This window comes from Meriones unguiculatus, assembly GCF_030254825.1.
Source record: "Meriones unguiculatus strain TT.TT164.6M chromosome 13 unlocalized genomic scaffold, Bangor_MerUng_6.1 Chr13_unordered_Scaffold_39, whole genome shotgun sequence".
In the NCBI taxonomy this organism is placed as follows: Eukaryota; Metazoa; Chordata; class Mammalia; order Rodentia; family Muridae; genus Meriones; species Meriones unguiculatus.
In genome coordinates, this window is record NW_026843648.1 from 2,750,832 (window position 1) to 2,822,920 (window position 72,089).

The window sequence follows — 72,089 nt, forward strand, 5'->3', positions numbered from 1 at the left end:
TGGAATGTAAAGTAAATAAACTTATTTTTAAAAAGAATACAATGAATGGTAAATATCAATTACATGCAAAAGTATTATATAATGTGTTTAGGGAAGACTTATTGATAAACCTGATTCTCAACATCTACTGTTTTCAATTGCCTCACTTTACACAAGACACTTTCAGTCCAGTGGATGAATATGTAGGGAATGGTGAACTAACACCAACCAGGAAGTTCTCTGAGAGTAACACAACAGTGGTAGCCTGTAGAAGTTTCTTTGTGTACACATACCTATTGTTCCAGGGGTTCTATTGAAAACCATCACAACTCAGACTGAATTTTGAGATGTGAGGGAGGAGGCTTTCTTTTCCATGTATGACCCTGCTTCTGGCCTAAATGTGTAACCATCTCAAGGGTGAGTTTTCTCTGCCTGACTTCATCTGGAGAGTGTCTTTAGACATAGACACCACCAATCAAATTTGATAGATGGCCTTTGACACAGATCCCTGATAACTCTCCCCTCCCTTCAAATATAGGATAATTTGGTTTTGTGTTATTGTTCTTCTTGTTGATATGATAGGAATGTGCTGTTCAATGCAAATCAAGCATCCTTCAATTGCCTAGTATTAAACAGTTATCTACACCTATACTTGGAGCATTGCAGGCACTCCCCAAGGGATATAAGCCTCTGTTTTCTCTTTTCTAGAATTAAAGTTGAACTTACTTTCTGAGGTGGTTCCCAGAGTGGCTGACCACTGTTATGCTTGCGGGCTTTCCAAGCTTTATACTTCTCATCTTCTGCCCCTCATGCCTTCCTGGGCTGGTGGAAAACAGCCCTCCAGGCAGCAAGAGAATCACATTCTCTGAAATGCCTGTGATAAAATGTTTCAGACTTCATAGCATTTCAAATTTCACATGTTTCTGGATGTGAAATGGTCAATCAAACAGTGTCTGGGGGTGGGACTCTTTAAAATGAGTTATACTTAGTGTTTAGGTCATGGTAAGATTGCAGGCAAACTTCATGGCATGGAATCTTCTGAGGTGAGTACAGTGGCCCATGGAAAAGAAATAAGAGCAGAAATTTTATTTCTCTGTTTTTAATAGCTGAGTACTGTTCTGATAACGTATGGGTGGATGGCAGAGGAGAGGAACTCCCCTTTTGAGTGGGCTAGGGAAAGGGGATGGGGGAAGATGGAGGGAGGGTGGGACCAGTAGGAGTTGAGGAAGTGACCTTCAATCAGCATATATAATGAATAAATTGTGAAAAATAAAAACAATTAATAAAATAAAATATAGTAAGAAAAACAAAACAAAAAAAGCAAAAATTTGAGTCTAGTTTGGGTAACTGCCCTCCCTCAAAGAGAAGAAGATATATAGAAAGAAAAGAAAAACAGAATCTTTGTCTTTGTCACCTTTCTTCCCTGTGGGCTTACTTGAAGATCATTATCTAATGGAGACCATGCTTCTCTCTCTGAAGTTTAGGTTACCATAGAAGTAGGATTCAAACCTGGAACTAATGGCAGAAGTTCCTAGTTAACATATCAAATCAAATCTACCTGCCATTTTCTCCCAGCAAGACTTCACTCCTTCCATCTTATCTGGTCTTCCAGGCTAGTACAGCCCATGCAATACCATGAATTCTTCTTTCCAGGGCCTGAGCTAACCTCACTCCACCCTCACCCATCCATAGGCAAACTATTTTGGCTACCTGTTCTTGTCAAGAGCCATGCAGGAGCAACAGTAAAATAGTTGTAGAACTCATGGAATGTGGCTCCCCTGTGAGCATAGGCATGATGAGTTTGTCTTGGAGAAGCATAATCCTAAGAACTGATTTTCCTGAGGACTTTATGCTCTTATGTAGCATATCTCTGCTTGTTGCCCTTATGATGCCCATATACCTCATAACATGAGTTGTATGAAAACTCTAAGAAGTCTTCTAGCTCATCACTGGGCAATATCACTGGCATTTAGAATTAACAATGCTTTATCTCTTTTTACATGTTTACTGGAGCAGATTAATGAATTAACCACTGCCCTTGAAAGGAGCCATAAATGTAGATTGTTAGCAATGACCATTATACTTAGAAACAATTTGGAAAAATAGATTGTTTAACAAAGTCAGGGAAGATGTTTTTGCTAATGACTCTGATGTAAAAAATCTTAAAGAACAATTTAAAGTTAAGAAAAGTACACTGTTAATAGAAAAGCCAGGGATATTTTAAGGTTGGTGAGCCAAAACAATAGTCCAAGGTAGCATTGGCTGTCTGGACTCCCTCAAACTGGGTCTAAAACTGAGACAGCAGTTGATTCCCCTATATTTGTTATCCCCCTCAGCTTCTTGATATGATTTAATAAAAATGATTAATGAGTAGATGCACACCCCTTTAAGATTTAAAGTACAGTTGCCAGTACCATGCCATTTTTTATTACTGTTGTGCTATAGTACTACTTGAGATCTCGGATAAAGATACCTCCAGAAAATCTTTTATTGTACAGGCATTTTTTAATCAATTCTGGGGTTTTTGTTTTTTCATATGAAACTGAGAATTGTTCTTTCAAGGTCTGTAATGAATTGTGCTGGTATTTTGATTGGAATTGCATTGAGTCTTTAGATCTCTTTTGATAGAGTGGCCATCCTATGTTAATCCTACCAATCCTGGAGTATGGGAGATCTTCTAATATCTTCCTTGAAGTTCTTTTTTTTTCATACAAGTCATTCACTTGCTTGATTAGAGTCACACCAAGGTACTTTATGTTATTTGTGGCTTTTGTGAAGGGGTTTTGTTTCCCTAATTTCCTTCTGAGCCCATTTGTCTTCTGTATACAGGAGGGCTTCAATTTTTTTAAATTTAATTTTGTATCCAGTCATTTTGCTGAAGTTGTTTATCAGCTGTAGGAGTTCCCTGGTTGAATTTTTAGTGTTATTAATGTATAGTATCACATCATCTGCAACACAAGCTGGACTGCATGTGGAGAAAAGTGACCCTCCTCCATTGCTGGTGGGAATATAAACTTGTACAACCACTTTGGAAATCAATCTGGTGCTTTCTCAGAAAATTATGAATAGTGCTTCTAGAATATTCAGTTATACCAACCATGGGCATATATTCAGAAAATTATCAACCATACAAAAAGGACATTTGCTCAACTATACCCATAACAGCTTTATTGATAATAGCCAGAATCTGGAAACAACTTAGATGTCCCCAAACCGAGGAATAGACACAGAAATTGTGGCACATTTATAAAATGCAATACTATTTATCAATTAAAAACAAGGAAATCAGCAGGCAAATGGATGCAACTAGAAAAGATCACTCTGAGTGAGGTATCCAGAAGCAGAAAGACACTCATGGTATATACTCACTTATATGTGGATATTAGTCAAATAATGTAGGATTAAAATACTAAAAACTATAGTCCTAAAGGATCTAAACAACAGGAAGAACCCTAGGGAAAATGCTTAATCCTCATTTAGAAGGGCAAAAATGGGATAGACATCAGTAATGGGAGAAGACAGGGAACAGGGCAGGAATCTACCGCAGAGGGCCTCTGAAAGAATCTATCTAGCAGAGAATTGAAGGAGATGATTAAACTCATAGTCAAATTTTGAGCAGAGAGCATGGAATAATATGGAAGATTCAGGAGATAGAAAGACCTGGATGGGAGAGCCCCTCCACAAGAAGGCCAATTGAGCCAAAAAATATGGGCCCTGGAGGTCTGTCCTGTTCCAACCAAGGACCATGCATAAAGAACACCTAGAACCCTTGCTCAGATGTAGCTCATAAGTATCTCAGTTTCCATGTGAGTTCCCTATTAAGGGTAACAGCAGCTGTTTCTAACATGAACTCAGTGGCAGGTTCCTTGATCACCTACTCCTGGAAGGTACAGCCTTGCCTGGTCACAGAGGAAGAAAGTGCAGCCATTCTTGGTAAGACTTGATAAGATAGGCTAGGCTAGGATAAGATAGTAGGGGAGGAGGACTTCCCCTATCAGTGGACTAGGAAAGGGGCATAAGGGTAGAAGAGGGAGGCAGGTTGTAACAGGTGGAAAATGAGGGAGGGACTTACAGCCAGAAAACAAAGTGAATAAATTGTAATAATCAATAAAAAAGAAAAAAATAAGGTGTTTTTTTTTTTCCTGAGATGGCTGGACTCAGGTAACTGTCTCTTAAAAACAACTAGAAAGAATAGTATTTCATCTCTACACATTTTTCTTTTTCCTGTAATACTATATATAATAAATACCCTTGATAAAATTCAGTGTTTTGTTACATATTCCTGATATTGTAATATAGTATAATGTATTATAAATTAAATTTTGACATGTTAAGTATGAAAAAATAGTTTATGAAAAGTGGCTTGAATTTTCAAAAGATCAAAGTGTGTTTATTCAAAACTCTGGAGGGTGAAAATGGAAGGAAAAATGATGAAAGAATAAAATAATATATAAATAAATTAATATCGCTTTCACATAAATTATATTTGGTTATTGAGATTTTAAAAATATACACAGAATACTTTTCAAGTAAACAATGTATGTTACTGTTAATAGCCATTCTGTTCTTATCCTGAAGTATTTCTTTATATTACTCCTCTCTTGTCACTGAAATAATGTTGTTTTGACAAGTCATGCCACAACACCCTGATGTTCAGGCTCTAATACTGATCATTCAATTCTTATTTCAGGGTACTGACTGCTTATAGCACAATTAGGAGTGAAGTCAGACAATGTTTGATTTCTGTGTCTAGCTAAGGTCACAATTTTTGATGATACATTCTTAGTTCATCCACAATTTCAAAGTAAAATGATTGACTTTCTTGAAATGTTAAATGCTCTCTCTCACACACATGCACACACACACGCATACATAATGCATAATACATGTAATAGCAGTTATTGACACCACAAGACTTGAAATTGAAAGAACCAAAAGAGGGCTGTGTGGGAGATTTTGTAGGGAGGACAAAGAAATGAGAAAAAAATGTGATTATATTAAAATCTCAAAAAATGTACATGTTTTTCATGAATAAAAAATTGAATAATATAATATTTTGCACTGATATGATTCTGGACAATCAAGTCTATTCTATCTTAGCACAGAGTCAGCTGTGTTTCAGTAAACATGAGTATATATGTGTGCTGGACCTGTCCAAGTCATCTGTTGTTTTCATATGGATAATGGTAGAACTCCTCATTCAGTATGTACAGCATATATTCTCTTTTAAATTGACTCAAAAATTTTAGGTATTTTTTTGCGTGAACTATATAAAATAAAGTTCCTCTAAACTTCTTTCTTGGTCCACTTTCTTCTACTGTCTCCTTCCATCCTTTTACACAGCGATTCTATCTAACCTGGATGGTAAAGAGTGTTCAGTAGGTGCAGCAGAAGAAAGGATATTTTTTGTCTAGTCCATTCTGTTAGTTCCTGTCCTTCTATTGGAGAACTGAATAACCAAGTTCAGCGTTTTCAATGAACAATGTTTATTATTTCTCTTTATTTTGCAGTTATGGTGTGGGGGTTTTGCCTCTTTTTATTTGATGCTTGGGATTATTCATTTTTTTGTCTTTTATTGGGTATGATTAACATTTTTAAATAGGAGTTTTGCTTTGATTGGCTTCTGTAGTGAGGGAGTTTTACAGAGATACTGCTCATATTTGGTTTTATTATGCAATATATCTTTATTCATCATTTATTATTGAAAGTTTACTGGATATAGGAATAAGGGTCCCTTAAATATGATATATAATTTGTCTCAGCCATTCTAGGTTTAGAATCTCTCTTGAGAGATCAGGAGTTACTCTAAAGAGCCTGAATTTATATGCAACTCAGTATTTTCAACTTGCAACTTTTAATATCCCTTTTTTGTTTAATGTACTTTTCTTTACATTTAACGTTATGATTTTATGTGCTGAGCACAATTTCTTTTCTGGTATACTTTAATTGTTGTTCTATATACGTTTTGTACTTTTATAGGTTACCCCTTCTTTATTAGGTTAAGGATACATTTTTCTATTATTTTGCTGAAAATATTTTCTAGGATTTTGATGTGAGTTTTGTCTTCTTTTTCTATTTCTATTATTCATAAATTACTTTTTTGCACTTTTTAAATTTTCTGGATCTTTTGTGAATGGCTATTTAACATTTTTTTGACATAATTGTTTCTTCTTCTTCTTCTTCTTCTTCTTCTTCTTCTTCTTCTTCTTCTTCTTCTTCTTCTTCTTCTCATCCTTCTCCTCCTCCTGCTTCTCCTCTTTCTCCAAATCCTCCTTCTTTTTTTTCTCTTCCTCCTCCTCCTTCTTCTTCTCCTCCTTTTTTGTTTTAAAAATAATCACTTTACTTATATATTCACCTAGATTAAATTTTTCTCTTCCTCTAATCCTGGCAACTCTTCCCCATTTCCCCTTCTATCCTGTCTAAATTCACCCTCCTATTAAACAAGGAGGGCTATAATGTATAATAAGAAAATAAAATAACAAAAAGACAAAAGCAAACACATCTGAGTAAGAAAAAACAAAAAAAGAAAAAGAGCCCAAGTTGGGAAGTGATGTACACTTGTTCGTATATGCAGGAATCCCATAAAATAATAAACTTGAAACAATGGTATACACAGAGAGGACATGTAGCTTTAAAAATAGAAAAAATTCAGCAAATTAAAATGAGAACTGTGATGATAATTCTTTTTAAATGAATGGCAGAATTATAGGACATGAGAATCCAAACTTGCCAGTGAGGGAAATTTTTGGCCATCTACCTTTTGGAATGTACTCTTAAAAATACAATTAAGTGTAGTTCATTGGATAAAATGAGTGTCCCTTGGAGAAAACTACATTTCATTTGCAAGCACTTATCAGTTATAGATAGGGCTAGAGACAGAATATTAAAGGCCTTGTGCATGCTGCCTCAGTCTCTCACAGTTTATATATTCTTCAGTCCTCTTAATTTATAGTGCTTTGTTCTTTGATATCCTCTATCCTTTCTGGCTCTTACACTCTTCTGGATGAATTATTGAAGAGCCTGGAAGGCATATTCTGAGGTCTCTCCCTGACTGTCTATTTTCTCTATGGGTCTCTGAATTTGTCTACATCAGATGCAGGATGACATCTGATCATCCTGCATCTTTTTGATGATGGCTAAACAAGATACTGGTCTATAAGTATAGCAGAATGCTGGCAATGGTCATTTTATTACTTTTAGTAGAATGTAGTATTTGCTTTTTCCCTAGAACCATGGGCTATGTAATTTCTTTTTTTTTTGATCAATAAACCAGTGTCAGGTGTGGATTCCATCATGTGAAGTGGGCCTTAAGTCAAACTATAGATTGGTTATTTACTCCTACAACTGTTGCACTAATATTGTTTTACAGGTAGGAGATCGCTATAGTTCAAAAGTTTTGTAGTGGGGTTAGTGTTTATATTTCTTCTTTTGTAGTTGCAGAATACTTCCCATACCAAAATTGCTGGAATGTAGGTGTGAAGGTTTTATGTAGGCACAAGCTCTATTTTTCTATGTTCAATGATTTATGTGTTGCCTCAAGCAATAGGACATTCCACTCATTTTGTGGAGAGCAACCTATAGTCTTGACAAAAGTCTGTTTTGTTTTGACATTACAATCACACTACTTTGACCTCAGTAAAATATAACCAATTACCAGTACTGGATGCTTTATTTAGTGACAAAAGATTTCCAGTTGGGACTTTCCTGTTATGTGGTGATTTCATTTATATTGGCTTCTTACATGTATATATTTTAGAAAGTTTCTATTGCATTAGGTTTCTACAGTACCAAACAAATGGCCCTTAATTTTACCTCTCTCTCTTTGTGTTACCTTTTCATTGCCCTCTTCCTTTCCCAACCCCCTTCAATTGTATCCTTTTAGTCCACCTTCAATTTGTAACTACCTATTTTATTTCCCATTCCTAGGGAGAAATCTCTGCCTCCATCTTACTCCCAGTCCTTAATCGGTATGTGTCCCCTGTGGCATTATGTTTACTTGCTTGGATATCATATATCTTAAAACTAATATTTATGTATGAGCAAATTCATACCACATATAACTTTTGGGGTCTAGGTTCTCTCATTCTCAGTTTCCTGCAAAAGTGCCTTTATCTTCAAGAATCATGATTTGATTTTTTAAATGTCTGAGTAATATTTGACTATGTAAATATTATGTAAATGTACTTGTACTCTATATTCCTTTTATAACGAAGCTAGAAATACACACTGGAAAAAAGATATAATCTTCACAAATGGTACTAGCTAAAGTAGATGTCTATATGTAGAAACATAGGAATAGATCCCCATTTTCACTCAAAACTCACCTCCAAATGGGTTAAAACCTCAGCAAAGTTCATGTGCAGTTAAGGTATTTGAAGAGAAAGTGAATAATAGCCTGAACTCATTCACCCAGACAAAGACTTTCTGAATAGAATAGCATTTTTCTTATCTTGAGATTCTCTTCCATGTCTTGGACTGTGTAGGTGAGGCTTAACTCTGGAGTTTTTGTTTGACTTCCTCATTTTTTCATTTCTATTTTTATTTAGTTTGCAATTTTAGTGTGTCTTTTTCTACTGTGATGTTTTGAACTGTTTTCATCATTGTATTCCACTCTGTGTTTTCACAGACATCACTAATATTTTATCTATATCCACTGTAATGTCCTTGAGCATATTCATGTTTTGAAGTCTTTGTCTTCTACTTTGACTCTATTGCATTTTATAGGGTCTACTCCAGTAGGGCTGAATTTGTTGGAATCATATTGTCTTCAGTGTTAATAATTTTGGTTTTGCACTGTGTTTAAGTATCAGAGACTGGGGAGATTGTGATTTTAGACGTTAATATTTGGAGTTGACATTGGTAAGTTTGTAGTGTTTTGTTTCTTGGTTTCTGTTGCCTTCTTTGGATCTTAGGAAAGTGTGGTGGCTGTAGGTTGCCTTTTTGGGAGTGCTTCTAAGACCATGCCAGGTGTGGCTACTGTGGATCCTGGGAAGCACTTGTTTCTAGATAATTGGAATGATACTAAGGAATGGGAGTTGGCTAAAGGGGGGATTAAGGAAATGCTCATTTAGGAACAATCTTGGTCTACAAAAAGGTATGGCAGAGTTCTTCTTGTTTAGATGTAGGGTGGAAGACAAGCTCCCTGAAAATGGTGTGCTGCAGTGCTGTGGATGAGATTAAAGAGATTGCCCTGGACTACAGAAAAAAACAGTAGGAATCACTCACCTGTGTCCAGCTTTATCATGTCTAACCAGATCCCAGGTAGAGAGTGCTTTTATTTATTGCTCATTGACACAAATGAATGGGAGTGGACTAGAAGAGTGGAATGATTAGGTCCTCAGAAGGGAGGAACTCTGTATTCACTGAAGCATTTGGCACAGTTTCTCCATGGAAATGGTCTGTTACAATGTTGTAAATGGGACTAAGGAATCTGCAATGGAGGCCAGGAAGGAAAGTACAGCTGGCCTAGTTGATATCTTGATGGTGTTGTCAGAGAGTTCCTAGATAGAGAGTGTCTTCAGATATTGGTGCTTGACATAAAATAATGGAAATGGACTAGAGGAGAGTCTGATAGTCAACAGGAAAGAGGACACTAGAGAATTACAAGTGATTCTCCATGTAAAAAGTAAACATCAGCACTTCAAGGTACAGTTTAAAGGAAAATCTTTATTACAGATATGAAGAAGAGTAAAGCCATAGGCATCTTTGAAGACTTTAGAACATGAAGAGAATGTAGTAGACAAAACAAGATCATTAGGCTGAATTCGATCAGGTGATGAAAATGTGATTAGGAGAGAGAGGACAGTGTGAAAAGCAACAGGAGAAAGGGCTAAGAGAGAGGGAGCTAAGAGGACCAATAGAGACCCATGAAGTGCAAAATCAAAATGGCAAGCCTAAATAGAATTGAGAAACTGAGGGGAAAGATAAGCCCATGAACTGGAGAATTTTATTTTAGGGGGAGGAGTGAGAAGATCTCATAAGAACCACTTTGTAATGGGTGCTTGAAATTCTGAGAGAGATTGGTAGTGAAAAATGTGCTTTTTATGCTAATATGTAGCACAAGTTAGCCATTTGTATCAGGTTCTTTTGGACCTGACACCTGGTGTCTCAATGGACAAAAATCAAAGAGGTTCTAGAGACCCTTGCATGAAGATAATAATTTCTAATTGTTTTGCTTTCTGTCTCTTTGTTGTGGAATTAAGTCCATTAATAGTGAGTTAGTACTGAAAGATATGTACCGCTTCTTTATATTTTGTTGCTTTTTAGTTTAATACCAGTTTTTAGAGAAATATAAATGATAATATTTTTCTATCAAACCACACTCAGAGCCATTTAATTTTATTTTAAATACCAAATACATGTCAAAAAGTGCAAAGGTATTTCTATCCCCCCTTTCTTTCATAAGACTCCCTACACTCTGCTCAAAGTTGGGCTATGCATCTTGGCATCTGCTTTGATATCCTCTAGGATGGAGTCTTTCAGAGGTCCTCTGTGGTAGGATCCTGTCCTGAGCCCTTTTTTCTCCCTCTTCTGATGACCATCCTTTTTGCCTTTCTGAAAGAGGATTGAGCATCTTACCAAGAGTCCTCCTTCTTTATTAGCTTCTTTAGGTGTACAGATTTTAGTATGTTTATCCTATATTATATGTCTAATATCAACTTATGAGTGAGTATATACCCTGTGTGTCTTTCTGCTTCTGGGATACCTCACTCAGGAAATCAATCTGGTGCTTTCTCACACAATTAGGAATAGTGCTACTGCAAGATCCTACTATACCACTCCTAAGCATATATCCAAAATATGGTCAAGTATACAAGGAAATTTGCTCAAGTATGTTCGTAGCAGCTTTATTTGTAATAGTCAGAAGCTGGAAACAACACAGATGTCCCTCAATTGAGGAATGGATACAGAAACTGTGGTATATTTACACAGTGGAATACTACTCACCAATTTAAAATGAGGAAATCATGAAATTTGCAGGTAAATGGTGGGAACTGGAAAAGATCATCCTGAATGAGGTATCCCAGAAGCAGAAAGACACACATGGTATATAATCACCCATAAATAAATTAAGAAAAAAGAAAAGACAAGAGCAAAGGTTTGAAAAATATAATCCATAGGCTCATTTATTCCAATGTCACTAGGGAGAGGCCCTGCTTGACAAGGGCAGTTAGTGTGGTCTTATTGTAGCTGGTGTGACCTTGTTGGAAAAAGTGTGTCACTGGAGTTCTACTCCCTAATTTTATAAGCCCATGGCACAGCCTTTCTCTCTCTGTTCTCCATCCTCTCCCCTTCCTTCTCCAACCGCTCTCTATTTTTCACCTGTGCATCCAGATTAGCCCTGTCAGCAACTTCCTAGCACCATACCTGCCTGTATGCTACCATACTTCCTGACATGATGACAGTGAATTGTTTCAACTTTTAAGCCATCCTTAATTGTTTTCCTTTAATTGAGTTGCCATGGTCATGGTGTCACCAAACAGCAATAGAACACTGATTGAAACAAGAACAATACACTAAATTGCCTCTTTCTTTTTAGTAAATCAGTCGACACTATTTTGTCCTTTATTTTCCTGATATAATTTCCATTCAAATTTGTCAGCTGCAAATATACAAATATACAAAGAAATGCTATTGATAATATTTTTATTATTTTTTCAGATTATAATATAATTTTTCATTTTTATCTGTCCATTTCTCCCTCCAAACCCTCCTGAATATCCCTAGCTGCTCTTTTTAAAATACATTGCCTTTGTTCTCATTAATTGTTGTCACATATATATGTGTTTATATACTCACACACACATGCATAAGTACAACCTGCTCATTCTGTATATTATTTCAAATTGTGTTTACAGGGATGATTATTTAGTATTGAGTAATCAATTGCCATGTTCTTCCAAGGGAAAAGACTTTTTCCCTCTCTAATAATGTCTTTGTAGTCTGTAGCTCTTTTATTATATTTTGGGGCCTTGAGGGCTTTCCCCTATGTAGGTTAGCATGTGTACTGGTATCATCCTCATCTAGCTCATGTATGGGCAGACATGCTGGTAAGATTTTATGAGTATAGTATTGCTTGGAGATACAATCTCATGACAAAATACCATTACCTTGGTTGTTAGAATGTTACCATCCCTGTCTTGCAATGATCCCTGAGTCTTCTGTTCAGGAGTTTTAGATGTGTATTCTTGGGACATGGCTACACAACTCTTCATTAGGTTAAGTATTAAACCTATCTGTGGTATAAAGACAATCATGCTGATCTTTTATGTGATTCATAGTTGGGAAGATTTTATGGCACAAATATGAAAATATAGTTCTGTGCTTTCTTGAAAATGAATAGCAGGAAGAACACTTTAGAGAACCCCTTTTGATCGTTTTTTTTTTGCATATCAGATGTTTATTTTCTTTATTTTTATTGAAAGTAAATACTTTTCTTGTACAATAAATACATCCAGAGTGCACTTTTGCCTCCCTCCACTTTTGCCATCTAATCCTTACCTCCTGCCAGAGCCTCCCGCCAAAGTCGAACAGTACCTGAGTGGGGAATGCAGATTGAAATAAAGCAAGACCTCAAGAGTTCAGCTTGAGAGGGCTCTCAGTAAAAACTGTAGCCTCCTGGTTTACTCCATACCTCATTTTTATAGTCAGAGAAAAACATATCAATAAAACTAAGGGGTTCATGGAATAGTCAAACTCGTTTTCTTAGCCCACATCTCTGTATAGCAGAAAGAGTGCAAGATCACACAAACAAGTTAAAGGAGCTTGGCAAAATATCCTGTTATTGTCAAGGTAAAGGCCAGGAAGGAAACATGTTTTTCACTGTTTGCCAAACAAGCAGCTCTCCATAACCTCCCTTCTACCCTAGATCCACTTCTCTTTCATTTCCTCTTTAGAAAAGAACAGGCCTATAAGATTCTGTCAGTCAAACAGGAAAAAGAAGATACAACAAAATAAGGCAAAGTCTTCATATACAGTTCCAAATGTACTCATATTTGGAGCTAGAAACCTCAAAGGTAGAGATTATAAAGGTTTGCATTTCTACATCTGTGTTACCTCACTAAGCAAAATACTTTTTCTAATTTTGTCAATTTATCTTTAATTTTCATATTAAAAAAGCAACTGAATGATATTTCTTTTTTCTTTCTTTCTGTTTATTTTGTTGCTGTAATTGTAATGTAATTACATCATTTTTGCCTGCTGCTATTGAATTGTAACTCTTAAAAGTTTGCTTTCAGAATAGTACTCTTACATTTTTATCAACTCTTTCGCTTTTGATCACAGTTTGACAAATCTACTTATATTTTAAGTATTATATCCTAATCATTGTTTAAGAGCTGTCCTAGGAAAAATGAAAATAGAACCATATTTATCACCCTGCACAAAACTACAGTCCAAGTGGATCAAAGACCTCAACATAAAACCAGATACACTAAACAGGTTAGAAGAAAAAGTGGGGAAGAGCCTTGAACTCATTCGTACAGGAGACAACTTCCTGAAGAGAACACCAACAGCACAGGCTCTAAGAGCAGCAATCAATAAATGGGACCTCACGAAACTGAAAAGCTTCTCTAAAGCAAAGGACTCCCTCATCAAAATAAAATGAATGCCTACAGACTGGGAAAGAATCTTCACCAACCCTCTGTCTGACAGAGGGCTAATATCTAGTATATATAAAGAACTAAAGAAGTTGAGAAGCAGCAAATCAAGTAATCCAATTAAAAAATAGGGAACAGAGCTAAAGAGAAAATTCTTGATAGAGGAATATCAAATGGCAGAGAAACACTTAAAGAAATGCCCAAGGTCATTAGCCATCAGGGAAATGCAAATCAAAACGACCCTGAGATTTCAACTTACATCCATCAGAATGGCCAAGATCAAAAACTCAAGTGACAATACAGGCTGGAGAAGTTGTGGAGAAAGGGGAACCCTTCTCCACTGCTGGTGGGAATGTAAACTTGTGCAACCACTCTGGAAATCAATCTGGCGCTTTCTCAGTCAACTAGGAATAGTGCTTCCTCAAGAACCAGCCATTCCACTCCTAGGCATATATCCAAAAGACGCTCAAGTACACAAAAAGGACATTTGCTCAACCATATTTGTAGCAGCTTTATTTGTAATGGCCAGAAGCTGGAAACAGCCCAGATGCCCCTCAACTGAAGAATGGATGCAGAAATTGTGGTACATCTATACAATGGAGTATTACTCAGCAGTGAAAAATAAGAAAATCATGAAATTTGCAGGTAAATGGTGGGACCTGGAAAGGATCATCCTGAGTGAGTTGTCTCAGAAGCAAAAAGACACAAATGGTATATACTCACTCATATAAACATACAACATAGGAAAAACCCACTAAAATCAGAACATCTAAACAAACTAAGCAAAAGAGAGGACCCTAACTAAAACACTCAATCCCCATCCTGAAAGGCATAGAGGATGGACATCAGAAGAAGAAGAAAACAGGAAACAACCTAGGAACCTGCCACAGAGGGCCTCTGAAAGCCTCTGCCCTGCAGACTATCAAAGCAGATGCTGAGCCTGATGGCCAACTGATGGGCAGAGTGAATGGAATTTTATGTAAGAAGTGGGAAATAGCAAGAGCTGGAGAGGACAGGAACTCCACAAGGAGAGCAATAGGACAAGCAAATTTGAATACAGGGAACTTCCCAGAGACTCATACTCCAACCAAGAACTATTCATGGAGATAACCTAGAACCCCTGCACAGATGTAGCACACGGCAGTTTAGTGTCCAAGTGGGTTACATAGTGATGGGAAGAGGGACTGCCTCTGACATAAACTGATTGGCCTGCTCCCCCTGAGGGGGAGCAGCCTTACCAGGCCACAGAAGTAGACAACGCAGCCATTCCTGATGTGACCTGATAGACTAAGATCAGAAGGAAGGAGAGGAGGACCTCCCCTATCAGTGGACTTGGGGAGGAGCATGCATGCAGAAAGGGGAGGAAGGGTGGAACCAGGAGGGGAGGAGGGAGGGGTTTATGGGGGTATAGAAAATTAATAAAGTGTAATTAATAATAATAAAAAAAGAAATAGTTAAGACCATAATATTAGTATAAGCACCTCTCATCTCAAGAAACACAATGTTGCTTATGTTTATTAATTATTATCTGTTTGTAAATAGTAGTGAAAATTTTGAATGTTTCCAACTTTGTCAACTAGTTTTATGTCATCTAGACAGAAGCTAGAGTCATTTGAGGGGATGGACCCTCAATTTAGAAAATGCTCCCATCGGACTGGACTGTGGGCAAGCCTGTGGTCCATTTTCTTATTAGTGACTGATGTGAGAGAGACCAGCCCATTGTAGGCAGTGCTGCCTCTGGGTAGGTTGTCCTGGCTGCTATGAGAAAGAAGGATGAGCAATTCTGTAAGCAGCATTTTTCCATCGCCTCTGGATTAGTTCCTGCCTCTGGATTCTTGCCTTGAATTTCTGTGCTGACTTTCCTGGATAATGACTATAAGCTGTAAGATGAAATAAATTCTTTCTTCCCCAACAAAAAAAGAAGGGAGTTAGTATGATGGGGAAAGGATAGGTGCTCCACAAGGACCAAATATATCTGGGCACAGGGTCTTTTCTGAGACTGACATTCAACCAAGAACCATGTATGGATATAACCTAGAACCTCTGCTCAGATGTAGCTTGTGGTACTCAGTAACCAATTGGCTTCCCATAGTGAGGGGAACAAGGACTATTTCTAACAGGAACTCAATGACTGGCTCTTTGACCGCCCCACCCCCCAAGGAAGGAGCAGTCCTGTTAGGCCACAGAGGAGGGCTTTGCAGCCAGTCCTGAAGATACCTGATAAAACAGGATCGGATGAATGGAGAGGAGGTCCCCCCTATCAGTGGACTTGGAAAGGGGCATGGTGGAGATGAGGGAGGGAGGGTGGGATTGGGAGGGAATGAGGGAGCGGGACACGGCTGGGATACAGAGTTAATAAAATGTAACTGATAAGAAAAAATAAAATCATAAAAAAATAAATAAATAAAATTTAATTTTAAAAATCTTGTAGGCACAAAATGATACATTTTACAATCCCACTTCCACTTTCTATGTGTAGAAAACATTTTAAGGAGGGCTGTTGAGAAGCATGTGTAGGAATACCTACCTGTACTCCAGTACTCAGGAGGTAGAGACAGGAAGATCAGGAGTTCAAGGCCAGCATTTACTACATAACAAGTTAGTGTCAAAAAATAAGAGAGAGCTGCTATCAAGGATTCAAGAAAGGGCATGAGCCAGACAGGGTGGTACATGCTTGTAATCCCAGCATTCAGGAAGCAGAAGCAGGCAGATAGTTAATTCGAGGCCAGCCTGCTCTACAAAGCGAGTCCAGGACAGCCAAGGCTACACAAACACTGTCTTGAAAAACAAAAAATATTATAAAAATGAATATATTATATATAACATAATACATAATATATTATTTATAATAATGTATATATATTATAAAACAGAAGTATTACACAGATTGGTAATGACAATTTGCCTTAAACTGACAAATGTGTTTAATTCAGCTCTTCACACCCACTCAAGGATTCCATTCTTAAAAACATGTGCCTGTGTATTAGATGTATTTGTCTATGTGTCTATAATGTATATGTCTATGATGTATTAAAGTGTCTAAAATATATAGACTAAAATACTAATAATGATTATGAACAATGAAGGTCTCAGGCCCTCTGAGCCACACTGTTCCAGCTGCACGTCCATCTGTCTGTCCCCCTGCCTCTGGCCAGCAGCTGCTCCCTGCACAGCATGAGGGTGCTGAGTCTTTGTCCTGGCACAGCAAGCTGGCGTGCAGATGGGGGGAGCCTGGATAGCATCTGCAAAACGCTTTTTTTTTCTCTTTCTTTCCGCTTTCTTTAAGGCTATGTGCTGACTCCCACATAGGAGAACTTACTAAACAGCTAGTACTACTTCCACCACTCTCGGGGACCACGCGTGACTAACAGCAAGGGGCGCTAGGGACCCACTTATGGATGCTAGGGCCCAGTGAGGACTTGGGCTCCAAGCAGAGGGTTTTCCAGAGATGTGCAAACGTTTTGTCATCTTTACCTGAGTAGCTTTTTAATACCTGCAGCTGTAACATAAACTCTACTTACATTTAGGTTATGCCTTAGCTTAGGTTCAATGAGGAACCCCATAAAATTGGGAGTATTTTGTGCAACCTAGCAGACCCAGTCTGGCCTAACTACTGGGGCTCACCCTACCCAACCTGGTCTGGCTGCCACACAAGCTAGTGAACTCCCACCCAGGACACTCGTTTTGTGCACCCAGATGGACAACAGAGCTCGTGACAGAAACATAACTCAAGCATAAGTCTCTATTTCTTGTGGAACTTGTTTTTTGTGCTCAGGGACATCTATGTCTCTTTGATGCACTTAAAAGACCTGCTACTTTCTAGGACCATGGTATAACTGATATCCTGAGATGAATGGAGAAGGACTCAAAATCCCCATCAATTAAATCATAACAGAAAGCTTGATGAGTCTCAAGACAAGATAAGAAAGATGCACTGTTGTCCCTATAAGGAGGAAGAAAATGTCATCGGGAACTCCTTATGAGAAAGGGAGGGAAATTGTCAGCTAGTTTCACACTAAGTGACAATACCATATTTAGAACTGCCTGACTAAAGTCGCCATTAGAATAGATTGACTAAAGTGCTCTGCCATTCTCCAAGACCTGTGTCATCCCTACCGAGAAACACAGGAGTACAGTTCATGTGACAGCAATGACACCTAGGGCTGCTGAGTTGGCTTGCCAAGGAAAAGAGCTTGCAAAGTGTGGTGACCCGATTTTGAGCCCTAGAACCCACATAAAGATAGGAGGCCAAAAGTTGTCCTTCAGCCTCTGCATGTAAGCCAGTGTACATATACGCATGCACACATAGACACATACACAACAAATATTTTTTTACAAAAATAACCTCTGCATCTTCAAGTCTTTGATGATGGCAATGTCTGTGGATTTTCCCAAAACCACAGCTTTCCTTCTGACTTATTATGTTAGAGAAAAGGGAAGACTTGGGGTGGGAACTTTTAGATAATATTTTTCACCATGGCACTTACTACACAGGCATGGCTGGAGCTCCTGTGCGAACTGAGCCTGTAACGTCCAACTAAGCTCCTGTGGGAACTGAGCCTGTAACGTCCAACTATATATCCTGAAAGGGAAAACGCAAGAGCCAGAGCTCCATTGGACTCACCAGGCCTGCACTTGGGTCCTAACCACCTGAGTGCACAGTGGCATTCTGGGACCTTGGAAATCAGCACAAGGAGGGTTTGACCTCTCATGAACAGAGATGTTGGCTTGCACCCACACTGCAGTTCTGTCTTCCCAAAACAAGAAGTAAGACCTCAGCACTCCCAGGCCAACCCAAACCAAGACCACTCTTCCCTAGATGCATGAACAGAGAATGAATCAGCATTGAGAAAGTTTATTGGTTTGATTTTTCCCAGATCATATATTTTAAGTAAATAGATTATAAGAGTATAATGTCTTTTCTTCTTCCACTAACAGTAATCAGGCGCTCTCCACCTTACAAATATACAAACACACGCACACACAGAACCAAACAACATTATACCTGGCTGAGACATTCACATCTTAAAATAGGGGATGGCAACAATATAATTTCCTTTAAAATGCCTTTAATACAATATATAACAAACAAAAAATATCTCTATGTATTTGAAGTTACAAAAAAGCCCACCTCTTGGCAGCTACAAACTTAAATATGATAGTTACCTCTGGCTGTACAACAAGCATTGCACTTTTCCTCACTGGGTTTTAGAAAGTTCAAGTAGTAATGAGGCTTATTAAACCCTTTGAGAAACCACTTTATGAGCAGGCAAGGCAGTGGCTCAGACCCCTGCCCGGAAGAGTAACAGTCTGTACTCAGCTTATGGAGTGAGCCTGGCTTGATCTTGGGTTCCTCTGCCTCCCCTAGTGGCAGCCAGGCAGATCTCTGCAGGTTTGTCTCAATACGCACCAGTGTGAAGCAGACACCAGTGGGACACTCGCTGTACTATTCATTGCTGCCACCCGTCCCCGGAGGCTGTTGTTGCCTGTGTCTGCTCTTGGGAGGACACCACAGTCTGGGCCTGGAGGACCTCTGGCAGGGAACGCCGGCGCCGGCGGCCATAGCCTTGAGGGCTGATCTTGTTTTGGGTGGCAACAGCGTCCTTACTTTTGTCTGTTAACTGGCAGATCCGTTGGGCCAATTTCTGCAGTATGCAGGTCCCTAAGCAGCATGGAGAGCTAGGGGAGCTGGGTTCATTATTGGGCAGTAGCGTTTGAATGCAATATGGGCTATGCTGGAAGTGCTGTGGAGAAAAGACTCTTGAAACTTAACCAACCAGGGCTTTGGTCCTAACCACCTGGGACCAAGGTCATACAGAACCCGAGGGATCTGTGACCTGCTCCCTCACTAGAGCTGCAGTTCTGCCTGGACAATCCTCTTGGGGCCAGAGTAGTAGAGGGAGCACATCCTCTGAAGAGGACATAGTTACCTGGCTTGTGGGGATTTAGATGTGCTCTCCTTGACCTGGACCAGAACAAGAGTTGAGGTAGAAACTTTCTCCTCACCAGCGAGTCCCGAGGAATTGGTGCTGGATGCCTGCAGTTCCATCTCTCCATTGCTTAGCGCCCGCTTATCCCATCTAGAAAACACAAGCAGATGCATTTGCTTGAGTTCAAGTGATGTCTCGGCCAGCTCCCATCTCCACTTCCATCTAACCCCTCCAGACCATTCCTCATTGTTGTCTGACTGCCATGTATTAGGACTGAAGAAAGCACTGCCCCAACTCACTGCAAGGACACATCCTCTGGCTGTGCAGCATCCACACTTAGGAAGGCGAGTCAACCCAGGAACATCAGGATGATGGAAACCAGCTTCATTCTGTGCCGATGCTCAGATACCCTGGAGAGGAGCAAGAAGCTGAGGGTTTTCAACCGGGCCAGCTGCACAGCCCCAGAGCAGAATGAAGAGTGGTGGCAGGAGGGGGAGTAGCTTGGCAGCACTCTGCCTGATTCTGCTGATTTTCTGTCCCTGGTGCAGAGAGGCACCCTGAGGCTTTGGTGCTGGCCAAGTGGGTGACAAGCAAAGCAAAGGAAGCCAGAGTGCCAGGCTTCCAGAGGTCTCCAACTCAAGTCCTAGGATCCGGCCCACAGATCTCAGATGAGATCCAGCTGGGTGCATGAGTTAGACCTGGGAAATGGGTGTGCTCTGCAATGGATCCCTGTGGGATCCACTTGTCCAGATCTCCAAGCTTTGGGGATTTGGCAAAGCCGCATCTAACGCCCCAACACACTGGAGACCAGCGGTCCCTACCTGCTGAAGGAGTGAGTTGTCAAGCAATAGGAGAAAGTTTGAGATGTCTGGCTGACCCTGGCAAAACCCCCAAGTCCAAGACTCACTGCGATGAGAAGCCAGGAGCGTTAACGCTGGAGCTCTCCTGCCTAGTGTCACCAAGAAACCGCTGAACAGACAAAGCCAGCTCTAGCATTTTATACACTCAGAGGCTGGCGGGGCTTGCTCTGCCCTGGAGCCTTCTTTTTCCTCCAGCGTGCTGGCTTCTAAGATCAGACCTGTCCAGAAGCTTGCTTGTGGGTATAGGGGTAAGGGTAGAGGTCCCTTGTGGCCAGGCATCTCGGAGATCGGTTTTGAGAGATTAGACTGCTGCAGGACTTCCGCTGCCTTATTTCCTGGCTTAGGGTTCAGGCAGTGAGAAGGAAAAGAAAGCCAGAACTTGGATTAGAGGAATCCTTTTCCTTGAAAGACTACACCCCAGGGTGCTAGTCTGAGCTTTCAGGATAGAGCTGCAAGAACTGGGGGACAGGCAGGACACGTGGCTAACCTAGACCTTAGACTTGGGGAGTTGTGGCCTCAAATGGGCCTTGCCCCCTGCCAGCTTAGCACCTGGCTGAGCCTTCATCCCTACCTCTTCATGCGGAGTACACCTGGAAGGGTTAGGTCCTGGCCAGCAAGATTTCATAATAAGGGAAAAACTGGAAACAGCTGAATTGAAATTTAGGGTTTGGAGAGGGTAGTTATCTTAAGATTGAGAACTCACATTCCTATTTGGAAATACAGGAATAGCCAAAATTAGGAAGAGAGATAGTTCTGGTTTCCTCCTAATACTATTAGCCTTATAAGGCTGTGACCTGAGAATTGGCCTGACTACCTTTACCCATTGCAAACGTAAGGACTGACTGACAGGGAGAACACTAGTACTGCAGGTGTGCTACTTGTTGTCTCTTTTGATCTTATACATGCTTCCAAACTGGGGTTCTCATGTATCAAAATGAAGTTTGAAGATTGGAAGTATACTGCCCAGTCATACTAAAGTTGGGAAGCTTTAGAGCCCAAACTTGAAAGACAGCGAGCGGTGTGGGTGAGAGGGCTCAAATTTTTCTGTCTGGGATCATCATTCTCATCAAGGGGGAGGAAGAAAATTCTTGCCCCCGCCCAGAGGTATATGCTAATTCATGATGAATCAGCTCAAACACTTCTGCCTCTGATTTGTGATCTTCATGGATCCTTGAGTTCACTTTCTTCCCTTCTAGGGCCAAATAGGGAAACAAGGCATAGCTCTGCCTTGTTTGGTATAGCCTTGTCTGGCATAGCTCTAGGCAATTTTCCTAGAAGGTCCCTGAAGTTAAAGATATGATCTACCCAGCTGCTAGCCTCAAGTCCTAGTGATCTGGACACAGATAAGCTCTGTCTGATTCATATCCTGGCCAGCAGATCTCCAACATTCCTACCAGATCTGAGACCCCACACAAAGTCAGCAGGCCACTGTGTCCCATGGACCTTGCTCAAATCAAGGCCTGGGTTGAGCGCTGCTGGCTCAGCCCAGTTATCACTCTCCAGAATAAACCATGGACATTGAACCTGGGGGGGGGGAATGGCTGCACTGAGGTTACTTATTCAAGGAATCTTCCTAGAATAGGAGACCTGAGTTCCACCTGGAACAGAGGACAGATTCCAGGTTCTGCTTCTGGTAGGGGCTTGAGATATGGATATAGAAAGCGCTGTAGCTTGATGAACTGGCCCTCATTAGGGCCTTCTGGGTCCCATGACAGTCAATGCAGCAGCCCCACTAAGGTGGTGGTTTGTCTGCACCATCTTCACTATAGTTTGTCTGGCTTCTGTCCCTTTCTTCGACCTTCCTTTCACTTTATCCCTGGATTAACTGTCAATGCACCCACTGTCAGTCTCTCTGAGGATGTGACCTACCTGTCATGAACTTCCAGCTGGGCTTGAGCCACATCAGGTCTTACTTTCATTTCCCTGGCCCAGTCTACCCAAATCAAGGACAGCCGGATGTTGGCTCACAGCCAGGGTATGTCTCATAAGCTGAACTCCTCTCTCTATCCTCTATCAATCTTGAGGGTTCTGTGTGCAGAAAATCCTGCCAGGCTGGACCTCGTTGCCTCCTTGCTGCCTCTCTGAGGAAAGTCAGTGACTTGAGGTTAGCTCTGGCTTTAAACAATGATCTCCAAATATGCTCTTAGATGAAATGTATTGTATATATTATTATTATTATTATTATTTGGTTAGGGAACCGTGTATCCTAGTCTGGCCTGAAACTAAACAGCTATAAGATGACCTTGAATTTCTGATCCTTCTGCTCCATTTCTTATCAACTGAGCTACACCTCCAATCCCTCAAACTTATTTTTTTTGAACGTTAGGTGGCTTCAATAAGGAAGTGAACCGAACCCAAATGGGGAAAGCTTGGCTCCACTGAGCTCCTGGGTCTGTGCCAGTGTCCTGGCAATGTGCCAAGAATACCCATCTGAGTGCTTTGGCACTTGCCTTATTAGCTTGGCTGCACTTAAGAGATTGTCACCTGAGGACCAAGCTGATTCTTTTTTAGGTGAGGTCTCAGACTGGCAACTAGAAAAATTTTGTTAGAAAATCTTAGAAAGCACATGTATGATTGTGGTTTGCATGGGTGGGGAACCTCTGTCAATGTGCTCCCCAAAGTGCTAAAGGATATAAGCATGGGGAAAGGGGAGGGGTAGATGAGGAATTCACCATGTCTGGGTATCTACCCCTCCCCCCCAGAAAATGAGTTGCTTTACTTAATCACCAGTGCAAGGAAAAAAATAACTAGAATGCATCTGGGGTTCAAGGTTTAGAAGTGAGTCGGCAGGAGTCCTTTTGGCAATGTTTTCGCAGAATTGTATCCATTCAATTGCAATGTCTGTAAATTCACACTGAGCAAGGAAAGCAGGGAAGGGGAGGGGAGGGGAGGGAAACAAAAAGGAGGAGAAGGGAGGAACATGTTCAAACTTTTCCTGGCAAGAAAATAAAAAGGAAAAAAAATCATGCTTAATGAAGTTCCACCTTTTGTGTGTGTGCCCAAGAATTCTGTTTTTTTTTATTTATTTATTTATTTTTTTGTTAGATATTTTTTAACTTTTATTAATTATACTTTATTCAATTTGTAATGTAATTGGTGATGATGTGAAACTCACATGTCAAGGACACGTGACTTTATTAATGTCCACTTGAGAGAAATATGTGACACTTTTCCTGAAATAAGAGTCTTGGACACAGGAACTGTCATTTCTAATTTTTGTATTTACAGCTGCCCAGATAGAGGCACATAGGCCTGCTCAGCTTTTCTCTCAAGCAGGCTGTCCACTTGGCCCTTTTTATTTTTTTAATTTTTTAATATTAATTACACTTTATTCACTTAGTATTCCCCCATAATCCCCTCCCTCCTCCCCTCCTGATACCACCCTCCCTCCCGCTTCTTCAAGCATGCCCCTCTCCAAGTCCACTGATAGGGGAGGTCCTCCTCTCCTTCCTTCTGATCTTAGTCTATCAGATCTCATTAGGAGTGGCTGCATTGTCATCTTCTGCGGTCTGGTAAGGCTGTTCCACCCTCAGGGGAAAGCGATAAAAAAAGGAGGCCAATTAGTTCATGTCAGAGGCAGTTCCTGTTCCCATTACTATGTAACCCACATGGACATTAAACTACCATGGGCTACATCTGTGAAGGGTTCTAGGTTATCTACATACATGGTACTTGGTTGGAGTATGAGTCTCTGGGAAGACCCCTGTGTTCAAATTTTCTGGTTCTGTTGCTCTCCTTGTGGAGTTCCTGTCCTCTCAAGATCTTACTATTTCCCACTTCTTTCATAAGATTCCATGCACTCTGCTCAGCATCTGCTTTGATAGTCTTCAGGGCAGAGCCTTTAGAGGCCCTCTGTGGCAGGTTCCTAAGTTGTTTCCTGTTTTCTTCTTCTTCTGAAGTCCATCCTCTTTGCCTTTTGGGATAGGGATTAGCATTTTAGTCAGGGTCCTCCCTCTTGATTAGTTTCTTTAGATGTACAGATTTTACTAGATTTATCCTATATTATATGTCTATATGAATGAGTATATACCATGTGCCAAGAATTCTTAAATTGTGTTTATGAGTACATCCTTTCATTATATTTACAAGTATATATTTGTGTGTGTGTGTGTATAGAGAGACTATATATATATAGAATATATATATACTCTAAATGCTTGCTGAATAATGGTGTTTCAATGTTTTTCCCACATTTCAACTGAATTATTTTTGGGCCCTAAATCTAAACTTAATTCTTATCAATATTTGGAGGTTTTACTTGTTTTTAATGTGTGGTTTAATTTTCTTAGTTAACAGAGTGTACATAGTCCATTACATCAGAGTCATCATATTTGGGTCTCTAACAAAGTAATGAAAAGCAGTAAATAGTAATAATAATGTTAATGACTAAAGTGAAAGTAGCTGAGTACATAGAACAATGATCTCTGGTGCTCTTTTCAGACTGGACATTTTATACTGAATTTTTTTTCATGACGCCCCAATTCTGTTAAGCTTAAGGCTTGATGACAACATTCTCTTGAAAACAAGGTTCAAGATGCATCCTGAAGTCATAACATCAAATGATGTACAGAGAGGATATAATCACCTTTGCAGATATGGTCTCGCAGAGATAAGTATGGTAGAATGCAAAGCCCAGGACACTTTCTGAGGATATGACTTCTCATAAAACCTAATGAAAATATAGATTATTCCCAGAAAATGAACATGTACATAAAACCAACTACATATAAAGCAGGTACAGAGTAAATGTCATGAGAGGGAGCAGGTTAAAAACTAACACCAAATAAGTATCACTGTTGCTGTGTCTGGAATTTCTATCTTGTTTGGAAGGCAGAGACAGGAAGACTGTTAACCCCTGTATTTAAGGCAGTGCATCTGCATAAAGAAAAGCAATGCTTTGCTTTTCCTATTCCTTTTTTTCTCCTCCCCTTCCTCCTCCTTCTTTACCTCCCATATGTGAAGCAAGTGTGTTCTACCTCTGAGTTGTTGTCCTAGCTTTTGTACAAAACAGGCAGATACAGATAGTGTTTGGATATAATAAAGCCAGATGCTAAACCTCACTAAAGCTTAAAGGAAGTAACTTGTTATGGGATAAATTAAAGAGAACATAGAGAAGGCAATGAAGGCAACAGGCATAGAGGAGGCAGTAACAGCAGTAACAGAACAAGATAACAGCAGTAACAACAGTAACAGAACAATATAAAAAGACTTCAAGAGACGTTTATTACAGATAGCACAATGGCTGGCATTAACAAATAAAATGCTACATGCTCCCATCCTCTAGGTGGGAATTCTGTATTACTATCAGATTATGAAGATTTTGTTCAAGGCATTTACTATTTAAAAGGTTATTTGTCCTTCTGCAGATAGTTACTGTTTGTGAATTAGGTACCCAATATTGTGCTAAGTCCTGAACACACAGAAAATGATTCATGCAAATACCATTCTTTCCCTATAAGCTTACAGTCTTGTGGGGTAATCCACCATAAACAAACCCATAGACCATGCATAGAAATGTATACATCACCATAAAATCCACTATGAAACCTAAAGAAAAGCAAGAGGGACCTAACACCCCAGAAGGGATAAAGAACATACATATTTAAAAGCCCGGAGATGAGAACATTTTATTTCCATAGGGGAAATGAAAGGTGAATTTTTTTTTGGAATATTAATGGGAAGAAAGTAAGAAAAACAACAACAACAATAATAATAGTAATTGCCGGAGCCTGCCAACAGAGTTAAATGGTTCTTGAGTCGGGAGTGAGGAATGAAATTAATAAACCAACAGACAACACATAGGACCTTTCTGAGAGGCTCTAGTGGAAGCTAGATGCTTTACTTTATTTCAGACTCCTTTGAAATCATGCACTTACCCTCTGAAACTCTAGGTACCCAACCAACTGTTTCTTCTATAAGCAGCCTTGGTCATGATATCTTAGCACAGTGATAGAAAAGTAACTAAGACAAGGGGTTTGAAAACAGGAGAGAAATTATTTGATGTACACTTATCTCAAAGATCCTTTTTTCCTGTAAAATTAATAGTAAGATTTCAGAAATTTAAAAGCCCTTTAGTACAATGAGTTAAATTCATAAGGAGGTGAATCAAGAGGTGTGATTTTGACAAGGTATCCTACCTGCTGTCTCAAATAAAAGAAGCTAGACTTGGAAATTCTTCACTAACTCTAGTGAAGGCCTGGAAAAAGCAGTCTTTCTGCTGAGACTTAAATATCAAAGTAGCTGGTAAAACCACGTGGTTCCCAACAAGAAATATCAAAGATTAAAGAGGAAGCGAGAGGGGCCAAAGAGATGGCTTAGTGATGGAAAATACTTTCTGTGGGGCTGGGGAGATGGCTCAGACGTTAAGAGGACTGTCTGCTTTTTGTCATGAGATCAATTCCCAACAACCACATGATGTTTCACAACCATCTATAATGAAATCTGTTGCCCTCCTTCGGCATGCAGGTGTATATGAAAACACAATATTGTATACATAATACATCTTAAAACGAATCGAAACATTCTCTGCTTTTTTTTTTTGCAGAGTTCCTACTATGTCCATGGTTGTTAACAATCTTCTGTAGCTCCTGTTACAGGAAATTTGATGCCATATGGCCTCCTGGGATATAAGGCACACATGTGGTACACTTATACATATAAAAGCAAAATACTCTTAGCACTCATCTACACAAAAGATAAAAATACAGCCCCTCAAAAAGAGAGAGAGAGAGAGAGAGAGAGAGAGAGAGAGAGATCAGCAGGCATGGTGGCACACACTGGATCTCAGTGAGTTTGAGGCCATCCTGGTCAACCAGAGCTAGTCCAGTCCAGGCAAAGCTACACAGGGAAATCCTATCTTGAAAAGCAAAGCAAAACAACAACAAGACCAAACATCAGGGAGCATCAGGGAGCATCAGGGAGGTCAGGAATGAAGGTCAACCTCGAGTATATGAAACTCAGTCTCAAAAACAAAACGGTAGCAGCAACAATAAAACAGCACAAGAATCTGAGTGCCTGAGATGCTTTGGGACATTCAAATTTTTATCTTAATTCCTGGCTACATAGGAAGCTATTGAAGAGTGTAGTTCTTTGAATGAAAATGACCCCTACTATCTCATATGTTTGAAAATCTGGTCCCCCATTGGCGGAACAATTTTGGAAAAATTAGTGAGTGTGATCTGGTTAAAGAGGTGTGTCACTGTGGGTCGGCTTTGAGGTTTTAAAATCCCACACCATTCCCAGTTAGCTCTTTGCCTCATACTTATAAATCAGGATGAAAGCTCTCTGCCACTGTTCTCTCTGGTGCTCTGCCTGCCATTCCTGTCTGCTACTATGGTCCCTGATGTGATGGTCATGCACTTACCCTCTGAAACTCTAGGTACCCAACCAACTGTTTCTTCTATAAGCGGCCTTGGTCATGATATCTTAGCACAGTGATAGAAAAGTAACTAAGACAAAGGGTTTGAAAATAGGAGAGAAATTATTTGATGTACACTTATCTCAAAGATCCTTTTTTCCTGTAAAATTAATAGTAAGATTTCAGAAATTTAACACACACACACAAACTTTTCTGTGCTGCCCGGGGATGGGTCCATATGGCATTGTTCTTGATTCCTGGTGTAACTTAAAGGTGAAACTTACACAATGTCCTGAGCCCTTGGTGTCCTCAAATTCCTCACCTCAGAAACCCACTTAGCTGGCACCAACCTTGACTTTCAGATGGAGAAATATATCTACAAAAGGAAGAGTGATGGTATCCACATCATAAACCTGAAAAGGATCTGGAAAAAGCTATTCTTTGCAGCTAGGGCTATTGTTACCATTGAGAACCATGCTAGTGTCAGTGTCATCTCCTCCTGGAACACTGATCAGTGAGCTGTGCTGAAATTTGCCACTGCCAATGGAGCCACTCCAATTGCTGGTTGCTTCACATGTGGGCTCTTCACTAACCAGGTCCAGCAGCTTTCAGTGCCACAGCTTCTAGTGGTGACTGATCCCAAGGTAGACCACCAGCCTCTCACAGAGGCCACTTAGGTCAACCTACCCACCATCGCTCTGTGCAACACAGATTCTCCTCTACACTATGTGGACATTGCCGTCCATGAAACAACAAGGGAGCTCACTCACTGGGTCTTATGTGGTGGATTCTGGCCTTCAAAGTACTCCACATGCATGACACTATCTCCCATGAGCATGCATGGGAATTCATGCCTGATCTTCACTTCTATAGAGACCCATGGGAGATTGAGACAGAGGAGCAGGCTGCTGCTGAGAAGGCTGTGACCAAGGAGGAATTCCAGGGTGAATGGACTGAGCCAGATCCTGAGTTCACTGCCACTCAGCCTGAGGTGGCAGAATGGTCTGAGGGTATGCAGTTGCCCTTTATACCCATACAGCAGTTCCCTACTGAAGACTCTTCAGCAGCTCACACAGCACAGGCCACCTAAAGAGTTAGAGCCACCACTGAGTGGTCCTGAGCTCATCTGCAGACCCCTGAGCAAAGGGGAAAAGGTGGAAGAAAAATAAAGTTCCTAAAACCTGAAAACACACACACACATCTTTTACAAACAATAGTTTTGAGTGTTGGGTGTAATGGTATACTCCTGTAATGCTGGCTCTTAGGAGGTTGGGGCAGAAGGATTGTGAGCTTGGGCTATATAGTGAGATCATGTCAACAATAATGACAAGACAACAGCAACCAGAGATTGTTTTGAGGTTGGGGCAGATAGCTCAGTGATAAATCATGTGCTAAGCATGCACAAAGCAGCTCTAGGTCCCTTTGTTAGCTCCAAAATACCAAAAACAAAAGCAGAGTATCTGGCCTGAAGAGATGGCTAAGAGGTTAAAAGAACTGATTGTTCCTCCACAGGTCCTGAGTGCAATTCCTAGTGACCACATGGCAGTTGACTGGTATCTGTTGCCCTTTTGTGGTATTCAGATGTATATGCAGGTAGAGCACTCATGTACATAAAAAAAAAAAACAATACAAATAAAGCAAAACAAAACCCATGCTGGAGATATGGCTCAGAGATTAAGAACACTACCCACTCTTCTAGAGGTCCTGAGTTCAATTACATTCAACCACATGATGACTCCCAACCATTTATAATGAGATCTGATGCTCTCTTCTGGCACTGTATATAAATAAATAAATAAACAAGTATATCTTAAAAAAAAAAAAAGCAAAAGCAGAGTATCATCTCAACTAGTGAATGTGGTTGATGGGCTAGAAAAGCAGGAAGGGAAGAATGGTGGTAGCATCCAGGGTAGAGCTTTGCACCCAATCTCCTCACCATCTGCACCCTCTCCCAACTCCAGTGTGCACACACACTGTACCAACACAGCCAGCTTTGTGGAAATGCACCCTATTCAAGTGCCTCAGATCTGCCCTCAGAGGATCCTGCCTTCCTTCTAATGTACTGCTAAAACTCCTAAAATCCTTAACTTTTGAACAAGGGGTCTTTCACTTACATTTTGCACTAGACTCTGCATATTATGTAGCCAAGGCCTGTTTACCAAACATGCAATCTAACTAAGAGCAGCCTGCAAAGTCCCACAGTACCGATTTATATGGTAGCCACTGCAGGCATGTGCACTTCCAAAAAAATGTCAAGACTCAATGGCCTAGGACACAGTCTGTAATCTATCTCTCAATTTCTCTTTCCTGTACCCCAAACATACTTTAAACTGAAAATGATGTGCTTGGTACACAAACTTTTTCTTTTCTCAAGACAGAGCTTTTCTGTGTAGCCTTGGCTGTCTTTGTAGGCTAGGCTGGCCCTGAACTCACAGCGACCCACCTGCCTCTGCTTCTCTGAGTGCTGGGCTCACAGGTGTGCCTCACTACTCCCAGTTTACAGAATACTTAATTTTAAGATAGGGTCAATAGCCTGCTTTTTGGCTTGGAATGTAGCTCAGTTGGTATAGTCTTGCCTTGCATCCATAAAACCTTTCTGTAATCTCAATAAGGAGGTGCAGTCAGGAGGAACAGAAGTTCAATGTCATCTTTGTGTGTTTGACTAGGTTGAGGCTAGCCTGAGATATGTAAAACCTGATCTTAAAAAATAAGTGTTACGTATATATAAAGCCATCTTTTACAGACATGGAACCAATGAACAGGGAAACAGGTGAGAAAGATATTATAAACTATCCAGATGGGAGATAACAATGATGTGAGAGTGAAGTGGACATGTGGGAAGTAGGAGCAACAGGACTGGATGACGAATCTGGGGCTGAGACAAAGGTCAGCATCAAGGGTAGCAGTCATTAAGATTCTTGCTTAGGCAACTGAGTAGTTTGAGATGTGGCAATGCATCAGATAAATTTCCACCACAGCTCTCAGTCTCCTTTGTTATGGATTGGGAGAAGCAATCTGAAGGGGCCCTGGTTGTGCCTACAGGATATACAGTCAAATCCACCTCTCAGACGGCCTGCCTGAACTGTAGTGGCTAATCACAGCAAGCACTTGCAATGACCATACAGTGAAACCACTTATCCCACCACAGCCCACTGGGGGAGTACCAGGGTGAGAAATTCTCCCTACTAGGAATCAGCTCCATCTTGTCTTCTAAGGCAAGAAAGGCTGTCATTTCTCTTGTGTAACTTCATCGCTGTGCTGTATAGACTTCTTCCCTTGCGAGTCCCGGCCCTCAGCAAAACAAATCTGGACTTGTTACTGAAAGAAGGGTGGGATGGCCTTTAGCCAACCTCAGCAATCAGGCTGCCTTGTCTGGGCTTATCACTTTCAGCAGCTTGGGTGAGAAGGCCAAGTATAGCTTCAGTGGATGCTAATGTGTTTGTGTGTAGATCAGAACACGCAGTACCTTTAGGCCTTTACCTTATGTCATGGGAAAACTTCATTTACAAAACAGTCATTTCAGTGTCTACTAGTCTATCTAAGACCTTAATAGAATAAATATACTCAGGAAGATAGTGCTCAATTCTAGGTTTGAAAAACAACTTTGATAAAGAAAAAAGAAAGAAATTAACATAAACTTGAAGGGTGGGAATATAGCTTAGTATTCGAAGGAGGAATAATGATTACCTTGGGTTAATGTCAATATTTGCAAACAGAATGTAAACAATATGCATTTAAAGAGTAAATGGGGGCTGGGGAGATGCCTCAGTGGTTAAGAGAACTTTGTTCTCATCTAAAGAACCAAGTTCAGTTCCTAGCATCCATGCTGGGTAGCTTACAATGGCCTCTAACTCCAGCTCTGGGGGCTCTGCCACCCTCTTTTGGTCATCACAGGCACACACATACATATGTCCACACACAGAGTTACACACACCACAGAAAATAAACATAGATCTTCAAAAAAGGTAAAATGAGAACCCTACCATTACATTACAAAGTCAACCCAAAATGGATCAAAGGCCCAAATATAAGAACATATAAAATATAATTATGCATAGTGGATCTGCATGATGTTAAATTCAACAATGTTTTCTTAGATATGACACAAATCAAAGAAAGCCAGTAAAAGTTTGGACTTCATCAAAGTAAAATACTTTTGAGAACCAAAGGGCAATATCAAGAAGATAACATGATAGTCTGCAGAAAGAACCTCTGCAGAGTTTATATTTGATAGAAATCTAGTTTTTAGAGTATACAAACACAACAAAAACAAACAGGGCTGGGTTAGGGGTATGGCTCAGTACAGCAGGGTTTGCCTAGCATGAGGGAAGCTAAGGATTAGACCCTCAGCAGCGTGAGTAAGGGTGTGGTTAGGCAAAGGACTTGAACAGAAATTTCTCCAAGGAAGATTTAGAAATGGCAGACATACACAAGAAAAAAATGCTGAATACCAGGAGTCATTAAAGAAATATAAATCAGGAGGAGAGTAAGACATCTATCTACTCAGCTAGACCTGGTGGCTAATTCCATGTTTTTATCCTCAGTATTGGGGCTGAAAATTAGGCAGGAGGATCCAGAGTTCAAGAGTAAACTAGGTTACAGATTAGTTAGGTCTCTAGAGAGACCCTGTCTTAAGAACAACAGCAGAGGTTAATAATTCATACGTATTGTGCCAGGCGGTGGTGGGGCACTCCTTTAATCCCAGCACTCACTCAGGAGTATGAGGCAGACAGATCTCTGAGTTTGAGGCCAGCCTTGTCTACAGAGTAAGTTCCAAGACAGACAGGGCTACACAGAGAAACTCTCTCTTAAAAGCAAGCAAACAAAAATTAAACCAAAACAACAAAAACCCCAAACAAACAAACAAAAAGTAATCCATACCTCTTAAGATGTCTATAACATTAAAAAAAAAAAAAAAACAAGAAAACATGTGTTCACAAAGATATAAAGTGAGAAATAAAGTTAGAATCCTTGTTCAGCACTGGTAGGTAAAATCATTACCATATGGAATTCACTACTGTCTAGTAGTGCTACTCCTAAGGATGTACCAAGAAAATTGCAAACTGGTACTCAGATACTTTTTTTCTTTTAAGATTCATTTATTTTACGTTTGTGAGTGTTCTATCTGCACATACATCTACATGCCAAAAGAGGGCATCAGATCCCATTATAGATGGTTACAAGCCACCATGTGAGTGCTGGGAATTGAACTCAGAACCTCTGAAAGAATAACCAATGCTCTTAACCACTGAGCCATCTCTTTAGCCCCACTCACATACTTTCTAAACATGGTCATGGTGCTAGACAGAAACAATGCTCCAAACCATCAGTGGATAAAAAAAGCCTGGTTTGTACATACAGTGGTGGGTTATTTGACATTAAGAGAGAATGCAGTACTGATGCTCAGATGTAGTACAAGGCAGTCCTAATGATACAGCAGGGATAAAACTAGGAAACAAGCCAGGTGGTGGTGTGGTGGCTCATGCCTTCAATCTCAGCACTCAGGAGGAGAAGCAGGCAGATATCTGTGAGCCCCATAAATTTATTCAATTGCCCTTTTGTAGTAGATCAACTTGGAAGTTAACACCTGCTTCAGCTACCAGAGCCTTGAGACAAAAACAAACAAACAAACAAACAAACAAAAAAACAGTGAAAGTCAGGCGGGCAGGGCTCCCCGGGGAGAGACAGGACCATTTCAGGAGTATCCCGGGGATCCTCTGTTCCTAGGTGGAATGCAACTCCCTCAGGCACTCAGGTGAAAGCCCAAGCTGACCTCCCCCAGCACAAGCAGCCCAGAAACCATAGGCGCCTGTGAAGATTGCACAAGTCTTTTCCTCCCCCGCCAGCTCGTCGGCATGTTTTAAAATTCCCATCTGCACAACATAAACAAAAAACGTGCAGCAAAAACCTCGGCGGTGCAAATTCCAAGCTTCCAGCTGAGGGCGGGAGAATCTCATCCACGCTGCCAGTGGCAAGCAGGCAGCAGAAAACGGCAAACTTTCCAAGTGACCCCACGCCCCTCCATGCCCTTCACCCCAAAAGGGAGAGAGAAGGCAGAAGGAAAGACCCCCGCTCCAGGAGAATAAAGAATAGGGGAGGGGGGCGTTGAAGCAGAGGCCCGGCCTCTAAGAGCTCAGCCTTGGTGGCAAGAATGCGCCCGGCCGCCCACTTCCCTAGTAGCAAGTCCGAGCAGCCTCGGAGGAACCCTAAGGCCTGAGCCCTCTCGGGTGGGTGGGGGAGGAGCTTTCGCTAGGCACAGCGCAGGCGCAGTGCGCGCCTCCATTGTCCAGCGTGACGTAAGCGCCATTGCTATGGCTACAGAAGCTGAAGGGAAAAAGCTGAGCTCTTCCGGGCCTGGTGGGCAGCAGCGGCGAGGGTTGCCGACCGGAACCCTCTTCCCAGGCACTCGTATAGTGGACTACTTCATCGTGGTAGGCTGAGACCAGGAGAAGCCAGGTAAGGGTGTGGGGAGGGCGCTGCCTCTGCCCCCGGGCTCCGCCTCCGCCCTCAGCAGTCAGAGATGGCTCAGAGGTTAAGAGCACTGGCTGCTTTTCATCATAAGTTCAAGTCCCAGCAAGCGCATGGTGGCTCACAAGCATCTATAATGAAATATGTCGCCCTCTTCTGATGTGCAGGTGTACATGCAAACACAATATTGTATACATGATAAACCTTTAAAAAAATAAAAACATTCTCTGCTTTTCTTTTTTTTTTTTCTTTTTATTTGCAGAGTTCCTAGCATGTCCATGGTGGTTGACAATCTTCCTGTTTCAGGCAATTTGATGCCATATGATCTCCTGGAATATAAGGCACACATGTGTTACACTTATATACATGCAGGTAAAATACTCTTATCACTCATCTACGCAAAAGATAAAAATAGCCCCCTCAAAACAAACAAACAAACAAACAAAAAAACACAAAAACTGAAGTCAGTGGGCCTGGTAGCATACACCAGATCTCAGTGAGTTCAAGACCATCCTAGTCAACAGAGCTAGTCCAGTCCAGGCAAAGCTGCACAAGGAAACCCTGTCTTGAAAAAGCAAAACAAAACAAAAACAAACAAACATAAAAGATCATAAAGCAAGTGTTGTGACACATGCTTGTAAATGGAACATTAAGAAGGTCAGGAATGAAGGTCAACCTGGATTATATGAAACTCTGTCTCAAAATGTAACAGCAGCAACAACAACAGCACACAAGAGTTGTCTGGGATGCTTTGGGACATTGAAATTTTTTATCTTAATTCTTGGCTATGTAGGAAGCTATTGAGGAATGTAGTTGTTTGAATGAAAATGACCCCTACAGTCTCATATATTTGAAAATATGGTCCCCCATTGGTGGAAAAATTAGGAAGTGTGATCTTGTTAAAGAGGTGTGTCACTGTGGGTGGGATTTGAGGTTTTAAAATCCCACCTTATTCTCAGTTAGCTCTTTGCCTCATACGTGTAGATCAGGATGTAAGCTCACAGCCACTGTTCTCTCTGGTTCTCTGCCTGCCATTACTGTCTGCCACCATAGTCTCTGCCGTGATGGTCATGGACTTACCCTCTGAAACTCGAGGTACCCAACCAACTCTTCTGTAAGCAGCCTTGGTCATGATATCATTGCAGTGATAGAAAAGTAGCTAAGGCAAGGGGTTTGAAAACAGGAGAGAAATGAGAAATGCTTTGAGGTACACTTATCTCAAAGATCCTTTTGTCCTGTCAAATTAATAGTAAGATTTCAGAAATTTCAGGCCTCACAGTGACCAGACCCAGAAGGCAGAACCTACTCGAGTGGGGAGGGGGAGGGGCTTGTGTGAGGCTCAGCGCAGGAGGAGTGCGTGCCTCCATTGTCAAGCATGACAGAAGGGCCAGACGCTGAAGGAAAAACGCTGAGCAAGTCCTGGGCATGGTGAGCGGCAGTGGCGAGCGTTGGCGACAGGAACCCGCTTCCCAAGCGCGGTGGCGGCGGTCTTGGCTTGGCTAGCTGACTACTTCATCGTGGTAGGCTGAGACGGGGAGAAGCCAGGTAAGGGTGTGGGGCGGGCACCGCCTGGGCTCCGCCTCCGCTCCCGAGCTCCGCCTCCTCCCACCCAGGCTCCTCCTCCACTCCGGGCTCCGTTTTCGCCCACCGAGGCTCCGCCTCCGCCACCTGGCTCCGCGTACAACCCTGGACTCCGACTCCGACTCCGCCCCCGGGCTCCTCCCCCGTCTCCGCCCTGGGCTCCGCCTCCGTTCTCAGGCTCTTCCCCCTCCTCTGCCTCTGGGCTCCGCCTCAGCCCCCAACAGCCTTCCAGTGGGCTAGGTGGTGCTGGGCCTGGCATCCAGGCTGGGAGGCAGGGAGGAGAGAGGGTTGGGTCCCGCGGAGGAGGAGCAGCGGGTCCACGGGTGTTGGCCATCCCGGAGCGGTTGAGCCTGGCTGACTGTAGGCGTGTGAGGGACCCGCAGGACGGAGGTCGCAGGGCTAGGCCGCGGCAGTGCAGCCAGGGTCTGGCGGGCTGGGCAGGTTGGGGGAGTCTGCCACCATCCTGCCAAGAGCTTCTGTAGAGGCTGCTGGTACACCGGACTCCGCCGCCTGGGTGAGGAGGCAGGAGCGCATTTTGCAGAGGTCCTAGGGATACACTTGTGCCCTGCATCCTGAGTAAGAGTGACTCTGGGGCCAGTCCTCCCAGAAAGGAAGTGCGGAGAGTCGGGTGCTGCACAGCCTTCATGTGGGTTCCTACAATTAAACTTAAGTAATGAGGCCTGACAGCAAGTGCCTTTTTCTGTGGATCCATCTTGCTGTTACATATTTTCAGTTACATTTTTCTTTTTCCTTTCTTTTCTTTTTTTCTTTTTCTTCCTTTTTTTTTCTTTCTCTTTCCTTTTTCTGAGACAAGGTCTTACTATGTGGCCCTGGATGTACTGGAATTATCTATATAGATGACACTGACACTCATAGTGACCCACTTAGTTTCTGCTTTCCAAATACTGCAATTAAAGGTGGGCTTGTGTGTGCACACACATAAAATGGGAAAATCTGAATAAGAATGGTGGCTTCTTATATGATACCAGCGTCCTAACAATGATACTGTACTGTAAGGATGCAGCTTGTCTGCTGAAGATAACGTGGTAAAGGGATCCATGGTGTCTCTTATTCCTTTCACTGTTGGTAAATCTACAACTTTATCAACATAAAAACTCCAGAAACCCACCATTAATCCCAGCACTCAGAGACGCAGAGGCAAGTGGATCTCTTAGTGTTCAAGGCCACCCTGGCCTACAAAGCGAGTCTAGGATAGCCAAGGCTACACACACACAAAAAAAATGTTTTCTTGAAAAACAAAGAGTCCAGAAACCGTAAAGAAGATAACATGTAGTTTAAGTATCTTGATTTTTCCTCGACATTGATGAGATAAGGAAGTTCTTCGTCTATACAATTTTGGAAAAAACATACTTTTTAATGATAGAATCATATTTCTGAGGATCAGCTTCATTGACTTTATTATTTTGAATACTTACTGCTTTCAGTTTTGTGCTTTTATGCTAATGTTATTATTTACAAGGACATAGCTTTAAAATCACTGATTTTTATGACAGCTTGATAATTCATTATTTAAAACTATATTTTTTGGGGCGTGGTGAGATGGCTCATTTGGTAAAGTAAGTAGTTGTTGTGTAATGAGGGCCTAATCGCTAGCGCCCATATAAAAATAGCTCAGTGATGCACAGCATCTGTAACCCAAGGGCTGGGGAGGCAGAGACTCCTGGAGATTCCTGGCCACATAGTTTAGCTGAATCAGTGTGCTTCAAGTTCTGTGAGGACATAAGGTGGACATTAATGGAAGAAGACACCATGTCCACCTGTGTTCTCTACACTCATATACCCACATACATTATCTCCCCCCAAAAAAACCCCTCATTTTACTTTATATTTGGATGATGGTGGAATAATTAGAAAGTGTAATTTGTCTCTAAAAGAGAAAGTTACTTATTTAATTACCTTCACTTTTCTTACTGTTACTTTGTTTTAGTTTTATTGAGATTTGTCTAAGTTGAGTGATGACTTATTTTTTTTTATATTCCTTCATGTTTATTTTTTGTTCTACTCTTTTAGAAATAACCCATCCAGCTGGGGATGTAGTTTAGAAACAGAGATCTTCTCTAACATGTGCAAGGTCCTAAGTTTTAAGAAATGGCACAGGCAAAAATTATTTGCTGGCAAAATTCTTTATATAGATTTTATTAAACTATATTAATTTACATTAATAATCACTTGAAGTCCTGTATATTTTAAAAATCAGTTGGCTTCAGTGTATTAGAAAAAGTATTCAATATGGTTTGCAACTATTAAGCCATATATTGCGGGTGACATAAGCAAAAGTATGTTCTTCCATAAGTAAAATACTGTATTTTGAGACTGAATTTGTGTGTGTGTGTGTGTGTGTGTGTGTGTGTGTGTGTGTGTGTGTGTACACCGTGGCATATGTCTAGAGGTGAGAGGATGACTTGCTGGAATGTGCTCTCTCCTACAAAGCATGTTCTGGAGATCATCAGGTATGTCTGCAAGCACATGCTGAGCTGTTTCTATGGCTTTGAAAATGAGAGTTCTTAAGAACCAAGAATTAACAAAATTGTGACTCAAGAAGGACCTGTGTGAAGAAAGTCAGGAGTACTTGCTGTGGAAATGATGGTGTGGATGCTAGAGTTAGAAAGCTGAAATTAGTAAAGCTTCATGATAAATTAATGTGAGGGCTGTAAAAAAGTGGTTGAGAGCAGCAAAGATTCTAACCTGGGTAACTGGTATATAAATTCAAGCAAAGGTAGAAATAACTGAATTTAATCTTGGACGTGTTAAATATGATTGTTTTTAATCAAGATGGAACTGTTATTTGAGTGTTAAAATACATGAGCCAGGAATAAAGACAGGTGATGATTAGAGATTTATTTAGCAGTTATCAATAACCAGTTTTTTTGGTCAGACAGCAAGAGAGGAATGTGTAACTTAGCAGAATTACAGGCAGGGTGCAGGGAAGTGGTTATAATTTCAGTTGAGGATCTAATGATGTTCTCCTGACCCTTTTGTGGGTAATCATAGCTGCTGTCATTAAGACGGTAACAGTCACATCATGCCCTGAATTGTGATCATCACCATCCAAGTGAAGTGTGAAAAGATAGAGCAAATAGCGACTAACCATGAAGATCTGGGAGTCATCAGCACAGACAGAGCTGTGGTTTGTGTAGATGTCCTCAGAATTTTGTCACAGAGATAGGAAAATAAACGACCAGGGCCCAGGCTTTGAGGTACACCATTGCTTAGGGGATGAAAGAAGAGGAACAGCAAAAGGATTTGGTGGACTTTGAAGAGACCTTCAACTCTCCCTAATAGATATTATTCTTCTTATATGTGATATGTACCCTACTTTTCTTTAGCTACATGGCTGTGCAGAAGAGAAAGATTGCTTTCAAATTAAAACTATTTTTTAGATTCCTTTTTTTCTTTTCTTTTTTCTTCGTTTTGGACGGGGGAGAGAGTCCTCAAGGCAGGTTTTCTCTGTGTGTGTAGCCCTGGCTATTCTGGAACACTGAAGACCAGTCTGGCCTCATACTCACAGAGGTCTGCTTACCTCTGTCTCCCAAGTGCTGAGATTAAAGGTGTGTATCACCTGATGAGCAGTCAGTACTCTTAACCACTGAGCCAACTCCAGCTCTCTTTAAAATTTTAACAGATATAATCATGTGACTATGTCTACATTAGTTGAATATAAATGGAATGACAAATTCAATGTTTCAAAAATGTTCTAAGGAGAAGAGGGTGTGTATTCCCAGCTTTTCTTTACCTGAGACTGGAGATAAGCTGGGCAGTGGTGGCTCAGGCGTTTAATCCCAGAGTTTGGGAGGCAAGGCAGAAGCATTTGGATCTCTGAATTAAAGGCCAGTCTGGGTTATAGATCTAGTTTCAGGACAGCCAGGAAACCTACAGAGAAACCCAAACCAAGCAAGCAAGCAAGCAAGCAAGCAAGCAAAGGACTAAAAATCTAGCAGCCATCTTGGGTAGGAGTAAGAGAGCAAAGAGCTAGAAAGAACTTGGATGATGAATGACTAACAGTAGGGTTGCTATAGCAGGTCTAGATAGCTGCTTTGTGTTTGTTTGTTTGTTTGTTTATAACATGATAATTAATAACATATGTTTAAATCACTATAGATCTGAGTTTTTAGTTTCATGATGGCAAAACAGGTATATGGTGACAGGATGGGGTTATTAGGATCTATGGTCATAGATAGTGAAGGAATGTTTCCCAGTGTCCTGGTTAGCCAATTGAGACTGTTGAAAGGAACAGTTTTTGAAGAACTTTGTGGTTGAACATACAAATGATCTAGTAATGATCTAGTAATATACAATGTACAGTTAAGAAGGAGAAAGGAAAGTCTCCCTCCTCCCTGTGGTCTCCTATTTTTTCTTCTGAGTATTTAACTCCATCATTGAATGGCAAATCATAAACTGCAAGTTTACTCCAGTGGATGGTGTATTCTTTTGAGAATTTTTACAGGGTTTTTTTTTTTTCTGTTTTTGTTATTTGTTTGTTTCCCCAAGACAGGGTTTCTCCATGAAGTCCTGACTATACTGGAACTTCCTCTGTAAATTGAGACTGCTCTCAACTCAGAGATCTGCCTTTCTACTAGGATTAAACGTGTGTGCCAGCACTGCCTGGAATATAAGATCATTTTTAACTCTGATTTTTCTTAGTTAATTGTTGTTTTATTAGCCAAATTGCAGAATATTGGTAGAAGAAATGATAAGAATTGAGGTTAGCTGATTAAACACCCCATGTGAGTAATCTCATTGTTTTAGGTATGAATATATGTTTGGAAAACTTTGAATATATTTTATTAAAACTTAAAAAGACCAGCTCCATGTACTAGTGTGGTCTGGCTTTTTCTTTCTTTCCTTCCTTCCTTCCTTCCTTCCTTCCTTCCTTCCTTCCTTCCTTCCTTTTTACTTTTGAGACAGGATCTCTGTAGCCTAGTCTGTCCTGTAACTCATTGGGTAGTTGCCACCAGTACTTGCAAACTTTACAGTTTAAGAGGAAAATACAAAGGAAGTAATTTTTTTGAGACAAGATAATTTTTTTGAGACAAGATAATTTTTTTTGAGGCAGGATTTCTCTATGTACCCTTGGCTGTCCTGGTCTCACTTTGTAGACCAGGCTGGCCTGGAACTCACTGAGTCTGCCTGCCTCTGCCTCCCTGAGTTGCTGGAATTATAGGCTTGCACCAAAATACCCGGCTTCTAATCTTTATTTATTTATTTATTTTTCAATGCAGTTTATTCAGGAACCTTGAACAATCATCGGACCCTGGGGAAAGCCAGCCCACAGCTTAAATAGCCTCTGGGTAGCCAACCCCAGCGTGCCACGTGGGCAATGCAGATAGGTCCACATACATGGAAGCAAGCCAGATCCTCGGCCTTAGCCAAATGTGGAGTTGTTCGTGACAGAGAGCACTCACCATTGGGAAGGTGGAAGGCAGAAACCAGCTCCATCTTTAAGGCGCGGCATTTTGCAGCTCTCTACAGTTCTCCCTTTTTGTTTTAGACACCTCAGGCAAGAGTAGAGGTCTGATCTCTGATATTAGAAATAAATTGGGACTTTGTACCGATGTTCATTTAGGTGTCATCCACCCAAAGAGCATCAGACCCATCCAATACCTTTTTCTCAGAGGCGGGACCTGGGGCATCAACCTGCATGCAATCAGACATGCTCTTCTCTGGGTCTACAGCAGCTGACCCTGAGTGCAGTGCTTAGCCTCGCATCCTGAGCATAACATTTTAGCTTTTTATGGTAGCCAACCATTCTTGGGGAGACTGTCCTGCTTCAATGGCTGTAAAGGCCTGAATGATCATGGCTGCATTACGCTGTTATGAGACTCTAATCTTGCACATACACCACAGGCAAACCAAGGAGACCAACACCAGAATGCCTGCTAATGCTCCCATGCCCGCCCATTCCTTCAGATGATTCATGGCTGCAGCAATCCATGGTGATAATCCTGTGGCTAGTCCTGCGTCCACTCTGGTAGAATTTACTGTGATAATGGCCCTTCTGGCTTTCATAGTCTCTGTTGAAAAGTCAGGTGTGATTCTAATGGGTTTGCCATTATATGTTACTTGGCCTTTTTCTTTATTTAAAAAAAAATATTTTATATCCCTCTTTCTCAGTTTATTTTATTTTCACTTTTTATATTTCAGATTTTTGAGATGGGGTTTCTCTGTGTAGTCCTGGTTGTCTTGGAACTCAGATCTGCTGGCTTCTGCCTCCCAAATTCTGGAATTAAAGACATTGGCCTAATTCTGTTTCTTAATGATGTATTACATAAGAGTTACAAGTTAGTTTTCCAGCATTGGAGCTGCTATAACAAAGTGTCATAAATTTGAGGGCTTAAAACAACGGGTGGTTATTGCATAATTTTGGTGGGTAGCTCTGAAATTTATGTGTTAGGAGATAACTCCTTTGGGGGCTTCTAGGGAAGAATAGTCATCCTCTCTGGTTTAGGGGGGGTCCACAGTGTTCTACCACTTACAGCACCATAATTCTATTTTTACCCTCTCTTCATATGGCTTTCTTTGTTTGAATATTTTTTTTTTATTTTCATAAAAAACAATTTCATTGTTTGGCCTGTTGCATTTCTATAATCCCAGCTATTTTGGGGGCAGATGCTAGAAGATGGCTAGAAGTTCAAGGCTTTTATGAGTTACAGAATGAGTTCAAGGCCTGACTGGGCATGCCAGAGCCTGCCAACAGAGTTGAACACTACCTGAGTGGGGAGTGAGAACAAATCACACTACACACGGGATGGTTTGAGGGGGCTGTCATTCTGGCTGAAGCAGCGCAGGTTTATTCCAGGGTTCATTATTTATAGGCAAAGCAAAAACAAGTCACATTAATACAAAAAGAAAAAGATATGGAAATGCCTATTTTTTTTCAAAAACTACTTCCCCAAAAGAGTAGCTAAGGCGAGGGGTTTGAAAACAGGAGAGAAATGCTTTGATGCACACTTATCTCTAAGATCCTTTTGTCCTGTAAAATTAATAACAAGATTTCAGAAATTTCAGGCCTCACAGCGCCCCTACCCAGAAGGCAGATCCTACTCGGGTGGGGCGGGGGAGGGGCTTGCGCGAGGCGCAGCGCAGGCGCAGTGCACGCCTCCATTGTCCAGCGTGACAGAAGCGCCGTTGCTATGGCTGCAGACGCTGAAGGGAAAAACGCTGAGCTCGTCCAGGGCCTGGTGGATGGCGGCGGCGAGTGTTGGCGAGGGGAACCCGCTTCCTGGATGCGGTGGCAGCTGTTATGGCTCGGCTAGAGGATTACTTCAACGTGGGAGGTTGAGACCAGGAGGGGCAGGAGGCGCCTGGGCTCCGCCTTCGCCTCAGGCTCCGCCCCCAGGCTCCGCCTCTGCCCACCCAGGCTCTGCCTCCACACCTGGGCTCTGCTTCCGACCCCCAGGCTCCGCCTCCATCCCCGAGCTCTTCCCCGGCTCCTGGGCTCCGCCTCCGCACCCTGGCCCCTCCCCCGTCCACGCCCTGGGCTCCACCTTCGCCCTCGAGCTCCGCCTCCGCTCCCCGGGCTCCGCCCCCCGGCTGGGCTCCTCCCCTGCCTCTCCCTCTGGGCTCTGCCTCAGCCCCCAGCAGCCATTCAGTAGGCTAGGTTGGCGCCGGGCCTGGCATCCCGGCTGGGAGGCGGGGAGGAGAGAGGGTTCTGTCCCGCGGTGGAAGAGCGGCAGGTCCACAGGTGTTGGCCATCACGGAGTGGCCGAGCCTGGCTGGCTGTGAGCGTGTGTGAGGGACCCGCAGGACGGCGGTCGCTGGGAGAGGCCGTGGCTGTACAGTTGGGGGCTGGCAGGCTGGGCGGGTTGGGAGAGCCTCCCTGAGTTCTGCCAAGAGCTTCTGTGGAGGCTGCTGGTTTCCGGGACTGCGCCCTAGGGCCCCAGGGGTTGGGAGGGTGGGAGCACAGTTTGTGGAGTTCATAGGGATTCACTTGTGCCCTGCATCCTGAGGAAGAGTGATGCAGGGCCAGGCCTCCTGGAAAGGAAGTGCAGAGAGTCTGATTCTGCCTCCTGCCTGCACTGGGGCTCGTGGGGTGGGGGAGCTTGGACATCCAGATTGAGAGAAAGCAGGGTACTTGGAAAGGCTACAGGATCCGTGCACATTTCTGGGAACATTGTTTCAGGACGTATGTGCAGGCATTCCAGAATGAAATGATTCTTCTTAAGTAAAGACAGCCACTGCAAGTGCTCTCTCTCACTTAGCTTCCATGAGATTTTATTATTCTCTTTATTCGTCAGAAAATTCTGCATAAGGAACAGTTTGTTGGATACACTGCTGTTTATACTTTGATGGACTTGCACAACCAGGAGTATACAGGGTTCACACAGGCTTATTTTCTTATTTTTATATCTTTGTGTTGTTATGTATAGATAAGTGAGATGTAATAACAAGGTTACTGTAGAGCTGGGAAAGGTCTTTTATTTCAGGGTAATGCCAGTTTTACCCTTGCAAGGAATTTTAGCTAACAGCCATGCAGCCTTTGTCTCAGGAAGTGCTTAGGTTGTGTTTGGATGATTGTTGGTCGTTGGTAGCACTAGAGTACAAACGTTCTACTCATCTCTTTTTATTATTTATTCATCCCTAAGAAATTGTTTAAGAGAAGGGACCCTTCACATTTTTTTTTCTCACTATTACCTAATTGAGGTCATTTAAGAGAATCACTTGCAGGTCGGTAAGATGGCTTAGCAGATAAATGCTCTTGCTGGGCAAGCCTGGAGACCTGGGATTGATCCCTGAATTCATGAAAAGGTGAAGGTAAAAATGATTGCACAGAGTTGTCATCTAACCTTCTCATGTGTTCACTAGTATTCATCCTTTACCCACATCATGAACACTCCCCCCCAACACACACATACACAATAACAAAAGTAGACTGTGGGCTGTATTTAGAGAATCTTCTTGCTGCTCCAAAATGTCATGTAATTTCATTTTTCAGTCTCTTACAGACAAAGTCTTACCCAGACTGCCAGTGGGGAGAATCAGCTTTGTTTTTAATCTTGTTCAGTTTTCAGTTACATTGTTCTCCTTACAACAATTTTATTTAGTTTGTTTGTTTGTTTTTGACACAAATTCTCTCTACAGAGAACTGGTTGTCCTGGGCTTCCCTATGTAGACCAGGCTGGCCTTGAACCTACAGAGATCTGCCTTCCTCTGCCTCCCAAGTGCTGGAGTTAAAGACAACGTGCAACTTCCCCACAACAATTTTGAAATAATAAAAAAAAACTTGAAGATAGTTCCAAGTATGTACAGTTAATTGCTGTTTTACTTTGCACATTTTGAGAGGAAGTTGCTGACCTTATGCCCTGTCACTCATAATGGTTTAGTGTTAATTTTATACAAACAAGATCTCTGTCTTACATAATGACAGTGCAGTTATCAAAATTGGTAATTCACGCTGACACAGTATTACATTTAATTTGGGTTGTGTTGACTATGTTATTACTCACATAATTGTCAATGAAGTTGGTACATTTAAGTGTTGCGTTGTTTCCTTATCTCTTTAGTCTCTTTCAATATGGAATAGTTCCATCATCTTTTTCATGATCTTGTCACTTTTGATGACTGTGGATCAATTGTATTTTGTCTTCATTAATTTATTTATTTGTTCATTTTACATCCCACTCACAACCCCACTCCCTCCTCTCCTCCCATTCCTGCCCTCATCCCACTCACCCATTTTCCCCAGATAGCCCCCAACCAACCCACCCTGGAACATCAAGTTACATCAGTATTAAGTACCTCCTCTTTCACTGAGGCAAGACAAGGCAGCCCTGCTAGGAAAATGGGATCCAGAGGGAGGCCACAGAGATAGGAGCCCAAGTCAGAGACAGCTCCTGATCTAGTTGTTAGGGGACCTACTTGAGGACAAACAGCCCCATCAATTTCATATGTAGAGGGGTCCTAGGAATAGTCCAGGCATGTTCTTTTGTTGGTGGTTCAGTCTCTATGAGGCCCCATGGTCCCAGGTGAGCTGGCTATGTAAGTCTTGTAGTGTACTACCCCCCTCCCAGCTCCCTAAATCTTTCCTCTAACTGTTCCACAAGACTTTCCAAATTCTGCCTAATGCTTGATTGGCTGTGGGTCTCCTGTAACTGTTTCCATTATCTGTTGGATGAAGCCTCTCAGATGATAGTTATGCTAGTCCCATGTCTACAAGCATATCAGAGTATTATTAATAGTGTCAGAACTTGAGTCTTTCCCATGGGTTGGGTCTTAAGTTGTGCCCGTCATTGGTTGGCCATTTCCTTAATCTCTGTTCCATCTTTTATTCCTGCATATCTTGTAGGTGACAAATTTGGGTCAAGGGTTTTGTGTGTTGGTTGGTGTTCCCCTCCCTCCACTGGCTACAAGATGTGTCCACTTCAGTCTCAATATCCCTGCTGCTAGGCATCTCAGCCAGGCTCAAACCCCCATATTTTCCTAGGTACCTCCAGAATTCCAGGTCTTCATTTTATTTCAGAAATGCTGCAACAATTTCTCTTCTCTCCTAGCCCTCTCACCCCCATCCTCACTTTTCCCACACCTGATCTCCTGTCCTGTTCCTCTCACCTCCTTTCCCACCCACTTCCTCTTTCCCTCAACTTTCTGTCTGTCCCCTTCTTGTGGGATTCAAGTATCCTCTCTTCTACCCTCATGTTACTTAGTTTATTTAGGTCTGTGGGTTGTGCCATGATTATCCTGTACTATATGGCTAATATCCCACGTTATTTTCATAGATTCTCTCTAAGCATTGTGTTCTCATGAATCAATACATAAACTGGGACAAGGGTATCACAAAAGTGTAACACATTGTGTCCTATCAGGTGGGACATACTTTCACTTTGATTACTGGTAATCATTGTTTTCCAAGCTTTTCTGCTACTCAGTTAATACCCTGCACCCCCATGAGTACCTTGACATTCATCAGAATGTTAGTGCATTTGCCATACACTTACATCAATATGGATTCATGATTTATGTGTCTTCTGTAGTGGACTGGATTGTTACTGTTTGTTTTAGTCTACTGGAGCTAAGTGACAAATGATTTATAAACAAAGGCTTTACTTTTCACAGTTGTGAACTCTGGAAAGTCTAAAGTTAAATTCTAAGGTCTACTTGGGGGCATGCTTGTCTACAGTCCTGTTCTCACTTTAAACTCAGTGTTCTAAAGGGCCACATAATTTTATAAGATCTCTTCAATAAGATTATGAACCTATTTATAAGGGCTTCACTCCCAGACCTGAATACCTCCCAAGGATCTCATGCAGTTCTATTAGTGTGGGTCTCAAGACTTCAACATAGGAATTTTAGGAGGACATAGATATGTAGATCATTTTGATGTTTAAATTGTTTTGTCATTTGACCAATGAGGGCTTATAAATCTGGCTTCTGTGTCTTTATTTTCTTTCCATTTTTTAATCTTAATTTTTATTAATAACACTTTATTCATTTTGAATCCCTCTGTGCTCTTTCCCTCTTCCTCTCCCAATCCCATCCTCCCTCCCCCTTCTCCACACATGTGCCTCCCCAAGTCCACTGATAGGGGAAGTCCTCCTCTCCCTCACTCTGAACATTGTTTATCAGGGCTCATCACAAATAACTTCACTGTCTTCCTCTGTGGCCTGGTAATGTTGCTTCCCCCTCAGGGGGAGGTGATCAAAGAGCAGGCCAATCAGTTCATGTCAGAGACACTCCCTATTCCCATTACAATGGAACCCACTTGGACACTGAACTGCCATGAGCAACATCTGTGAATGGTTCTAGTTTATCTCCATCAGTGTTCCTTGGTTGAATTATCAGTCTCAGAAAAGACCCCTCTGCCCAGATTGTTTTGGTTCTGTTGCTCTCCTTGTGGAGCCCTTGTCCTCTCCATGTCTCATTATTTCCTAATTCTTTCTTGAAGTTCTCAGCACTCTGCCCAAAATTTGGCTACACGTCTCAGCATCTTCTCTGATATCCTGCAGGGTAGAGCCTTTCAGATTTTCTCTGTGGTAGGCTCCTGTCCTGTTCCCTGTTTTCTCCCTCTTCTGATGTCCATCCTCTTTGCCTTTCTGAATAAGGATTCAGCATCTTAGCCAGAGTCCTCCTCCTTCATAAATTTCTTTAGTTGTACAGATTTTAGTATGTTTATCCTATACTATATTTATAATATCCACTTAAGAGTAGTATATACCCTGTGTGTCTTTCTGCTTCTGGGAAACCTCACTAAGGTGATCTTTTCCAGTTCCCATCATTTGCCTGCAATTTTCATGATTTCCTTGTTTTTTATTGCTGAGTAATATTCCATTAAGTAGATGTACCACAATTTCTGTGCCCATTCCGCAGTTGAGGGGCATCTGGATTGTTTCCAAGTTCTGACCATTACAAATAAAGCTGCTACAAACATGGTTGAGCAAATGTCTTTGTTGTATACTTGAGCATCTTTTGGATATATGCTTAGGCGTGGTATAGCTGAATCTTGAGGAAGCAGTATTCCTAATTGTCTGAGAAAGTGCCAGATTGATTTCCAATGTGATGTACAAGTTTACATTCCCACCAGGTGTGGAGGTTTCCTCTTTCTCAACATCCTCTTCAGCATGTATTGTCACTTCAGCTTTAGATCTTAGCTATTCTGATGGATGTAAGGTGAAATCTCGCAATTGTTTTGATTTGCATTCCCCTGATGACTAAGGGCATTGAACATTTCTTTAAGTGTTTCTCTGCCATTCCTGTATTGAGAATTCTCTGTTTAGCTCTGTATCCCATTTTTTAATTGGATTACTTGATTTGTTGCTGTTTAACTTCTTGAGTTTTCTATATATTCTGGATATTAGCCCTCTTGTCAGATATAGGGTTAGTGAACATCCTTTCCCAATCTGTAGACAGTGTCCTTTGCTTACAGAAGCTTTTCAGCTTCATGAGGTCCCATTTATCGAGTTTTGCCCTTAGAGCCAGTGCTGTTGGTGTTTTGTTACACCAGCCAAAAAACAAGACCTGAGAAAGATATTTTCCTGATACAGGCAAGAAGAGCATAAGGGTCCTTTCCAAAGCAATGGTTTTCTTCAACAAAGCAAGCACCGGGATTTAACTTAGGGCATATGGATATGTTCAAATGTGGGTTCCCTACTCAGAGCCATGCTAAATTAAGTCCTATTCTGAATGTGATCATAATGTAAAATCAGAGATAAAAAGACACTTTTGGCTCAAAGTCATGCAGAAATATGTGTAAATTTTTTTAAAATGGACAGAAATGCCCCTGAGATTTTTAATTGTGACCACAAGTTCTTAACTGAAAATTAAGTAAATGAGGCCATGAAACTATATTGCACAGGAGGCAATACCATCTGGTAGTCATCATGTCTGATCTATGAGGGGGATGTTTCTCACACAAAGGACAGAGAGCACAAATTCAGAAAACTTCTAACATCCCTGTGTACACTATACCTCAGGAAAAAAAATCTATAACTTGAAATATAGTATGCATTTTGAAATCATTTTGATACATGACATTTCTACAAAGCTATGGCTGTCTTAGAACTGTCCATGGAGCTGGGCATGGTGGCACATACCTGTAATCCCCGCACTCAGGGAGGAAGAGGCATGGATTTATGTGATTTTGAGGATGACTGGGTCTACAAAGTGAGTCCATAACAGCCAATTCTACACAAGAAAATTGTGTCTCAAAAACAACCAGAGAAGACACTCTGTGGAACAATATGGCCTCAGTCTCAGAGAGATCAGCCTGCCACTGAATCCTAGGTTTAGGATGATAGGGATGCACTTCTGAGCCAAGCTTTGATTTTTAAGTGGTCTATCCTTGAATCAAGGAATTAAAGGATAAAATAAGATGTACAAAGGAACCATTTTCCTTTTAATGAGCAGCAATAAGTCTTCAAATTCTACAAATAGTTTGTCTTCTCTAAGTGGCTACATTGCTTTGTTAATTTCATCATTTATAACTGGATATTCGACATATAATATAGAATAATCATACTAAAATCTGTACAGCTAAAGAAGCTAATCAAGAAGGAGGTCCCTGGGTAAGATGCTCAATCTTCATTCAAATAGGCAAACGGATGGACATCAGAAGAGGGAGAAAATAGGGAACTGGACAGGAGCCTACCACAGAGGGCCTCTGAAAGACTATCCAGCAGGGTATCAAAACAGATGCTGAGACTCATAACCAACCTTTGGGCAGAGTGCAGGTAATCTTATGAAAGAAGGGGGAGATAGAAAGACCTGAGGGGAATGGAGCTCCACAAGGAGAACAATAGAATCAAAAAATCTGGGCACAGTGATTTTTGGAGACTCATACTCCAAGCAAGGACCACAAATGGAGATAATGTAGTACCCCTGACAAATTCAGCTCATTGCAGCTTATTGTCTCTAGTAATGGGAAAAAGGACTGTCTCTGACATGAACTCAGTGCCTGGCTCTTTGATCACCTCTGCCTGTGGGGGGAACAGCCTTACCAGTCCACAGAGGAAGACAATGAAGACAGTCCAGATGAGACCTGATAAACTAGGTTCAGATGGAAGGAGAGAAGTACCTCCCCTATCAGTGGACTGGGGGAGGAACATAGGAGAAGAGAGAGAGAGGGTAAGATTGGGAGGGGATGAAGAGGGATCTATAGCAGGGATACAAAGTGAATAAACTGTAATCAATAAAAATAATGTAAAAATGCTGGAGTGTGTTTGTGTGTACATACATAAGTTATGGTGTATACATGCTACTAAGAGTACAGCTTATTGCTATTTATTATCTACATCCCATATATAAGTTCTTCACATGGAACACAAAGAGTCTTTTGGCCAGTGACTACACTGGCCCTTATTTAGCGTGAAAATATATTTACATATCTGCTAGTGTGTGAATTTGCATACACAGTAGCTCAACTATAAAAACTTTAGAAAAATCTCTAACAGTGATATGGACTACTCAGGGATTGAGCACAAATCATCACGCTTAGCAATAACTAAATTTACCCACTGAGACAATTCTCTGACCTTCACTTGCAGTTTTGAGAAATTCTTAAGAATAAGTCTTTACTCCTAAGAAAGAACTAACACATTCCAAAACAAGACAGGAGTGTATAATTTTCATTTGCAAGTAGCATTTATTAATCAAATAATTTCAGTTTCTTCCATCCTCAGATGACAATATATTCATAATCAGAATAGAAGACAATACTGTACTGATGTAATTTTTCAAGTAAGTTTTATGAGTCTCAATGAGCTTAGTGGGGAATGTTTGTGGTATGCAAAAGAGACAACATACCTTGAAGATCATAGAACCATGACGAAAATAGATCCCACACTCCTCATATATTTGTCATAGCCTAAGAATGAATAGTCCATCACACACATAACATGTCTTTTTGAAATAAATCTTGTTGCTGTTACATTAACTATCACTTCCAGATAAATCTCTATAAAGGCAATACTTCAAGATGATGTGCTGTATAGTAAATATGGGAACATGTAGAAGCATGAAACTTCAAACAATATATACACACCTGCGTACACACATACTATAAAGCATCAATTAATTATTGATATCCAAGAAAGGCTTAAAAACAAACATCTTAAATTAATTTGTGAAAACATAAAAAAGTACAAGTTCTCATAGACCCTTCCTTGAAAACTATGATCTCACACTGCCTGATATAAATAAACAATGGACCACATAGAAGATGGGGATTCCATTCTATACATTGCAGCAGAAAAATAACTATCGCGAAGTGGAAATGCATTAGAAGATGAACAGCTGCCACAGAGGAAATATCAGAACAACCTAATAAACTTCTGTGAATGGATTTGCTACACACACAGCAAATTCAATAGCTACTCCAATGTTTCAAAATTCAGACCACAACCACAATTGGTGATCTCCTCCATTATAATGAAGTGAACATGGTAAATAATTACTTCCTCTGAGGCTCTTTTAAAAACAGATTCAAAATAGTTTCTATTCTTGGAAATGAATACATTTTTATGTCCAAAGTAATAACGCTTTTGCATAAATAAGATTGCTCTTTTCTATGAATTCTTTTCTACTTCCTGACATAAAGGTGATATATTAAGATTTAAGATATTTACAGTACTAGATACATGGCTTTGCAGTTAAGACAAGTTCATTCCCAGGACCTAGTTCAGGTTTTGGACAACTTTCTATAATTCCTGGTATGAGAAAATCAGTGGGTCTAGTCTACATGGAAACTAGAATGGACAGGCACATAAACACACAAAGAAAAACTATTATCACATAAGGGAAATTAAAACAAATTCTTAAGTATATGTTTACTCGTGAATGTTTTACTTCTATAAGCATTCATTACTGAATTCAGGTGTTGGGGCAACTACAGGCTTATCTACAAATGTCTTCATCATGAATTCCTTCATGTAAGAGAAATCAAACATGTAAGTTTGAAATCAGAGAAATGAATCATTTTCAGTTGGTGGTATCATTTGGGAATGTTTAAAAAATGTATCCCTGCTGGAGAAAGTAGGTTAATTGGGGTGGGCTTCATATTTTTCAGCTGCATACCTTCTGTAGTTCCCACTTGCTGCTTCATGCTGCAGGTGGTGGTTGTGAGCTCCAATCTTCCTACTTTAGCTGCCATGTAGGACACTTGTGTTACCAAATTTATAGTGATCCCATATCCTCTCAGGTCATAAGGCAAAGTAAACACATTTGCAAGTTGCCTTAGACATTGTGTTTAGTCACAGAAAATGCACTAATACCCACATATAAATTTTATTACTGGGTGATTTATTTCATGGAATTGAACTGAATTGTCAAATGGATTATCTTATTGTTTCAATCCATATGCCTTTGGTCCATGAGATTTCAATTGGAAACAAAATAAGGATGGATGTCACAAACACATGCATACATCTTTGACAGTTGTTAGAATTTTACTCCAAAATAATCTAGTGTAATTGAATGCAAGCTGGTGGGTCAAAGATCTTAACAATTTTTTTATTCTAATAGATGTTCTTCCGAATGCGTTCTTTTAGGTTCTCAAAGACTACTGTGATATACAAAGGCTTTAAGATGTAGCCCACACAGTAAAGCTTTTACTCTTATAGAATGGTAGCATGAAGCAGAAAACCTTACCATACTGACTACATTCATGGGGTTTCCCTGCAGCATGACTTTTTCTCATGATTTCAAAGAAAACCCTATGAAAAGGATTTACCACATTGCTTATTGAGAGGGTTTCACTGTAGTGTGTGTTCTTTTATGTATTTGGAGACAACTGTATTAAGAAAAGGATTTATCACATGAAGACATGTGTAAGGTTTCTCTATACTATCTGACCATTTGTATACTTGAAGATGACTTTGATATGCAATACATGTAAAAGCAAATTGTATGTGGGAACATGCAAAAGCAATTTGTCCTAAATATTTCCTTTTAGTTACCAGCCTTCAATGATTTATAAGGTGAACATTAGTTTAAGTTCATAGTCCCTAGGAAAGCTGTAAACTTCCCAATAGCTGACCGGATTTAATTACTTAACTTTTGATGCCTAAAACATGACTGTTCCATACCATGATTTCTGGTCTCCTTACATAATGACTGACCCAAAACACAGATTCTCTTTCCTAAAACATAATAAATTTTCCTAACCACAAAAGAACAAATGGATATGATTGTTTTCATTGTAAAACCTACATTTTGCATCAGGTAACTTCCTCAATGACGTAAACAAATCCCATATCCCTAAACCATGACTGATGGAAATAATTCAGTTGCAAAACAGTAAAGATGTTCATGGTTTTCAAGCTCAGAACCTCTGTAACTTTCTGGCTCATTGGATGGGTAGGCATCACAGTTCAACATTATGTGGTCCCTAATCAAACAGAATGACAATATTTTTTTTTCATCTGTATTGACCTCTTTGAGTTGTATTAGATTCAGTGGACAGAAGAACACAAAAGCCTTACAATATTGATTATATTCAGATTTTCTCTCCATTGTGAAACTTTAATGATGAAACTGTATGATGATGTAGAATATAGATATGTGCAAAGATCTTCCATTTTAACACATTCATAAAATTTCTCACTGTATGAATTCTTTCATGATGATGAAGATAATACAAATGTGGAATAGCTTCACCATGTAAATACACTCATAGTCTTTCTTTCTGATATGAATTCTTTCATGACGTTGAAGATGATTGTGAACAGCACGTTTTTATTAGGAGATGACAGTTATGTGAAAAGGCTTTACCACAAAGGAAACATTAATAAGTTTTCTCTCAAGTGTGAGCTCTTTTATGTATTAGGAGATGACTGTTACATACAAAGGCTTTCACACATTGATTACATCCATAAGAGTTCTCTCCAGTGTGAGTTCTTTTGTTTGTATTAGGAGACTACTGTTACATGCAAAGGCTTTACCACCTTAGTTACATTCATAAGATTTCTCTCTAGTATGTGTTCTTCATGTCATAGGAGAATACTATTATGTCAAAATGCTTTGTCACATTGGTTACATTCATAAAGTTTCTATCCAGTGTGCTTCTTCTATGTACATAGAGATTATTAAGGCATGCAAACTTTTGAACACATTGTTTATATTTACAGGGTTTCACTCCAATAAGTGTTCTTCTTCAAGATAAGTCTTACATGAAAAGACTTCATGACATTAGCTATATTCATAAGAATTTTCTGCAACATAGATTTTTATGCCTTCGGAGAACATTGTTATCTGCAAAGGCTTTACCACATTGGTTACATTCAAAAGGTTTCTCTCCAGTGTGAGCTCTTTTATGAACAATGAGATTAATGTTCTGTGCAAAGGCTTTACCACATTGGTTACATTCATAAGGTTTTTCTCCAGTGTGAGTCCTTTTATGTCGCAGGAGCTTATTTTTAAATGCAAAGGCTTCACCACATTGGTTACATTCGTAAGGTTTCTCTCCAGTGTGCGTTCTTTTGTGTATTAGACTACTGTTACGTGCAAAGGCTTTACCGCATTGGTTACATTCAGTGTGAGTTCCTCCTTTATGTCTTAGGAGACTAATGTTAGATGCATAGGTTTTACCAAATCGGTTACATTCATGAGGTTTCTCTCCTATATGTATACTTTTATGTCTTAGGATATGACTTTTATGTGCAAAGGCATTACCATATTGGCAACATTCATAGTGATCCACACCAGTATGCATACTTTTACATGTGTGGGGACTATTGTGATGTGCAAAGACTTCATCTTGAGTATCTTCAGGGAGTTTGTCTGCACAATGATTGTTTTCATACCTGCAAATATAATTGGCACATATGACATCTTTTCCACATTCATTACACTAATGGATGTTTTTGCCACATGACTTAATTTTGCAGTTTGAATTAAAGGTAAAGAAGAATTACAGTTTGAGTTTTCATCATTATTTTTATATTCACGGTGTTCTCCTCTACTGGTTGTTTTGCTGAGCCAGCAATCAGCTAAGTACTGATGAAATCATAGTATTGTTAGTTCTATAGCTGATCACCTGTCATATATTTTGTAAACATTTGTCCTTCCTTCCTTATCTATTGGAAATAATAACGAGCTAACAAGTGATAGCAGGGCGCAAAATGGAGGACAGAACTTTTGAGTGAGAGAGGGTTGCTGCAAAGGAGAAAGCAAATGACACACCATTCACCAGCATGACAATGAGGTTAACAGATGGACATGACCATGAACAAAGAAGTAGAGCTGGCCATGCATACAGACACTGTGCTAGGTTTGTTTTAGGGAAACAAAGAGTTCAGAATCTGCCCAGTAAATTGCCTAAGCTTTAAAATATCAAAAAGCCTCTGCATCATTATTTGTACTGCTGGAAGCTCTAAGTATCCCATATAAACATAATAGGTATCAATTTTTAAACATCTACTCAAAATGTGGACTACTAAACCTTTTAGTTTTTCTGGGTGGTACATTGTTTCTTTCAATATACACATATTAAAATGACTTGTACTCATTGTGATATATGATATAACTATTAAAAGAATAATAATAAAGACATGGTTCCATGATGCATTCACACATTTGATTTTTGTTCATCACAGACATGTGCTATAGGGATTATGATTTTTCCACAACAGCATTCTTGACTCTAAAAAAAAAACTGCCCTTCTCACAAAACTTAGCAACATTACTACAATTATATGAGTAAACCCATGTTTGGATATACTTTCATCACCTATTTACTGTGAATACATTTGGCAATACCTGAGCTGTAGGAGACTAAACAAATTCCAGTTTTACCTCATAGCGCTAATGAGGAAATAATTTATATATTGATCTTGCATAAGTATGATTTCCTTGCACTTGTTCTTAGAGGAGTGCCCTGTAAACATACATCAAATACCTAACATGGAGGTATGTGGTTTAGTAACATGATAGTCATCATCAATAAATACACTTAAAGGAGTTCATTTACACTGTCCCTTCTCTTTCAAAATTTCAGAACATATTAAAATTTTCTCAGAACCATATTCATATCAGATTACAATGAAAATTACCTTGTGTGTCTTTTAGGACTTTGACAATGCTCTTCTATATTATGACTTTCCCAATTGTAGCCTAAAATACAGTAACAGAAAATGTATGATTTATTATTGGAAATAAGACAAAATTTAAGTCGTGCTCTATGGTCAATCAAAGAACCATTCACCTCATTCTTCCTCATCCTCAAGAGAAATTGTAGAAGCACTTCCATAATGAATAAAGTGTTTTCCCCATATTTTAAGAAGTAAAGAAAATTCACTGTCCTACCTATAGCAGTGAGGTTCCTGTAGGTCTCCAGCATTACATCTTTGTAGAGATTCCTCTGGGAAGGATCCAGCAAAGCCCACTCCTCTCCAGTGAAGTTCACATGCACATCATTGTAGGTCAATATACTCTAAAATATCCACACACATGTACAACAGAAAGCATGATACTTAGAATACTGGCGATGTATCCTTCATTTACAATATTTTCAATTTATTCTGATGGTTCTTCTACTTATTTTCTGACACACAAGTTGTAATGTAATCACCAAATCTTTTTAGAAGTAAACTTAATAGTGAGGTTCACCTCTCTAATTTCTGCATCCTTTTAGTAGGATATAGCCTTGCAAGAGAAATGTCAATTAATAGGTAAAGAGAGAGAGAAAGAGAGAGAGAGAGAGAGAGAGAGAAAGAGAGAGAGAAAACAGATCAACAGTACTGAGCCCACATGAGAGAAATAGTATAAACGATTCCTGACTCTTATAAGAATGGGCAGGCTGGCTGTATTATCTGATGAATTTAATTCCAAAAATCACCCAAGAAACTGTGGCTGGTGTATTTCACAGAGCTGGATGGTAGACAGCTCTTTGCAATAAGTTCCAGGACACTCAGGGGAACATAATACGATTCTGAATAATATACAAAAATTAATTAAACAAACAAGATAAAAAACTTAAAGATCTTTCTCAAGTTTCTACAAAGAGTTATATATTCATTTGAGTTCTGCATAAATATCTAGAAACCTGAAGTGCCTCATTTTAAACTGTAATATTAATGTGATCATTTTTAAAATGAAATGTATGTTTGAACAATTACAAAAGGATAGTGAAAACTTTAGCAATTTAATAGGCAACATGGGGGATGAAGGTATGACTCAGTGGTTAAGAACACTGTCTGTTCTTCCAGAAGACCTGGGTTAAATTCTCAGCACCCACATGACAGCTAATAGCTGTCTGTAACACAATATATTCAATTAAATACTCACAAAACAAATCTAAGCACACATCAAAGATATGCATGATGAACAAATTGGCTTTATCTCAGGGATACAGGGATGGTTCAACATATGAAAACCCATCAATGTAATCAACCATATAAACAAACTGAAAGACCAAGATCACATGATCATCTCATTAGATGAGAAAAAGCCTTTGACAAAATCCAACATTCCTTCATGTTAAAAGACTTGGGAAGATCAGGCATACAGGAGTCAGGCACATACTTAGCATAAAGAAGCAGGAAAAAGCAAGCTGATAGCCAACATCAAATCATTTGGAGAGAAACTTAAAGAAATTCCATTCATATGAGGTACAGGACAAGGATGCCTCCCCTCTCCATATCTCTTCAATGTACTCCTTAAGTCCTAGCTAAAGCAATAAGACAACTGAAGATTATCAAGGAGATACGAATTGGAAAGGAAGAATTCAAAGAATCACTATTCATAGATGATTTAGTAGTATACCTAGGTGACCCAAGAAATTTTACCAGATAATTCCTACAGTTGATATACAATTTCCAGAAAATGGCTGGGAACACAACTAACTAAAAATTTCATTAGTCCTTCTGTATACAAATTAAAAATTAGCTGAGAATGAAATTTGGAAAAAATACCCTGAACAGTAGCTACAAACAACATGAAGTGAAAGACCTCTATGACTAGAGGTTGCCAGAATGTGTCACTCAGAATAGAAAACAGAACAAACAACAGGAGTGGATGAAGAGAGGGAACTGGGCAGAAGGTGGAATGTGGAGGGAAACAAATGTGGGTATCAGATGTGGGGAGAATTGTAGTAGGAGGAGAGAAGGCTGAGAACAAGAAGGGAAACTGAGGTGGTTTCTCTTTGGAGTCATTTGACAGGGAAGGTTCCTGAGAGGACCTGGGTGTGACTCTATCTGAGACTTCTAACGGAGGTACAGGGGAAAAGAGATATGGAAAATGATGTTACCACCTCTTAGCCACACAGGACTAGTGGAGAGAGGGAACAACAACTGAACCACAAAACACACGATCCAAAAATAACCCTGCCTATAAGAAGCTTATGGATAATGACGTAACAAAGACTGAGGGAAAGTCCAACCAATAATTGGGCCAACCTGAGTCCCACCTTACACTACAGAGCCAGCCAATGAAACTGTAAATGTTGCTTTGCTGAGCTTGTAGAAAAGAGCCTAAACATGCCTGTTATCTCAGAGGCTCCACCCAGCAGCCAATGGAGACAGATGCTGGAACTTGTACCTAAGCATGGGGTGGATCACTGGGGGTCTTATGGAAGTACTGGGGGAAATATGGAAGAACCTGAAGGGGATAGGAAGCCACAAGAAGACCAACAGAGACAAGTAACCGAGATCCGGGGTAGGGTTTACAGAAAATGAGACATTAACTAAGGAGCATGATGCATGTTCAAGGCATAGGTCTCTTGAAATTATCTGTACAATGGGCAGCTTGGTCAATGTGGGTTAAGTGGTAAGTGGAGGGCACTGTTTCTAAAAGGAACTCTACTGCCCGCTTTTAGATAATCTCCCCCTGTCAGGCGTACCTTGCCTGGCCTTAGTGGATGAAGATATGCTCAGTCCTGATGTGACTTGATGTGATGCAATAGGGTGACACAGGGAGAGTAGGGCTCCATTTTTCTTGGGGGGGGAGGAAGAAGGGTGAGGGTGGACTGAGAGTAGGGGAAGGAGGGATAGCCTTTGGATGTAAAGCCAAAAAACAAAATAATTTCTTTAAAAAAATTAAAATACTTAGAGAGAGAGAGGGGGGGCTTGAGAGGGGATAAGGGAGGAGGCTGTAGCTGGGATACAAAACGAATATAATAAATAAAAGTAAAAAAAGAATAATATTAATACATTCTCTGAAAAATCCAGAGTGAAAACTGGCAACAGGACCTTGACCATCAAATTAGAATGGTCAAAATAAACCCCCAAAAGTGTCATCAAGTCTTCATATGTCTGTCATAGCCTAAGAACACAGTCATATTACACACATATAACATGCTTTTATGAAATAAATCTCATTGTTGTGGCATTACCTATCACCTCTAGCATATTCTCTTACAAGGCAGAACTTCAGCATGATGTGCCATATAGTAACAAATGAGAACATAAAGAAGCATGTAAGTTTAAACAATACATACATACACACATACATTCTATTAAGCATTTTAACATTAACATTGGTAAAATATGTTGACAAAACAGAACACATTGGGGGTACATCTTTCATCTTTGCACATCAGAAAGCTGACACATGAGAATCAAGAATTCAAATGTAGTCTTGACTAATTACTAACATTCAAGCCAGGTATGAAAACGAACATCACCATCTAAGAAATCAGTCCCCAATTTTACCTCTACGTTAATTAATTCTTTAGATCATGATCAGTACGAGAAATATTTGAGGCCAAAATTACCACACAAATGACCTCTAGCTTACTTTTTCATGGAGCCTATTTTCCACTGAAATCCTATGACCTCCACTTCCTCTATATGTACTACACTCAACCTACTGAACTTCCAGGTCCTACAGGAAGAGCCAATTAAGCTTTGGATTTTGCCATCCCAAGTCCTGATATTTTACACATTCCTAAAAAAGCGAACATTCTGAGGGCTGTCAGGAGCAAAGTCACTTTGGCATAACTTTTTTTTTTCTCCTAAAATGATACTGTGCTACTGTGATTGAATCCCCTAACCACAAACATCTCAGGTCATGTACTGGTTTGCTTGTTTGGTCAAGTCAGATCAAACTCCATAATTTTTGAAGCTGAGGAAACTCAAATTTCATGAAAACTTAGGCAAAGACCATGGCAATTATTGTTTCCTGCCTTGCTCTCTTGTTTCTTGATCATTTTGTGCTTAGCTAGCTTTCTTATCCAACCCTGGGCCGCTTGCTCAGGGATACTGCCACCCTCAATTTAAGAGCCTTCTATAGAAATCATCAGTCAACACAATCTCTCACCTACATAGAAAACAGCCATTTTCTCATTACTTTATTTATTTATTTTTTAGTTTATATCCTGCTTGCAGCTCTGTACATCCTCTTTTCCTGGTATCATCCTCCCACCCTCTTCCCCTACTCCTCTTCCTCTTCTTCTCAGGCAAAGGGAGCCTCCCCATACCATCTCTCCTCAACACATCAAGTTACATATGAACTAAGTGCATCCTTCCCTGAGGCCAGACAATGAAGCCCAGCTAGGGCAAAGTGATTCATAAACAAGCAGCTGTGTCCATGTCACTAGTTAGCTCCCATTTCAAAGGCTAGGTGACCAACATGAAGACATGTTGGATATGTGTAGGGTGCCTAAGTCCAGCATCAGCCATTTTATGATGGAATGCTACCAGCTGAATTTACCATGGAAAAAATAACTCAGAATTTTAAGCAGGATTATGGAGAAGTATTACACATAGAGACAAATATGACTTCTGTACTTACTTTACAATACAACAATGAAAATTGTGCACAATTTTTGTGAAAGAACACAGCAATCCAAGAACATAAGCCACAAAATATAGTCACGATTTCTTCAAGATACCTAAGGAAACTCAACCCAGAAAAATTTCAAGTAGACATGTACCTCTGATTGTACACATATAGAAATTAAATAAACAGAAATGTAATGACTCCCACAAAAATAACCCAAATTAACCCCTACACTATTCTAGATACAACTGATCTTTACTTTTAAAGTCCCCATGCTCTAGACCTCTCTCTGTAAATGGAGGTCACCAGAAAGGTGGGCTATATGGCTGTAGGTCATTCCCCCTAGTGATTTCAGGCAAACCCAGTCCTACTGATTCCCATAAACAAAGCAATGTTAAACAGTAATTTTATGTCTTGTTATTGCCATATGTATTCCAGCACAAGATGTGAAATCTGTCCTATGTAACTGCATAACACCATATACACTTGAGACACCTCTGCAGCTCAGAAACGACTTTTAACCCTGGAAGTGAGTTCCTTAAACCACAACATTGTGGCTGCTGTTATTGGAAAGATAAAAGGATGCTAATCAAATACTCATGAAGTTTCATCTACATTTCTTCCTTGACATCATTTTTTAACCTATTTGTAAAACTGAAATATTTTTCACAAAAAAAATTAATTAGAAAACAATGTTTAAAACTTCCAGAAATCTGACCTTCATTTTTTCCAAACTGTCTTCCTACTGCACACACAATAGCCAGCTCATTATATGTCTCAAATAGGTAATTTATAAACTCTGCTGTGTACAGACTTTAACTTAAGAATTTAGAAATTTTAACCAAGAGAAAGGCAAAGTCATGCATCTGGGGAGCAATAGACTGGGATCAATGTGACCTGAGCCAATAAAGCTTGTCTCAGAAATATTTTTCCAAAAGGCTGAAAATGCAGCCATTACAGAATTAATATCCACAACCAGGAAGAATGCCACACACAATTAAATGGTTAATTAAAAGAGTTCTCTTTAATAGTAGCATGTGTCCAGTTCTAGCTAATGGTATATGAGAAGTCAGCCTAAAGCTGATTTTGTACTCCATACATGCAGTCTTCCTTAAGTCTCTTTTAGGATCCAGGTTATATATTAAACAGTTTCAATATGGGCTGGAGAGTTCAAGTCGAGCCACTGAGTCAATTGGAAGATTTACACAGCAAGAGAATTCTCAACAGTAGAATCTCAAATGGCTGAGAAACACTGTTCAGGTTCAGCATCCTTATCCTTTAAGGAAATGCAAATGGAAACTACTTTGAGCTTTAATTTTACACATGTCAGAATGGTGAAGTTTAACAGGACAAGTGACAGCTCACTCATACTGACAAAGGTGTTGGGGAAAGGGAACACTCCTTCATTGTTGGATGGAGGTCAAACAAATACAGCCAACATTGTATTTTCTCAGACAACTGAGTTGTTGTCCCAGAAGGTCATTTGGAAATGCCCAAAAGCCAAGGCTAATATTAGGACAGAGCATTGATCTCTCAAAAATAACACCAGGACCACACTGTGGAGGAAAACTTACACACAGTGCACTGAAGGTGGAGAGGTGGACCAGGGGCAGGCTGAAAGACTTCACCCCTATATTCTAGTCTCTTTAGGGTGAGACTACTGTACAGGCTACTGAAAGAGAAACGTGGACAGAAACCCAGAATAAAAACCACTCCACCTAAAATCTGTACTGCTTGCAAGATATAAAGTTGGCGTGGTGGCACCAAATATGCTTGAGTGGTGAGCTAATGTTTGGTTTAACTTGCACCCTAAGCCATGGGATGGAATCCACTCCCTTCATGGCCAGGAATGTCACAGAGACATAAATGACAAGCATTGCATGAGCATGTATCAGCACCAGGTCCTCTACTGAGGTGTTAGCTCTGTATTTTTATGGGAATCGTAACATTAGCAACGGGCATAGCTTTGACTCTCTCACCTGCTCTTGAGAATCTTTTTCCCCTATTGGGTTCCTTGCCAATCCTCAGTGTGAGGTCTGTTTGTTTATCTTTTGTATCTTGTTGGTGTTGTTTGGCAGTCCTATCTTGGAGGCCTGTTCTTTTCTGAAAAGGATACAGAGTGGAGGGAGTGGAACCGGGGAAGAAGGGAGGTGTTGGATGTGGGAGAAGTGGAGGGAGGGAAAATTGGTCAGAATATATTGTCTGAGGGAAGAATCCTTTTCAATTAAAAGCATTAATTCAATTTTCCTACCTAAAAAAAATGGAAAGAAGGGAAGCAAAGAGAAGTGAAATAGTGAAGACAAGGAAAACACTATCATGACGTAGAGTTATTGTTCTGTGTGCATAGAGGGAAATCATCACTCAGAAGTTTAACAAGCTTATTCTTTAGTCCCATCTAGATCTATGAAATCAGAAGTTTTGCTCTCACCAATGTGAAATACATATCATGCAGGTAAAAAAATGGTAACTTTCTGCTGTTATGTGGAATTACAGGGGTCCCTGCTCACTTAATTCCAAAAGAGTACTCTTTCTTCTCTATAATAAAAACTAAAGTTTGAAACTGCAGAGGTGGCTCAGCAGGTAAGAACACTCTCTGTTCCTTCAGAACTCTTGAGTTCAATTCCCAGCAACCACATGGTGGCTCACGACCATCTATACTGTGGTCTGTTGCGCTCTTCTGGCATGCAGGCGCACATGCAGACAAAACACTAATTAAATAAATAAAATCTTTAAAAATAAACAACCAAAAACAATGTTTGAATAATATTCACAATAATAGAAATAAATGCATAATGTTATACACTATACAATATATAGTACATTAAGTATATACAAACTGATATTTTAAAATGTTAAGCATTTAAACATGTTTTCCCAATAAAAATAAAAGTGTCATCATCTAAGGTGGGTTATCTGATCAAAACAAAACTAAGAAAGGTGTTACTTGTCTAAGACTATTACATTTTTATTCAACTGTAATTTATTGTCATTCTTTCAATTCAAACAAAACAAGTCAGTTTCTTAACTCATTTTCACTTCATGCAGCATGACTCATTGGCAGAAAGCTCTTATACCATCAAAATAAACCAACTTTCTGCATTTTTATAGAATATTGTAAAAGCACATTTGCTTTTTATTTCTGTAACAACTTTTGCTCTAAAAAGGCTGATATTTGATTTTCCTTCTCCACATACCAACTAAAAAAAGTTACAAAAATTCTTTGAAAGTGCTTCACCTAGGTTGTGTTGTTTCTGCCTTTCATTTTCTATTGCGAACATTAAGGTAGACAAGATGACTGAAGGTCTCCGTCCCAATGGACAAATGGGAATGCAGCAAGATTGAAATCAGAGAGAGAGAGAGAGAGAGAGAGAGAGAGAAGTTTGTTGGTTTAACACTGCTTATGCTGTAATTATATCCTGTTTCATGACTAATACAGCACTGACTGTGAGACTTTTATAAGTATGCAATCCTTTAACTATTGCTATTGTCTTCATTTATTTGCCATACTGTCCTCCTGAGGTACCCAGAGTGACCTCAACAAATGAAGAATTAGGTTATTTTGAAAGTTATACCACCACGAATATAAATGCAATAAGCATGAGATTTCAGATACTTCTTTAAAACCAATCTAGAGTACATGAAAATTTACTAAGAAGACTGTTGGGATACATATCAATTCTGTCATTTTACGAGAGCTCTATGCAATGTAGGCACACATAAACATGGAAACAATGAGAATGTGTGAAAACATGGTTTATTGTGTTGTTTTTGGTAATGAGGGGGTGTGGGTGTAGGTAATATCTGCAAAAGCATCAGATTACATACATTAAATACTTGCAGTTTTACATTGACTATAAAACTACTTGATGTTACTTAATTTTAGTTCATATCCACAGGAAATCCCAAATTCTGCAATCAAAAGTTGATTTGTATGCTAATACACGATCCCATATCATATTCAAATTTATTGTTCAATTCTGTACCATGTGTTATTTTCACTTTTTGTCTTCTCAAATTATACTTGGTGGGATAGCTTTTCTGACCATAACAATGTTTTTTGTGTCAGTAAACTCTATAATTGTCTTCTTTCCATAGATTGTAAATTATTTCATATCACTTTCAATTTTAAGTACTAACTGTAGTTTGCTAAACAAATGATTTATGTAGGATAATATTATTTACCCTTTTATACTAGAGTAAACGACACTAATGAAATGATGTATTTAAAAATAAAAAGATGTTGGCTATTTTCTCTTTCAACATGAATTCAACAGAATCTAAAGAAAATTTCTATGAATTTCTAAGAGGAAAGCTGATTCCAAAGCTATATCCCATGAAAAACGACACAGAATTCCAAATAGGATTATGAAGGTAGAGTATACACATGGGCAGCTGTGACCTCAGAATGTATCTCAGAGCTACAACTACAAAGAATGTGTACAACAGTTTTGACAAAATTAGGAGATGAAGAGAAAAAGCCAAAACCGTAAGCTTAAAAATAAAAAATTCAAATTTTCCTCAAAAGACCCAAGGAAACTCTGGCAGGAAAAACGTGTACTTGACCATGTGTACTTTTGGTTATATGTATATAGAAATTAAATAAACACAGACTTCAAAACTTTTACAAAAGCAATTCAAACTGACCACTAACATACATTTCTGACCCACTGGCTACTGTAGATCGCTCTTGAAAAGGAGAGATCACATGCTCTGTGTTCTGGAGCTCGGTGTAGAAAAAAGTGATCAAAAAAGTGGGCTATGATTCTACAGACCCTCTTGCTTCCTTGTGGTTTCAGGCAAATCCAGCCCCACTGAAAGCCACACACAAACAAATGTGGTGAGTGTTTTCAAGTTTGCTTACTCCCACATAGATTGTGCCACAAGAAATGGAATCTGCCTTATTCACCTACCCAACACCATGCACACCTTAAAAACCTCTGCATCTCAGAAATTCCTTTTGTGTCATGAAGTTAAATTTCCTGAATCACACCATTGTGGTTGAAAGTAGCGAAAATATAAAAAGATTACAAAAATTGCTGTAGAATGTACATCGCTCCCTTTCTACCAGCTTCAAAACTATTTATAAAATTTGCCACACAAAACTGAACTTGAAATACAAGGTTCAGAACGTCTAGAGAGCAGACCATCAATTTTCCAATCTGTCTTCCCAGCACACACCAAAAGCAATGTGTATGTGTGCACACTGGACAGTGATATTTTTTTTTCAATGCAGTTTATTCAGGAACCTTGAACAATCCTCGGACCCTGGGGAAAGCCAGCCCACAGCTTAAATAGCCTCTGGGTAGCCAACCCAGGCGTGCCACGTGGGCAATGCAGATAGGTCCACATACATGGAAGCAAGCCAGATCCTCAGCCTTAGCCAAATGTGGAATTGTTCGTGACAGAGAGCACTTACCATCGGGAAGGTGGAAGGCGGAAACCAGCTCCATCTTTAAAGCATAGCATTCCGCAGCTCTCTACAGTTCCCCCTTTTTGTTTTAGACGCATCATGCAAGAGTAGAGGTCTGATATCTGATATTAGAAATAAATTGGGACTTTGTACCGATGTTCATTTAGGTGTCATCCACCCAAAGAGCATCAGACCCGTCCGATACCTTTTTCTCAGAGGCGGGACCTGGGGCATCAACCCGCGTGCAATCAGACATGCTCCTCTCTGGGTCGAAAGCGGCTGACCCTGAGTGCAGTGCTTAGCCTCGCATCCTGAGCGTATCATTTTAGCTTTTTATGGTATCCAACCATGCTTGGGGAGAATGTCCTGCTTCAGTGGCTGTAAAGGCCTGAATAATCAACAACCACTCTGGAAATCAATCTGGCGCTTTCTCAGACAACTAGGAATAGCTAGCGCTTCCTCAAGATCCAGCCATACCACTACTGGGCATATATCCAAAAGAGGACAGTGATATTTTAAGCATCACTAAACTGCCAGGGCTGCAGAGGAATTCTACCAGCCCCCCATCCACTGCCAAGGAATCCACACTCAAGGGAGAGTCAGAGACCAAGGACCGCTACCGAAAATCACCACATAGATCAACAGAATGACAGTTGACTGACTGGCAGTCTCAGCACCACCATATCAGACTCTGAGAACTTAGCAGAACTGTTCCTCCTGATTTGGGAACAGTGGCCCACATACTCACCATTGCATACTTTGTGGTCCCCAGTGTCCGGGACTGACCTCAAGCTAAGATAACTACCTTAGGTAGTTAAAATTTCTTGGTTGATTGCAAACATCCCTTGCACAAACATTTAGATTAGAATCTGTCCCGAGCAAAGAATAGGGGCGGACTTTCCAAGAAAAAATGCAAAATGTTTCTTCCCCGGCCAGTTTAGATAAGCTGTGCCCTCACCCTGTTTGCCAACTTCCTGACAACAGTGATTATCAGATGTAACACTTCCTCTAATAAGCAGACATTGACAAAGGTCTTGGTCTCGCTCCTTTTTCTCACCCGTCTTCTCTTCAGGTATGGTCCCCCTCAACACCCTTCAATAACTGAGTCCCCACTGATGGGGGCACCCCTCACAGTTCTCTTCAGATGCATCAGAGAAGAATCTTGGAGAGAGACTATGAGCTACCTCACACTGGTGCTGCTGATTTGTAGGTCTGCCCAGAGTCCCTCATTTCATTTGGCCATCCAGCTGAGCTTCGGGACAGTAACAGCTACTTAACTGGAGTATCAGATCAAGCAACTCAGACATCTGAGTCTTTCCCAGATGGACCCTTCCACCTTAGGGGCAGACAGAGCCCTACTCTAAGAAATCTGTATTTTAGTACAATTTTCCAGTCTCCAAGACACAAGGAGACAGTTCCTCTTCAAAGTCACAGGGTCCTTTGTGTGCACATTCCAATACACAAACAACGTTCAGTGCAGATATCTCTACCCCATAGCTGAGAAATCCCAAATCCAAACAAGTCAAAGTCAAACAGTAACAACAATTAAAGCAAAAAGTGACCATAAATTTGAAAGTAAGGAGTGGTAAATGGTTAATGAATGAAAAAAAAAAGAAATAAAAAGGAAAGAACATGGATAATTCTAGATATGGTAGTGTAGAAAGTTTATTATAGATAAAAGGGACAGCAGCACAGCCAGATGCAGGGACATCTGGGAGAGTCCAGAGGGAACATGACTGTGAGCCTTATGAGGAAAGGAAGGAGGGAGAGGGGAAAGCCAGACCAAGGGGCCAGGATAGTAAAGGATAGATAAAAAAAGGCCAGGTAACCAAAATGGTTGGATTACATAAGGAAGACCATCCAGGGGAAGTGGAGCTCAGCCCCTGGGCTAGAAGGCTGGGGATGCCAACCATTACCCAATCACAGGTAGAAACAGAGGGATGCTGGGAGAACCAGCAGCTTGGCCTGCTTTGCTTTGTTAAATAGATACCTCAGCCATTTGTCCCAGCATTTGAGACTTAACAGTAGGGAAGAATGAGGAGATTGAAATTATTTAACTATAATCTCCAAACTTTGTTGTAAAAAGTTAAAACAGGCTTCAGGCTTCAATAGTTTTCTGGGACTAGACATGCATAGCAGAGCACACCAAGAATTATGCACTCCTTTTCCTTGGGGTGCGCCATTGTTAGAATAATAACATTCCAGTTATGCTTGGCCACACCAGATTATCCAGGTCTTCTGTGTTTGTTGAATCAGTATAACTACAGAAATTTGGTTTCTAGAAATAAGTTTAGCTGCTTTTGCAGAATCTTGATTGCCTTGGTCTGTGAACTCTAAGTATTGCCAGTTTGGACATTTCCTAATCATCTAAAATTGAATAATTGACATTTCTGTTCAAGCAGAAAAGCTCTCACCATCCTTCTTTTTTTCCATCCCTTTCTGTGCAGTGATGACACCAGCTTCAAAGTTGGTCACTGAACTCAATTCATACATAGGTGCCTCTTTATTTGTAATTACTCACCCCATGAAAGCCACGGGATATTTGAGGAACCTCATTCACTGGTCCCTTTTCCATTTCACTGACCGGGTTAAGGTTCAGCCTGAAATGAGTTGCAAGACACTGGGCTACAAAGGCAGGATTGGGTGGTTCAAACAAGTCTTAACTACATAGCATAAAGAAAGGCTGGATTTTGGGAGACATTGCTCTAAACAGAAAATAATAAAAAATCCATTTTTAATTAGGAATGAAATTCTTTTTTTTTTTTTCAATGCAGTTTATTCAGGAACATTGAACAATCCTCGGACCCCGGGGAAAGCCAGCCCACAGCTTAAATAGCCTCTGGGTAGCCAACCCAGGCGTGCCACGGGGGCAATGCAGATAGGTCCACATACATGGAAGAAATTCTTTTTAAAAAATATTTAATTTTATTTTCTGTGCATTAGTGTGAAGGTGTTAGATTGCTTGGAATTGGCATTACACACAGCTATGAGCTGTCACATGAGTGGTGGGAATTGAATCTGGGTCCTTTAGAAGAGGAGACAGTGCTCTTAACCACTGAGCCATCTCTCCAATACCAGGAATGAAATTCTTAATGACTGGTAAATGTTGGAGAAGAGAAAGAAATAAGAGATTAGAGCAGTGATACATAAAGAAAGTAAAACTTACTAAGTAATACCAACAATTGACTTTTTTTAGAAAGATAAATATAATTGAAAAACTATGTAGGTATACTGACTTTGAACAAAAGCAGGCCCTACTCTGGTAGAACTAATAGCATTAATCGGATACTGTTTGACCTTGATTCTACCTGCAGTGTTAGCTGCTGAGATTGGTAACCTGACATACAAAGCTACCACCAATAGATGAGTCTCAAATTTTTGAGCAGACATAGCCCTGTCTATGAAGACTGTAAATAAATGCATAGGATAGACCTTACTTGGAAATTCAATATTCACTGGCTCAATATGACCTACCGAAATTGAACACCCACCAATCTGGTCCGTTTTCACTCAGATAAAAAAGTTAATATGTGCTCGAAATTGAAAAATCACTAACCCTGTGGGGATCATGTCCTTTTTCATAGGGTGACCCCTGCAGCTGCCTGCCTTAGTCTTTGATCTAGCTATTGCCTACCCTGATTCACACAGCAATTGAACATAATAAATTTTTCTTCCTGTTCTGAACAGAAGACACAAACCATGCTCCACATGCAAATCCTTTCACTGTAACTACAATGGACAGTTTATTACTAACTCAAATTATAAAGCTCTTCTGTGGTACAGCCATTTAACTAAATAATTTAGAAATTTTAATCAAGAGGAAAGCAAGGTCATTGCCCTAGGGAGAAAGAGCCTGGGATGAAGGTGACCTCAGTCAGAAGAGCTTGCCTTGGAAACATTTATCTACAAGGCTAAAGATGCAACTGTTCTAGAACTAATATCCCCTCCCCAGGAGAAATCACTGCAAACACAATTAAAAGATTAATTAAGACAGCATACATTTAATGACAGCATACATTCAGCTCTGGCCAATGCTCAAAAGGAGCCAGCTGAGGACAGAATTTTGCATTACATGTATCTTGTAAACCATAATTCACTTTTAGGTAAAGGCCTCAGGTTATGTTTTCAACAATTTAAACGAGGACTGGAGACATGTAAGTCTAGCCACTTAAAAAGATGGGAGATTTACACAGTAAAAATATTTCAAGAAGTACACCAATGCCCTCAAACAGCAGACCATTCTTCAGTGATAGGGTCCTGAATTGAGTGTGCCAGAAGAGAAGACAGGAAAAGGCAACATCGAAAAAAAATAAAGCCTGGGATGGGGAGGTCTTGTACAAGCTATGTGTTAAGCCAAGTAAGCATTTTTGTCCTTCAGTTCATTTATTTAATCACTTAACAGCCAGATGGAAAAATGCCACCCTCCTTTCCTCCCTGTCTCATCCCCATACTCCTCCCTACCTCTATCCTCATAGAAGCAGATCCCCTTCCCCCCTTAAGTACCAACCTACCCTGATGCATCAAGTCTAAATGGGTCCAATTGTACCCTTTCCCACTGAAGCTAGGCAAGGCAGCCCAGCTTGAGGAAAATGATCCAAATGCAGGCACAGAGTCATCAACAGCCAGGACTCTAATTGTTAGGGCACCTACATGATGAGCAAGCTGCACATCTGCTAAATATATGGAGAGGTTCTATGTCCACCCCATGAATACTATTTAGTTGGTGGTTCAGGCTCTGAGAGGTCCATGGCCAAGTTAGCTTCTCAAGAATAGCATCTGGTATACTACTTTCAGGGAAAATGGAAGGAAATTATTAACTTCTATGATGTCAGCAGAAAATATCAGAAGTAGAAACAAATTCACGAGGAGTCTAATGAAACAGAGCTGCATTAAGAGGAACACAGGGTCTCTCAAGAATATTACTAACCAAGCCTACAGTGGCCTTGGAATTGACAACCACAGCCCCATGTGGTGGGAAGAACTGGGATCTCATGATCTGAAGCAATGCCTCCCCAAAGGCCTGGGACTCAGACCATTACAGGCTCTCCCAAACATATTCCTGGCTTTTGAGAAGGAACTCCATTTTATTCTCAATACATGGAGAACTTAGTGAAAGCTCCCAAGGCCTAGGTCCCAGTCTGTTACCGGCTATGCCAAAAATGTTAATGGGACTGAGAAAGAACTATGCCATTCCCCTTATATGAAGGCCTCATGGAATGCCTTTATTAATCAGGACAGCTGTGAACACAAACACGTTTGTTTTTGTTTCTTTGTCCTTTTTTCCTTTTCAAACAGTTGTAAACCAGTATAGACTTGCCCCTGTGGAAAAAGTATTCTTTTCTCAAAAAGAAAACTGGACCTTTAGGTAAATGAATTTTAATTTAGAACATGGCTGCTCTGACAAGAGATTACATCCAAAGACTTTCTAGATATATATGATCTGGATGGAATACAGACACATCTTTTGCAGTACTAGGCCTAGGTTAGCAGGTGAAGGCACTAATCTCCTGGAGGACAATGACATCAGGGGAATAAAAGTTACTTTAACTCCTTTATGTCGCCACAGGCTGTAATGTTGGTTGTGACCCTGTAAGATCACCTTAAGCAGCTTGGTAAAGGCCTGTTCTTTGATATGAGGATCAGACTGGTAGCTGGTTGTAAAACACAGTTGTCTCTCTCCTTTGCTATGGTTGGGGCCAAATTTCTGGAGAAGCCCGGTCAACATGTGTATGCTAGCATGCTAAT

General features: G+C 40.4%; 1 protein-coding gene across 1 annotated transcript; it reads right to left on the reverse strand.

The window, feature by feature from the left end:
• Positions 1-19,027: 19,027 nt before the first annotated feature.
• LOC132651041 (zinc finger protein 431-like) lies at positions 19,028-57,004 on the reverse strand. Its single transcript, XM_060376353.1, has 5 exons — positions 56,522-57,004; positions 56,269-56,329; positions 54,622-55,020; positions 19,508-19,657; positions 19,028-19,265 (listed from the first exon to the last, which is right to left on the reverse strand). The coding sequence occupies exons 1-5, from the start codon at positions 56,553-56,555 to the stop codon at positions 19,028-19,030; spliced, it is 882 nt and encodes a 293-aa protein (XP_060232336.1). The 5' UTR covers positions 56,556-57,004.
• Positions 57,005-72,089: the final 15,085 nt, after the last annotated feature.

Coding starts and splice junctions, on each gene's coding strand:
- LOC132651041 (XM_060376353.1), bottom strand. CDS start 56,555: ATGCTGGAGACCTACAGGAACCTCACTGCTATAG. Junction 55,021..56,268: donor AGTCCTAAAAGACACACAAG/GTAATTTTCATT, acceptor TTATATTTGCAG/GTATGAAAACAATCATTGTG. Junction 19,266..19,507: donor TCTAAATCCCCACAAGCCAG/GTAACTATGTCC, acceptor TAATGAACCCAG/CTCCCCTAGCTCTCCATGCT.